The sequence below is a fragment of the Lissotriton helveticus genome, chromosome 11 (genome assembly GCF_964261635.1).
Source record: "Lissotriton helveticus chromosome 11, aLisHel1.1, whole genome shotgun sequence".
Lineage (NCBI taxonomy): Eukaryota > Metazoa > Chordata > Amphibia > Caudata > Salamandridae > Lissotriton > Lissotriton helveticus.
In genome coordinates this window covers 474,489,810-474,561,898 of record NC_136072.1, presented here as the reverse complement: position 1 = coordinate 474,561,898, position 72,089 = coordinate 474,489,810, and positions in this window count along the sequence as shown.

Genomic DNA, 72,089 nt, shown 5'->3' with positions numbered 1-72,089 from the left:
AGTATTGGAATACAGACATCTAAACTCTTGTTGCAAAATATTTGCAGTGCAGAATGCACACAGTACAGCATTAATAAATAACACTGTGCGTAAAAAAATATAAAACAACATTAGACATTTCAAATGGTTTCTTTTGTCAAAACATTGCACCAGAAAGTATGTATTTGACAGATTTCTCAATAATATACTCTGTCCATCACCACCCCCTTTTGAATCGTTCTCAATAATGGGGACACAGCGTCACTTCTGTAATCTCCCTCAAGAATTCAAGAATAGTACGGGGTTATTCTCAGCAAAGACAACAGAGTTACTACAAACTTATGATGACGAGGCATTGTCATATGTCAATGATATCTATCTGACAGATGATGACCTGGATAGGTACTTGAACAGGGTGAACACCATTATACTGGGCTTCGCCTCTGAGGGATACAAATTCAACTTTAAAAAATCTAGAATTGCAGATCCCAATGTCCATTTTCTAGGATATGAATTATCAAGTGAAGGCAAAAGCCTGGCAGCCAACTTTTTAGAAAAGTGTGCACTGCTCCAACCTCCAAAAACGCTGAAAAACTTAGTTGATTCTAGGTTTCCTGAATTTTGGAAGAACTTACATTCTAAACTACGCAGAAAGGGTTAAACCTCTCTACGAATTATTCAAACCTGATTTTAAAACAGTACATTGGACACAAAACACACAGAAATGTTGTGTTTGCTACAAACAGACATGTTAGCAACAAAACATTTACAAACACGGGTAAACGTACGCAACTTAGTGACCCGAATCATTCCGGGTCAATGCGGATTCACGTACTTAACTTTTATCGAAGGTGAAAAAGTACCAATTGCATACAAATCACATTTGTACACACAAGCAGAAATGAAATTCACTTCTACAGAAAAAATTCTGACAACAGTTCAAACCGCTGTAGCAAAAGAAAGAGCCCTAGCACAGGGGAAACGCATAATGGTCGTAACTCCTATACCTGTCTTAGAGGCAGTGACAAAAGCGAGCATTCCAAATGCTAAAGCTTTACATCCGAGGTGGATACAATGAGTTAATTCTCTTGCTGCAACTGATGTTGAATACGTTTTTGATCCTTATTTGAAAACACAAGCATTCCTGCAATACAAACAAGAATGTCCTCTACCTGCTGAAATTCTGCCTCTAGACCAGTATGAATGTATAATTTACACTGACGGATCAGCACAACAAGCTACGAGGAGCAAACACGCTTATAGTGCTGCATGCGCTATCGCTAAAGGTCGTATGTGTGATGGCAAATTTAGACCTATGGTCACAAAAACACAATCTCTGGGAGATTGTACAGCTCAGCGAGCTAAACTACAAGCATTCATAATAGCACTTGAAAATACGGATTGCAAATTCCCCGCACTCATAGTGTGTGATTCTTTCTACTGTGTGCAATCATATAATGAATATTTACAGAATTGGTTTCAAAACGGTTTCAAAGATGCAAAGGGTGGCACAATCAAGCATAAAACGCTTTGGGAACAAGTAGTTTGTTGCAAAACGAACTACAAAACACTCACGTAATATACACTCTGAGTCATCAATGTGATGGCGTTCACATTGAAGGGAATTCATTGGCTGATGAAGACGTGAAGGGGCTGTGAAATTGGCTTCCGTAGCTGCATTCACTTGTTCAAAAACGAAAATAGACAGTGAAAAAATTCTAGCTGTCAAAGCTACAAGCAAAGGCAGCAGTGCAGTGTTACCTAAAAAAATTTCCACTCATATATAATTGATGTGAATTGCGTTCCGTTTGCTTCAATTCCTGGAGTGGGGGATAGAGTAATTCCAAACATGGATCGAAGAGCAGCTTTGATTTACGAAGCCCATTTGGGAAGGGGTCTGATACACCAAGGGATCTCAAAAACTATATTACCTGTAAAAGAGATGTGCTGGTAGCCAGGAATGAATGCTCACATTCACATGTTTGTCATTGACTGTATAGACTGCAATAGAGATCGCAGCACAGAACACCGCCAGATACCTGAATATAGCAAAAACAACAGTTGATGGACAGAATACAGAACAATGTCATACATTCACCCCAGTACAGAGATCTGGGCCTAAATCCATCGTTTTGTGCTCACCATGCCATTCCAGTTTGAACCTAGCCATATTCAAATCAATCTTAACCTTGTGCATCATGGGAAAAGTCCAGATCGAACAGCCAAGCCAGGTCCTCCCTGGACTGGAAACAAGCATCCTAGGACTGGTTTCGGGCTTTCAGCCCTCATCAGCCAGGATAGCTTGATTCCAGTGGCATGGAGAGCACAGGACTCACGTCTGAGCATGTCCGTCCCACTCGGTGTGACAAATGCAAAAACAACAGTTGATGGACAGAATGCATAACAATTTCATACATTCACCCCAGTACAGAGATCTGGGCCTAAATCCATTGTTTTTTTGCTCACCATGCCATTCCAGTTTGAACCTAGCCATATGCAAATCAGCCTTGACCCTGTGCCCCACGGGAACAGTCCAGCCCAAACTGCCAAGCCAGGTCCTCCCTGGACTGGAAATAAGCATCCTAGAACCGGTTTCGGGCTTTCAGCCCTCATCAGCCAGGATAGCATGATCCCAGTGGCATGGAGAGCACGGGACTCGGGTCTGAGCATACCCGTCACACTCGGGGTGACAAATGCAAAAACAACAGTTGATGGACAGAATGCATAACAATGTCATACATTCACCCCAGTACAGAGGTCTGGGCCTAAATCTATCGGGCTGGACTGTTCCCATGAGGCACAGGGTCAGACTGATTTGCATATGGCCATGTCTGAACTAGGGTGGTGGAGTGAGCTACAGAATGATGATGGATTAAACCCAGATCAGTTGACTGGGGGAGAGTGTTTGATTTGCTCAAGCGCTCCGTCCATCATCCCCTTTGGTATCGCTTTGTTCGCCCTAAGTTGGCAGGGTATGCCCAGAAGGGGGTCCCTTGCTCACTTTGCCACTGGATTCAAGCTAGCCTGGCTGATGACGGCTGAATAGCCAGAAACCCTTTCCAGGGTGCTTGTTTCCGGTCCAGGGAAGACATGGCTTGGCAGTTCGGGCTGGACTGTTCCCATGAGGCGCAGGGTCAGACTGATTTGCATATGGCCATGTCTGAACTAGGGTGGTGGAGTGAGCTAAAGAATGATGATGGATTAAACCCAGATCAGTTGACTGGGGGTGAGTGTTTGATTTGCTCAAGCGCTCCGTCCATCATCCCCTTTGGTATCGCTGGATACCTGCCTATAGCATAGCCAGCCCAGTACAGACACCATTGTTAGACAGCATTAGACTTTCTACATGCAGACGTCCCTGTGGACAAGTGCAGTCCCACAAATACTAAGACTAGGTTCCTATGGATGTGGCATCAGCGCTTGGCTGACGCTCGAACTGTTATAAAAGATTTGCGAATCTTTATCAGCACATACGCAACAGGCACGCTACATTCTGACCAGGGTCCTGCGTTAAGCTCTCGAGCTTACAAAGAAGCCATGGCCAGTTTGGGCGTTGCATTGCGGTACTCTAGTCCATTACATCCTGAGGGAAATTCGGTTGTGGAAAGAAAAAACCTGGACATAAGCAATGTATAACAGCTAGGGTATTAGGTGCGGGTGACGGGTGTGTTAAACATTTAATAAGTGTCCAACGTAGTCTTAAGAACTTGCCAAGAATTTCTCTCGGGGGTATCACTCCATATGAGATCCTATTTGGAACTAGAAAGTTGGTCCCGGACCTTGATTGTCACACATCAGTGGTGGAATCTTAGAAATTTGATATCTAAGATTGTTTGGCTGTTTTACAGGACTTAAATGAACTAAGAACAAAACAAAGCAATGTGTTCCTGAAGCCAACCACCACTGGGGAAAAACCAACCGTCCCAGCAAGGCCTGCCTCTGAATCACCGCTACATGTGCCAGCCTGATATTATGTTTGGTCGCCCTCTGAGACATAAATACAGCCTGATCCGGGTGGACTAAAGTGGTAATGTAAGGTAACAGGCGATTTGTCAGAGTTTTGGCCAGGATCTTGGCTACCACATTCAGGAGAGAGATGGGGCGATACGATGCATGTTGGTCTGTGGGTCTACCAGGCTTGTGGAACACCAACACCTCCACATGCCTCCAGTCTCGGGGAAGAGAGCCCCGCTCATGTGCTTCCTCCACCACCGAGCGGTAGTGAGGACCCAGCTGTAAAAAATAGTGTTTGAAAAATTTGCAATCATGATAATTCAAAAGCTTTGCGATTACTGGCCTCAGGAGAGCTCTAGGCAGAGGTTTCTGCATAATGCCCGGTGGGCTCGCTCCACAACGAAGCAACGGGACATAGACTCTGGAGGGAGCTAGATCTCAAGCCACTGAGTGAGGAACCTCTACATACCCCCCTCCCATCTCTCTGGAAAACCAACGAAGCAAAGGTTTTTGAGCCTGGCCCTCCCCTCAGCATCCTCCACACGCACTGCGAGGCCTCGGTGGGTGGTTTCCAAGACAGCCACTCGCTTCTTCAGTGTGGTAACGTCGTCTTCCACCCCTGATAGTCGAGTCTCAGCCTCTGTAATGTGTGTACGGTGTTTTGCAGGTCTTGCCGCAGGAGCATGACATTAGAGCTGGCCGCCCCAATTTTAGCGTCTAGCATGTCCCTGGACTGTGTATTGGCAGCCATAAGCGTTGCTTTGTCCGGCATAGTCCCCTGCGGTCTCCCAGGCGCCGCCGCTGATGCAACCGGGCCAGTAAATTTGTCAATCAGGCCCTGTTTGGTCGAGCCTCACCTGTCTTGTCCCGCGTCATGGCTGTCCCCGAGCACCCAGGCCCTCAACGTATCTTCGGGCCCACTCCACCGGTCTCCCAGGGAGGAGAGGATGTAATTGTAGAAACCAGCTGAGCAATTGTCTGAGGCCCTGAGAGGGTCTCACCAGGAAGGGATGGGGGGGCACCCAAGACTCCTGCGACCCATCCCAGCTGCCGAATGGGAGGTCGGAGTCAGAGAGAGGGGGGCCCGCTGTGCTCACCACCAATCAAACACTGTCCGGAGCAGCTGTCCTGCCACACCAGGCTCCCCGCCGTCTGCACCCCGCACAGCCAACTCGCACGGCTTAATATGCCCATTGAGGCAAGCTTACCAGTCTCCCACTAAGATGGGAACCAGGGGTTATGCACCCTATCCAAATCTTCACCGCGGGATCGATGGACTTACTCACCCCCGGGTCTGCGTCACCTCCTGTCGGATCTGCTCTCAGCCCCTCTGCTCCACAGCCTTACCCGTGGTCCGAAATGACCGCTGAACACCCGGAGCTGACCCCATTGGAAAACAAGGGGGACAACAATGTGCTGCCTGACCCAACTGATCCAATATGGTGGCCCCTGATCGCTAGGCTGCCATGGCGCCCATCCTGTGGGCCACACCACTGGCCCCTGCTGCCCCAACTCCAGAAGTCCGGGGGGGAGTCCAGCAAGGAGGGGGGCTCCAATAGGCAGCCCAACAGCCTGCATGATCCACCCCAGCCACCAAATGCAAGGCCACCAGTCCAATGAGAAGGAGCACAGGAGTGAAGATGAGGGGGAGGCACCTAGGGCCAGTCCGCACCTGCACTTGGCCACCCCACGGTCCGCCACGGCCCCTGACCGCCTCCACCCCAACTGAGGGGTCTCGCAGGCTCACGCGACCCGATGGGGCCGCCAGTGTGAGCGCACTGCATCACGCGGGGAACCAAGGGAGGGAGCCGGATGTAAAGCTTCCCCCCATCCAGCTACGGACCTCACCGCTCACCTTACCTCGCCCAAACCACCCGGGGCCCAATATGGCCGCCGACCCCTCCTGCCCGCCCCGCCCGGGACGGAGCACAGGGAGGGAGAAAGCCGGAGCCCAACATAGGCCGCCCCCTTCGCAGTGGGCCCTCACCAACCCAGATGGATCGCTGACTCTCTGGCAGCTCGGATGTCCGCAGTCCCAGCTCTGGGACTCAGCCCTTACTCGTGTTGGCTCCACACTGGACGGCGACGCCACTCCGCAGCTCTGATGGAACCAGGCCACATCTCCAGCTGCTCTGAACGCTGCTCCCGACCCACTCACCAGCGCTGGGACAGGCGATGAATTCAGCCCCCACTTGCACCCCTCTCAGGATGCCAGTGGAGGCGATGGTGATCGGAAGGGCAGGATATTTTAAGGATATTTCTTCAGGCTGGACGAAGCCTGCTCAGCACACATCCGCCATTACAGCTTGCTGAGCCACCCCTTGCAAAAGACTTTTAGTTCCCTCACCGTGTAGGTGCGCAGGTGCCAATAGTTGATTTCCATTTTGCTAAGGCCCTACATGTGCAACAACTAACCAGAGTTCCAACCACCAAACTCCGATGTAAAACAGGGTAAAAATAGTATGTGGTTGCTTAATGGTCTGCACTAGTTCAGTGATGTACAGCAATCACTGTGGGTCAAGTACAAATACAAGTTCAAATCCTCACCACTGACCACCAATGTTAGAAATGGGGGTTTCTAGTTGGCACAGGTAGGTGCAGTTGTCCAAATAGGGACCCTTGCTTCTAGTCAGGGTAAGGGGGATACACACTTTAGATCACCCTGCTCACCCCCTGGGTCGCCTGGCGCGGGCGACCCAAAGGCAATGTGTAAAGTATTTGTACTCAAAACACACAGTAATACAGTGATAACACCACAAATGGACTCAACACCAGTTTAGGAAAAATAAAGTATCTTTATCTAAACTTCAAAAAGACCAAAACTAAACAATTCCAACATACAGGGATTAAGATATGACTTTAAAACAGTTATTGCAAAAATAAATCCTGTAGAAAACAAATAGCTCCACTTGGGGCTATTGCGACATTGTCACAGCAATAAACCCAAAGTACGGCACCAACCGTGAGGAGTGCGGCATCTGGAATGGAGTCACACGGACCCCCAAACAAACAGTAACTTGGAAACAAACTTTCACAGGCTTTCTAGCTTCTCTTAGGTTTCTTCCAGCTCCCAATTGTAGGACAAACATCCAGAGGACTAAAACTGGAATAGGTCGGGCAGCTGAGAACTCTCAGCAAGAGGGTTCATGGGAGCTGGGGTGGACGTCTTTGTGTCACTGAGACTTCAGAACAGGAGGCCAGCACACACAGGCCCTTGGAGATCTTCTTCAAGCAGGTTCACAGCAAAGTTCCAGTCTTTATCCTTTCATTAGCAGAAACTGGCAGCTGGAGGCAAACCTAACACAGCACACAGCAAAGGGGCAGTACTGCTTCTCACAGCTCTTCAGCTCTTCTCCTGGGCAAAGGTTCCTCTTGAAATCAGAAGTAATCTAAAGTTCTGGGGTTTTAGGTCTAATACTTATTCCCCAAAATGTATTTGCTCTCTGTGTGAAAGGGTCTCTGAGCCCAGTCCAAACAAGTTCTGTCCTCACTGGTGTAGTATGACCACCAGGGGTGGAGACAACATTGCGCAAGTTAGACAGGCCCTATTCAGGTGCAAGGGAATCTCCTCCCACTACTCTAAATTCAGACAAAGTCCATTCAGTCCAGCTCAGAGTCATCCAGGAAGGGCCAGGCGCACCGCAACATCTCCAGTGGCTGTCTACAGTGAATGCACATCTCCAGCTCCAGTCACTCCAAAACCAGACAGTCAGTACTCAAACAGGCACCCCTCGTGTGACCATGACTCTGTGACCTTTTTGCCTTCTGCTCCCCTCGAGTGCCCCTGATTATACGCCTGTTTTTGCCTTCTGTGCCCCCGTTTCTGTGACCATTTTGCCTTCTGTACCCCTCGTGTGCTGTACCCCCCTTCTCTCGCCCTCTGTTCTCCCCCGCCGGTTCCCACCGTGGCATCCCCTGCGGCCCGCCTCCCCTTGTCCCCCATTGGCCTCCCCGCTCCTGCCTCCCAGCTGCACCTCGCTCCCACCCCCCATCTATGTCTGCGCCTGGACTGCGACCAGCACCAGAACCCCTGGCCCTCGCGGATGCAACAACACCCGACTAAGCCACGATGCCAGCACCCTCCACGCACTCAACACCGGCCGAGAACACACCTGCTACCGGGCCACCCCAAAGCGCATCCCAAGGACCCTTCACCTGCCGGAGCTGCAGCTTCACCAGCATCCGGCCAGCCAAACTGCCAACCAAGATACCCAACTGCATCCTCCTCAACACCCGCTCCGCCTGCAAACATGCCGTCGAACTCTGGGACCTTCTCGACTCCACCCCGGCCACCGCCTTCCTGACAGAGACCTGGCTGAACCCCGCCTCAGCACCCGACATCGCCATAGCCATCCCGGAAGGCTACAAGATCACCCGCAGAGACCGTTCCAACGGAGTAGGAGGAGGAATCGCCATCGTCCACAGGAACACTCTCAGAGTCTCGACCAACACTGACGACACCCTCAGTACCGCCGAACACATGCACTTCCAGATCCACACCGACCCCAACACCACCCTCAGAGGAACCCTCGTCTACAGACTCCCCGGACTCCGACTGCAGTTCAGCGACTCCATCACCGACTTCATCAGCACGCACGCCCTCGCCTCCACTGACTACATCCTCCTAGGAGACCTGAACTTCCACCTTGAGAACAACGACGACGCCAACTCCACATGTCATGACAACACCCACCCACGTCGCTGGCCACACGCTCGAGCCCATCTTCACCGCAAGCCCCCACGTCTCCTTCAACCACACCAACCAACCCCACTGGACAGACAATAAACTGTATCCACTTCACCTTCAGGAAGCCCACCACGCACCAACGCACTCAACAGAGGCCTCGACGCTGCTGGTGCAAAGTCACCGAAGACCAGCTAACCGCTACCCTCACCAAGAACCTGCCCGCCGACTCCACCGATCCCAACACCGCCGCCCGCAACCTCAGACAATGGATCGATGACTGCGCCAACACCCTCGCCCCGCTCAAGACACCCTCCAACAGCCGCACAAGCAAGAAAGCCACCTGGTTCACCAAAGACCTCCAGGCCTCCAAACGAACATGCCGAAAATTGGAGAAGAACTGGCTCCGTGAACGATCACCGGACAGCTACACAGCCCACAAGAACGCCACCCGCAGACACCATCAACTCATCAGAGCTGCCAAGAGGGCCTCCTTCAAGGACCGCCTAGATAACAACGCACACAACATCAAAGAGCTCTTCAACATCGTGAAGGAACTCTCCAACCACAGCTCCAACACCAACGACATCCTGCCTTCGCAAGACCTGTGCGACTCACTGGCCACCTTCTTCCACCGCAAGATCGCCGACATTTAGGACAGCTTCAGCGCCACGACCACCCCGACAACCACCAACCGCCTGCTATCCTGGACCAGCATCAATGACGAGGACACCAGCAAAATCATGAACACCATTCACTCCGGATCACCATTAGACCCATGCCCTCACCACATATTCAACAAAGCCAGCACAGCCATCGCACCCCATCTCCGGAGAATAATCAACATCTCCTTTGAGACAGCAACCTTCCCGGAGAGCTGGAAGCACGCCGAGATCACCGCCTTACTCAAGAAACCCAAGGCGGACCCCAAGGACCTCAAGAACTTCCGACCCATCTCCCTGCTTCCATTCCCGGCGAAGGTCACCGAGAAAATCGTCAACAAACAACTAACCCGCTACCTCAAGGAGAACAACATCTTGCACCATCCCAGTCCGGTTTCCGCAGCAACCACAGCACCGAAACCGCCCTCATCGCCGCCACCGAAGACATCAGGACCCTGCTTGACAACGGCGAAACAGCGGCCCTCATCCTCCTGGACCTGTCAGCCGCCTTCGACTCGGTCTGCCACAACACAATATGAACACGCTTACACGACGCCGGAATCCAAGAGAAAGACCTGGACTGGACCACATCGTTCCTCTCCCGCAGAACTCAGAGCATCCGCCTCCCCCCCCTTCCGCTCCAAAGCCACTGAGATCATCTGCGGCGTACCCCAGGGCTCTTCCCTCAGCCCGACGCTGTTCAACATCTACATGGCACCCCTCGCCCACGTCACCCGACAGCACGACCTCAACATCATCTCCTACGCCGACACCCTGCTGATCATCTCCCTCACTAAAGACCCTCACACCGCCGAAACCAAGTTCCACGAAGGAATGAAGGACGTCGCTGAATGGATGAAGAACAGCCGACTGAAGCTGAACGCAGACAAGACGGAGGTCCTCATCCTCGGCCCCACCCCCTCAGCCTAGGAAGACTCCTGATGGCCGACAACACTGGGAACAGCACCGACACCCACCGACCACGCACGCAACCTAGGGGTCATCCTCGACGCCACCCTCTCCATGACTAAGCAGGTCAATGCCGTCTCCTCATCCTGCTTCAACACCCTCTGAATGCGCTGCAGGATCTTCAAGTGGATCCCCACCGAAAAGAGAAAAACAGTCACCCAGGCCCTCGTCACCAGCAGGCTGGATTACGGAAACGCCCTCTACGCAGGAACGTTGGCCAAGCTCCTAAGATGGCTGCAACGCATCCAGAATGCCTCAGCAAGCCTGATCCTCGACATCCCCCGCAGCAGCCACATCACCCCCCACCTGAGAGACCTGCATTGGCTCCCCGTCAGCAAGAGGGTCACTTTCAAGCTCCTCCTCCACGCGCACAAAGCTCTCCACAACACCGGCCCAGCATACCTCAACAGACGACTCAGCTTCTACACCCCCACCCGCCAGCTCCGCTCCGCAGGCCTCGCCCTCGCCACAGTCCCTCGCATCTGAAGAACGACCGCCGGCAGCAGATCCTTCTCCCACCTCGCCGCCAAGACCTGGAACACCCTCCCCACAAAACTACGGCAGACCCAAGACCTACTGGCCTGCAGAAGACTCCTCAAGACCTGGCTCTTCGATCAGTAGCAGCACCCCTCCCCACCCCCACCCAGCGCCTTGAGACCCTAACGGGTATGTAGTGTGCTTTACAAGTGTCTTGATTGATTGATTGATTGAAGGGCAGAAGAGTGAAAGGAGTAGAGAAGGCTAGAGGAGAAGGCTAGAGGGGAAGCAAGAATGAGCATCTTAGAATGAGCTCTGTAGCTTAGGCTACTTACCCATGGAAAGTAAGTGTACTTCTTAGGAAGTCTTCACTGCTGACACTTTTTTCTCTTGCCTGGGTGGGAATGCTAAATAGGGATGTCACCTTAGAGTTAGTGTAGGGGCAGACTAATATTCTATTCTTTCCTTTAAGCGAATGCAGCCAAGACTTCAAGCAGGAATTAACATCATTTGCCTGATGCTTTTAGAGATACATTAATAATAATCATGAGTCGTATGAGACTTCTGCATAGGATTATGTTTGCATTAGTGCCTGTTTATTTTCTTAACCTCTTGCTGAGGTGTCTGTATGACCAGCTATTTTGGGCTTTGTAATAAATCTTTAAACTGATTCTATAGTCACTGGTCCTTAAACTGAACTGATTTGAGCTTATGAAAAATTATTATGTATTTGACATTCTTCCCTTTACACTTCCTAGCAGACTAAAAACGATCCAATCGACCAAGGATTCTATAGATTCGTAAGGTAAAAAAAATCTAGATAAGAATCTGGCTGCAACAATACCTTTGGGTCTAGTTCTCCCTATTTAAAAGTTACCAAACAAATTCCTACTTTAAAAGTATTTTATACCAAGGAACCTTCTAGATAAAATGATCCCAAATGCAATTCCTCCCTTTTTTTTACATTCATGTTTATTAAATGAGCGCAAATACTACTCAGACCTTGCTTATGTAGGCATGTAGCATTTCTTTCTAGCTTTTGATAATTGTCCATGCTAACAGGGGCGCGGACGGGAATAAAATGTGTAAATGGTCATAAATTCTGTTTAAGCACAATATTTCCCATTTTTTGCTGACAAAATATTTGAGTGTAATAACACACCAGATTCCCAGTGCGCATGGTATTTGTCATAGGGTGTTTTTTGCACCCCTAACTATCTCATGGGTATAAATAACCTTGAGGCATATTATCAAGTACAGGCGATAAAATTATTGCTGCTTTATCGGCAGGAAACTGCCGGTAAAGCGGCGATAATGGGCTTGATAATATGTCCTTGTGAATTCCCATAGCAGCCCAGGTTCTGGTGTTAACCTGGGCTGCTATGGGAATTCACAAGGGCATATTATCAAGCCCATTATCGCCGCTTTAGCGGCAGTTTCCTGCCGATAAAGCGGTGATAATTTTATCGCCTGTTCTTGATAATATGCCCCCTTGTTCATGGAGTAATACAGGGGCATATTACCAAGGGTGGCGATATTGAATTATCGCCGCGTTAGCGGCCGTTTTCGGCCGCTAAGCGACGATAATTCCATCGCCCTATTACCAAGCTGTCGCTAACACCAGTTAGCGACAGCTTGTAGGCGATAGCGAGCGGTTTGGGGCTCGCTTTGCATGTCAGCGATAATTATCGCTAATGATATGCAAAGTGGGCGTACCCAACCGGTTAGCGACTGAAAGCAGTCGCTAACCTCGCTATCGCCTATTACCAAGAAAGGCGAAGCGATGGAAATATTCGCGCTAAGCGCGAATATCACCAAACGCTAACGCCTGCAAATACCAGTTCTTAGCCATGTTATCCAATGGGCGGTGGATAACATGGCTAACAGCATTTGCATGCTAATGCGTGAACACCGCTGGTTTTCCAGCGATATTCACGCTAACGCCTGCAAAATTATCGCTTTTGAGATAAACATTGGTAATAGGACGTTATCTCAGCGATAATATTGGGCGAAGCGTGGCGTTAAATAAACTAACGCTAAGCTCAGATAGCGATAAATATCGCTAACTGTTGGTAATATGCCCCACAGTTTCTAAGTGGTAGTGCAATCTTCTGTGCTGGGTGGTTTGTTTCTGGGGAATGAAGAATAAGCATTTGGTTGGGGTGGACCTTTGAAGAAAACTAAGCACTAGGTAAGGCAGCTCGGACTGGAATAATGAACTTACTGGCAACTAGTCGAGTAAATAAACTAAAACACAGCATTCTCGGCATGACTAAAGATATAGGCATTGCCAAAGCTGGTACCGTGTGTTTCCATGCACGGTACCCAAGCATCATATAGATATATTAGATGCAATAACGCATAGGATGACCGACCACGGAGAAGCTATACCTTCAGTAGGATGTAGAATGCATTGGTGAAAGATAAGGTACATAGTATGTTCACAGAATACACATACCTAGGATATAGTGCACAGGATACTCTTTGTAGGATGAGCAATAAGATAATAAGTGGATGTGGCCTAACGGCCAGAGCAGTCGACTTTGGACCTGCGGCCAAGGCTCAAGCCTCGGCTCAACTTCCTGTGGTTCTGGGCGAATCACTTAATCTCCCCGCACCTACCAAAAATGAATGTTTTCTTGTGTAATGTAACTGGTGCTCATGCATAACAGCCCCAATCAATACCTTCGGGTCGAATCAGTGCTATATAAAAGTGCAAAAAAACACAACATGTATGTGATAAGCCCAAAAGGTGCGGTAAAAGATACAGTGTAAACTCGATAGGTACAAAACTGATGTACATAGGATATGGCACGAATTTGATATGTACACATAAAACATTGGTATACGTTAGTCTTTGGGTAGGGTATGTGTTAGACGGTATAAGTAACAGAAGATGCTCACTGGACTGGCGTTAGTTTTACATGGAATTAGTCCGTTCGCTGGAACGGACTAATCCCATGTAAAACTATCTGTTGTGTCGTGTAACAGATTGCACGTATGACTTATTTCACATTGCCGTGTATTACGGTGCACACTTCCTCCCATCCAATGGTACTGGACAAGAATTGGCGGTCTGTGGCGTGACAGTGGCGCGCGCGTCTGTCATCGCCAGCAGGATGGCGGCTGCACGTGCTGGGTTGCTGCCATTGCCAGAGCGAGGCTGCTGCAGGACTTCAGCATGGATTTATACCTCATTGTCGTCGTGTCTGGCTCCAGTGGAGGCCGGCCGGGGTGTGTAGTGGGGTGGCATGATGATGGGGTGTTTATCGAATTCAGCTACCGGCAGGAGGGGCTACGAGGAGGAGGGGCGGGGCACAATCAGCCACTGTCTTGGCAGCCTCGAGCAGAAGGCGCAGGCTTTGTGCACACAAAGCTGGGGAGAGGCCAGCTCCGAGGCCTGCCAGCACGGCACAAAGGGTCTGGGCCTGGAGCAGCTGCCACCTCACACCCTCAGCCTACAGCTGCCATCTGCGGGCGCATGCCCCCCAGCCCCCTCATCTAAATGCAGGCTATTCTCTCTCTCACCTTCCCTCTCGCCCCTTTTCTGTGCCTCCTCCCCACCCTGGGCTACCAGCTGGCCTACGCGTTGAAGGCCGCTCGATTCTAGGGAAGAGTTACCGCTGTTGTGAAAAAAATAAACGTGTACGCCGATATGTTTACAAGCGGTACAAAAGCGTAGCGACTATCAAATAAGATTACTTTATATATATATTTTTTATTAATTTCGTTTTATTTTATTATTTTTCTTCAAATACAGGTACATTCGTATTGCAGTTGAGAGTTCCAGTTGGTCATTACATATCATCACAGCAAAAAATGAAGAAAACAACCAGGAGCAATAATTACATGGGGCCTCATTTATGAGAAGTGACGCATCGCTGCGTGAAAGCAGCGATGCGTCACTTCTCAGTGCGCCCTCCTTGCGACATGATTGATGCGTCATATTTACTGTATGACGCATCATGTCGCAAGGAGTTACATATGCGTCAGTATTTCTGACGTATCTGTATGGCGCAAAAGTGATGCATTGCTGGAGTGTGTCACAAAAGTGACGCAACTCCAGCAATGTTGGCCTGCGTCAGTCTTATGCCTGCTGTGAGGCAGGCATAAGTTATTGACGCATTTGTGTCCTAGAAGTGGCGCAGTAAAATCTTATAGATTTCATGGCTTCACTCCTATGACCCTTTCTTGTGTCAGAATGCCCCCATGCATACATTATTCCTGGCACAGGGGTTACAAAGTGACGCATCTACCTAGATGTGTCCCTTTGTAAATATGGTGCAACAAGGCACATTTTTTACGCCGCTGGTGGGTCACAAAAAGTGACTCACCGGTGGCGTAAAAGTGACTCACAGCCTCATAAATAAGGCCCATAGTATCTTATTTGCTGTTAACACAGTGCAAATTGCCCTTTTTAAGCTTATCCATCTGGAGCCCTCTGTGTTGCCGTCGAGGTTAAAATAAGGATAGAGAAGTGTAGCAAGAAAATAGAGAAGAGAAGAGTTAGTGTGCAAGAAGTGTTGTTTGGGTCTATGGTTAGCCTGGGTTGGGGGCCGCATATGGCTGATCTACTCCGTCGGAGGGAGCACTGGTGGGTTCACGATGGGTCGTATTAAAACCTATCCTTTCTAGGAAGGCGAGCAGACTTTATTCAATTTATATTAAGAATTTTCTGAGGCGAGAACGTGACTTGGAGCGTTGTCTAATGCAACATGTACCACAGGGTAAAAACATAGTTGGTGATAATAAGAAACAAGAATTGGTAAATACATTCAGTTTCACCTATGTGATTAACAATAAGCTGTTTTCTGTTGAAAACTTTAGCTTGCTGAGTAGTTTTACAATATAAGTTAGTGTTATGACATGTTTATGTACAAAAAAGTCAAAATATATTGTGCTGTTACTAGTGGTATAGTGCAGGTAAGTAACAGCAACATTTAGAAAAATGAAATGAAAAAGGGAAATAATAGAATTAATTGATGTAACAGCAATATTATGTGTTTAGAGAAGTTCTGACAACTTTTGGGCCTGGTGACTCTGCACCGTCTGCACCATTCAAATCATGCCCCCGGCACCTGCAATGTAACTGTACTTGTGACTGTTTATTTAGTAGTTATATATAGTCATATTTGGTGTTTACTGGGGTCCCTAGAGCTTTTTGCCCCGGTGCCACTGCACCTGATGCACCATTCAAATCAAGCCTCTTTTAACTGCAAGATAACTGCAATAGTGTATGCCTGTATAGTAGTAAGATACAGCAATATTAGGTGTTTAGAGGAGTTCTGAAAGTTTTGGGCCTGGTGCCCCTGGTAACCCATTCAAATTATGACCTTGCTGTCTACAAGGCAACTGCACTTGTGACTGCCTGTTTAGTAGTAACATATAGCATTATTTAGTATTTAGTGGGGTGCCTATAGTTTTTTTGGTTCTGGTGTTACTTCACCTGCTGCCCCTATCAAATCACAACCCAATTACCTGCTATGTAAATGCACTTGTGACTGTCTTGTTACTCAATTGTTACTCAATGTCCTCCAGGAGAGAGCAGGCATGGAAAAGACGGTCCTAAAATGGTTCTCCTCCTTTCTCTTCAAGCGCACTCAAAGAATCAAAATCAAAAGCTGCGAATCGGACCCTCTCCCCATCACTAGAGGTGTGCCTCAAGGGTCAGTACTCTCACCTCAACTCTTCAACATCTACATGGAGCCCCTCACGTCAATTCTAAGGAAGTCCAACATCCCCTTCCACCTCTACGCGGATGACACACAACTCTACCTGGAAACCACTTCGATCGCAGACATCCACAGACTGAACTGCACACTCATTGAAGTCCAACATTGGCTCTCATCCAACAACCTCAAACTCAATGAAGGAAAAACCGAAGTGCTCATCTCGAACACAGATAAAACCCCCCAAATTCTAGAATGGCTCAAAGCCTTAAACGCCCTGAATGTTCCACGTGTTCCTACTAACTCCGTAAAATCCCTAGGGATCACCCTTGACCCTAAACTGGACATGAAAGAACACATCTCAAAAACTGCCAAAAGTGCTTTCCTGAACCTGAAACTCCTCTACAAACTGAAACCCTTCCTCCCCTCGAAAGACCTGAAACAGGCCACGCAGGCTCTGGTACTCTCCAGAATTGACTATGGCATCGCTACGCTGACTGGATCAGCCAAATCTCACCTGGGTCCTCTGACCTCTACCCTCAACGCCGCAGCAAGAATGGTCACAGGAACCAGGAAATACGAACACATCTCCCCGGCTCTTAAGGATCTGAAGTGGCTCCCTATTGTCCAACGAGCCAGTTTCCGCACAGCTTGCCTCACTCACAAAGCCCTGCATACAGGCAAACCTGAATATCTGGCCAACAAGCTCAAAAAGGCCGGTCAATCTAGGAACCTCAGAAGCTCCAACACGCTCCTACTCATTCCTCTGAAATCCCAGAAACACAAAACATCCAGCAAATCCTTTGCGGGCAATGCTCCCAAGATTTGGAACGCCATCCCCCCACATATCAGAACGACCGCCTCCTTCCCGAAATTCAAGATGTTACTCAAAGCCCTCTTCCTTGAGCGCTCTGGATAGTAGTATGATCTCCACGTCTGACTTTTAAAGCCCATTGTCTCTGCGGTCCAAGAGCCGGATGACTTGCTTTTGACTATATCCTGTTTTTGCGCTCCTGTTACTATTGTAAAGTCTTTCTCTTCACCCATGTGCTCCCTGCTCTGTTCTCCTTCCTCACTGCCTCTCTAATGCCTATTTGTACGTGTTGTGAAGCGCTCTGATACCTTCGGGTCCAGCTAGCGCTATACAAAACTTTAATAAATAAATAAATAAATCTTGTTTAGTAGCAAAATTTAGCAGTAATCTGGGTTTAGTGGGGTCCCTAGAGCTTTTGGCCTCATTGCCACTGCACCTGCTGCACTATTCATATGAAGTCCATTTTAACTGCAAGGTCTCTACAATTGTAATTGCCTGTTCAGAGTTCAAGTATAGCAATATTGTGCATTTGGAGGAGTTCTGACAACTTTTGTGCCCGGTGGTACTGCACTTGCTGCGCCATTTAAATCATGACCCTATTGTCTGCAAGGTAATTGCACTTGTGGTTGCCTGTTCTGGAATAAAATAAAGCAATATTATGTGTTTACTGGGGTGCCTGGAGCTTCTGGTGTCGGAGCCACTGCACCTGCTGCACTATTAAAATCATGACCATAGTGACTGCCTGTTTAGTAGGAAAATATAGCAATATTTGGTGCTTAGTGGAGTTATGACAACTTTAGGCCGCCCCGGTTCCACGGCACCTGCTGCGCCATTTAAATCATACCCCTTTCAACTGCAAAGTAACTGCAAATGTGACTGCTTGTTTAGTAGTAAAATATAGAAATATTAGGTGTTTAGAGCAGTTCTGACAACTTTTGGGCCCGGTGCCACTGCACCTGTTGCATCATTCAAATCATGACCCTGTTCTATGCCAGGTAACTGCACTTGTGGTTGCCTGTTTAGGAATACAATATAGCAATATTAGGTGTTTAGTGGGGTGCCTGGAGCGTTTGGTCCCAGTGCCACTGCACCTGTTGCACTATTGAAATCATGGCCCTTGTGCTTCCTAGATAACTGCACTTGTGATAGCCTGTTTTGTATCAAAATATAGCAATATTTGGTGTTTAGTGGCGTTATGAGAATTTTTGGCCCCAGTGCCACTGTACCTGCTGCACCATTTAAATAGAGCCGCTTTTAACGGCAAGGTAACTGCAATTGTGACTGCATGTATATTAGTACAATATATTAATATTTGGTGTTTAGAGGAGTTCTGACAACTATTGGGCTCTGTGCCACTGCACCTGCTGCACCATTCAAATCATGACCCTGCTGTCTGCAAGGTAACTGCACTTGTGGCTGCCTGTTTCGTAGTAAAATATAGCATAGGTCTTTTATATGAACTTTATTTTTAACATGCATTGTTTATTCCAACATTTAGAACTTGATCATAATGACCAAATAGTTTAAGCTGAAAAAATAGATCCGATAATGCCTACAAAGTGCAAAGAAAGGTACTGAGGCCATGATTAGGAAATGCCATAAACGTTCTAAGGCTAAAGCATCTGATTTACACAATTAAGTAATACAATTGAAACATTCCCACATACTGTAAGAAGCTGTCTGCCTTTTCCATGGGAAGAGATCTAATCTCGAAAGTGAAGGAGGCTTAAACAGTGTGAACAGCTTTTATAGAATATTGTAAATGCCTGCAGCTAGGGAAAGTTAACAAAAAATAAAAGTTCCACACAAAAGCGAATGAATACCGTAATTCAGCAATGGGAACTGATAAGAGCCCCCTTTTAAGATATATTAAATACAAGAGATTTCACAAGCAAAGAGCAATGCCGTGGAGGCGAAACCTAAAAAGAGAGACATAATAACGGAAGTCGAAAGCAAAAAAACAAACAACAAGCATTTGCAATGCAATAGGTCTCGCATTAGGAAAGTGTGAGCTATTGGTATTGTAAATGACATTTTTTTTTAATATGTGTTGGGTTTGAAAATATATAAATTATTTGCATTGTTATTCACAAAGCCAATATCTTACACTTTCCTAATGCGAGTCCTATTGGCTATGGCAATGCTTGTTGGGAGCAAGCGAGGACAGTGCTGTTGTGGTGCTGAGTGATGATGTTGTTCGGCTGAGTGATGTGGTGGTGTATTAGAGTGATGTGGTGGTGTCCCAGAGTGATGTGGTGGTATCACGTCCCAGAGTGATGTGGTGGTGTCCCTGAGTGATGTGGTGGTGTCCCTGAGTGATGTGGTGGTGTCCCTGAGTGATGTGGTGGTGTTCCTGAGTGATGTGGTGGTGTCTGTGAGTGATGTGGTGGTGTCTGTGAGTGATGTGGTGGTGTCCCTGAGTGATGTGGTGGTGCCCCTGAGTGATGCCCCCGAGTGATGTGGTGGTGCCCCTGAGTGATGTGGTGGTGTCCCTGAGTGATGTGGTGGTGTCCCAGAGTGATGTGGCGGTGTCCCAGAGTGATGTGGTGATGTCCCAGAGTGATGTGATGGTGTCATATAGTGATGTGGTGGTGTTCTAGAGTGATATGGTGGTGTCCCTGAGTGATGTGGTGGTGTTGTGATGCGTGCAGCAGTGTGAGGTGTGCAGCAGTGTGTGGCGTGCAGCAGTGTGTGGCGTGCAGCAGTGTGCAGCATGCAGCAGTGTGAGTAATGCAGCAGTGTGAGGCGTGCAGCAGTGTGAGGCAGGCAGCAATGTGAGGCGTGCGACAGTGTGAAGCATGCAGCATGCAGCAGTATGAGTAATGCAGCAGTGTGCAGCGTACAGCAGTGTGCAGCGTACAGCAGTGTGAGGCGTGCAGCAGTGTGAGGCGTGCAGCAGTGTGAGGCGTGCAGCAGTATGAGACGTGCAGCAGTGTGTGGCATGCAGTGGCGTGTAGCGTGCAGCAGTGTGAGGCGTGCAGCAGTGTGTGGCGTGCAGCAGTGTGTGGCGTGCAGCAGTGTGAGGCGTGCAGCAGTGTGAGGCATGCAGCGTGCAGCAGTGTGAGGCGTGCAGCAGTGTGTGGCGTGCAGCGTGCAACAGTGTGTGGTGTGCAGCAGTGTGGGGTGCAGCAGTGTGTGGCGTGCAGCTGTGTGTGGCGTGCAGCAGTGTGAGGCGTGCAGCAGTGTGAGGTGTGCAGCAGTGTGAGGCGTGCAGCGTGCAGCAGTGTGATGCGTGCAGCAGTGTGTGGCGTGCAGCGTGCAGGTGTGTGTGGCGTGCAGCGTGCAGGTGTGTGTGGCGTGCAGCTGTGTGTGGCGTGCTGCAGTGTGTGGCGTGCAGCAGTGTAAGGCGTGTAGCAGTGTGAGGTGTGCAGCAGTGTGAGGCATGCAGCAGTGTGTGGCGTGCAGCAGTGTGTGGCATGCAGCAGTGTGAGGCGTGCCGCAGTGTGAGGCGTGCAGCAGTGTGTGGCGTGCAGCTGTGTGTGGCATGCAGTAGTGTGTGGCGTGCAGCAGTGTGTGGCGTGCAGCTGTGTGTGGCGTGCAGCTGTGTGTGGCGTGCAGGTGTGTGTGGCGTGCAGCTGTGTGAGGCGTGCAACAGTGTGTGGCGTGCAGCAGTGGGGTACCACATTTTGTTGAGAAACATCACTCTTAAAAAGAATTCATTTGGACAGTCTTGTCAGGAATCAAAGCACCACCTAGAGGTGGCGATGTTGAGACATTATTGCAAAAAAGAGAATCATACTTAATTATGAAATATAACTGTGTTGCAAATGGTTTAAATGAGATGACAGAACTCCAACAGATTTTGCCGTGAGTCCCCAGTGAAGAACCTCTTTGCACTGCATTGAAGAATGCCTCATCATTAATTTTAGCAAACCAAGAATACATTGGGCACTTACACATGCCATGTGTTCACAAAAACACACTATTACTGCAACATTGTAGCTAAATGCTCTGGAATGAACCTCCGAGTGGACAACAATGTATGGACGATGTGTTCCCGGCAAGAAATCATATTGCCAACACGGCAGAATGTCTCCTTTTAACCCCTTCCATGCTAATGACGGCCCCCAGCCGTCATGCATCACGGTGGGCGTGTGCTGATGACGGCTGGGGGCCGTCATTAACCCGCCCACTCATTAAAACGGCCGCACAGGTGCAGAATCGCGGCCGCGCTCAAGGGGTTAAAGTTTACCAAACCACAAAAAAGATCGGATAATAACAGATAGGAAATGTTCACAAAAACGCACTAGATTGTCAACATTGTAGACATTGGTCATTGAATGAGCCTCCGAGTATTCCACCATGCACAGCCATGTTCTCAAAATAGTCAGAAACCACAAATCCCAGCATTCCCCTGTAAAAAAACATAATGTATTTCCTGTGTAACAGGATATAGAACAAGCTGATGGTCATGACCGCTTCGTGCTCAGTCTCTCGGCGAGAAGATTGGAACACACTTCCGCCTCATAAGATAGCTTCAAAGTAAGTAAACGGCCTTGTCATACGAACCACTAATAATTAAAGGTTGTCGTTTTCAAAGCGCACGTAGTAACTGAAACGTGTTATTTTACCAGAAACGCAGCGTATCTGGTTGAAAGTCGTTAACTAGAATCCAATTGAGTTTCAGACTTCACAAGTCAATAAGTGCATTCCTCATTTCATGGCTATTTATTTACGAGTAAACACAGCTTTTTGACAGTAAAGAGGGCCCATTCATTCTTCTATTTCAGTTAGTGAGGCAAACCGTCGATATCCTACGTTGCCCACGAATTATTAGAGCAACAGTAAATAATGAGAAGAATTAACCCGTCTGCATTTCATGTAGGGCACAAGTCGTAAAAATAATTGCAGGGGTGGCCGGGAGACAGAAGTTGGTAAAAAGAAAGTAAAGTTTAACTACAGTGAGAATAAGCTCTCGGCATTGCTGTGGCGGGGGGGGGGGGGCGGGGGAGCGGCAGCCTTTGAAGTCTGATGCCGAGGCTCAGACAAATGGTGATGTGCGAGCGGCTTCCTTTCAAGTCTGATGGGGGGGCAGGGAGCAAATGGTGAGCGCGCGCCCGTCGCACATGCACTGGCCATAATCTGCATTCCAAAGCCCTCTTGGTAGGATTTTCTGGTGCCTCTCTATATCTCTCGCCAGCAATGCGCAAGCGCATTGGCAGGCGAGACCTAAAAAAGAAATCCGCCTCTAATGGGGTTACCCAAACTCTCTCTCTGCTAATTCCCTGGGGCGTAGCTCCTTTGGTGCAGCAGGTGAAGTTGCACCGGGGTCCAGAGGCCTGAGTGGTCCATTGATCCCTGATTCTTGCTGTATTTCATTGTTCAAATAGCGGCCAGGCCCAACCAGGACACACTGACTACACTAATTTAAGTTAGGAAGTAATTTTATTCATTTTCAATTAATCAAAATCATTACATGTCTAAATAAACTGTATGTTGCAATTACACATACATTAAAATTACAGTTAGTGCAGCCAGCATTTTGCTAATAAAACTTGTAAAATAATGCAATCGATAATTCCAGATGCACTCCAAACCAAGTTTAAAGAAAATAATGAATAATAAAAAAAGTTTAATCAAGGTAAAAATTAGTTCAAATGATTTTAACACCTTTGAGCATGAACAAGAGCGTCCAGGATTGTGGGAGGAGACAAATAAAGTGCAGAGTGCAAACAGGTGGGACCTTGTGCTGCTTAGGATTCCGGCTGCTACACCGATGGGCAGTCATGATATTTTACTTTAGACTGGAACGCTGCCTGGTCCCCACTGGGCGAAAATCGAGACGATGGTGCCAGAGGCTGGTAGGTGCAAAACTAGCAACCTACAGAGCGTGGGAACTCTTGGCCTGGGGGAGCCCTGCGTAAAGCCCTGGGGCTGTCAAAGACGAGTGTCTTGTTCTGAAAGATGACCTTGAGCCGAGCCAGGAAGAGGAGACCGTAGTGGAGACCCATGTTGCGGAGCTTCTGTTTGACCTCATCGTAGGTTCGGCAGTGGGTCTGCACTAAGCATGAGCGCAAAATCCGCTCCGATCGCGGATTTTGCGGATTTTCGGTAAATCCGCGATCCGCGAACTCTCGCGAATTTACCGAGAATCCGCAATCCGCGATCGGAGCGGATTTTGCGGTCAAAAGTTCAAGCCTAACATAATTTACGATGGCGCCGGCAAGCTACCAGCGCCATCCTCAAATGGTTACTTAATTAGCTTCGACAGGAAGCTCTAACAGATAAGATAAAGCAGGGGCTCGAGCGCCTGCTTTATTTTATCAGTTGGAGCTTCCTGTTGAAGCTAATTAAGTAACTTTTGCAGGATGGCGCTGGCAGCTTGCCGGCGCCATCGTAAATTATTTAACCGGTGGTGTCTTCATCTTGAATAAATATGAAGGGCAGGGTTCATTCAGGCACGACGGTCCTGGCACAAAAAATAAACCTCAACAGGAAACACTTGCAGATATCAATAAAGCATGTGCCCTAGTTGAAGCTTAAATTCAGTGACTCATTTGCATCTTTGACTTTCACGAGCGCAAACCCCTTTTATACACACAAGAGGCATGTGCGCTCGCATGGAAGCCCCGTCCGTTTGGCCCCGCCCACACACTCGAGGTGTGCACCGTCTTCCCGCCATTTACCCACTATGATGGACATTTCACTCAAGGGACCCCTGCGCACTTCGGCGCGATTGCATAGTAACACACACTTGGTCGCTGGAACTAGTTGAAGCGCAAATGCAGTGACTCATTGATCAGCCCAAAAAAAATCGTGAGCGTTGGGAGGCTGGGCAGATGTGCCTTCTTCCCAAATATACCATCGAAAATCCGCTGTGATGCTGGCCAGAGGCATTTGCATCTTTGACTTTGACGAGCGGAATCCCCGTGCTGTTCCTGTGACCAGGGGCTTCTGTCTCTTAATCTGCTGCTCTGATCGGTCTCTGACCTTTTATACACACAAGCGGCATCTTTGACTTTCACGAGCGCAAACCCGTTTTATACACACAAGCGGCATGTGCGCTCGCATGGAAGCCCCGTCCGTTTGGCCCCGCCCACACACTCGAGGAAGCCCCGCCCCCAAATCCCCCGATTCGCATAATCCGCGGATTTTGCGGATCCACGATCCGTGAATCCGCAAATTCGTGAATCGTGGATCCGCAAAATCCGCCCATGCTTAGTCTGCACCTCCCTGGTGTTGTCTGGGAAGACCATGATCTTGTTGTTCTGATATTGGAATGGCCCTTGTGCCCTGGCCGCCCCACGGATGGCATTTCCAACCCAAAAGTTAAGGACCCTCAGGATTATGGGTCGGGCAGGGGCCCCAGGTGGAGGTTTAGGAGCCAAGGAGCGGTGAGCCCATTCAACGGTGAACCAGGGCAACAAGGCGTCTTTGGGCATCCAGGAACGCACCCAAGTTTCTACAAACGTGTCAGCGTGACCTTGCTCCACTCTCTTGGGAAATCCCAGGAGACTTAGGTTGTTTCTCCTCGACCTGTTTTCGGCATCCTCGGTGGAGCTCTGAGGTCTGGGTCTGGAGGCGGGCCACCTGGGTCTTGAGTTGGCCGATGTCATCTTCTGCCGTGGAGATACAGGATTCCGCCTCCGTGATGCGTTCAGTGGCATTGCGGAGGTCCTGGCGTATGAGAGCCTCACCTCGCCAATCTTGTTTTCTACTGAGGCCTGTGATGTGCTTATTGCCTGAAGAATGGTGGAGAGATCTCCCCCGGTAGTGCAAGGCGTGCTAGGCGGTCCGCTTCCAGTGTCCGGTCCGACGTGGTGAACTGGTCCATTTTGGTTTGGATTGGGGGGTAGGATTCTGTACAGGGCGGTTTCTGCCCTTCGCTGCCAAAAGTATACTTTGACCCTGTATGGCAGGGGCGAGCAATGGACCTGCAGAGGGACGGGTGGGGTACCCTGAAACCGAGGCCGTCAATGCTCAGGACCGGGCACCCAAGTCTACCCCCTCAGGTCCCCAGAGGTGGCAAGATTTGGTTTGTGCCCCGGTTCTACCCACAGGGCCTGGTGGAGCGCTCCAACGAAGGGCGGCCAGGCCAGGTCAAGTACCCACCACAGCGACGGTCCTCCAGCCTGGCCTCAAGGTCCGATGGAGCTTGCCTCACTTCCGAGAGATTAGTCTGAAGCAATGGGGGGCCCCAGGAGGGGCCAAGGTCCGTGATGGAGTCCGCGTCCCACACTGGCATTCTAAAACGAATGGGGGCAAAGTGAGGCCGGATCAAAGAAGGGCGTTGTGCCCCCTCACACACCAGTCCCAACTGGACCCGAGATATCCTCGATGTGAGCAGCAACAATCAGGGGGCAGGCTCCTCCAGGCGGCGTCCGTGGGCCGGTGCAGGTCACCCCATGCCACCAAGGAAGACCAGACAACCCAGGGGCCGGCAGGCCAGCGGCAAGGAAGAGACCGCCGCCCCTACGTCGGCCCGATGCAGCAGCAGGAGATGGAAGAAGGTAGCCGAGTTAGGGAGAGATCAGATCAGGCCAAGGCATCCCCAGGCCGGCGGACTCAGGGAAGCGTCCCCAGAGGAGAAGTGTGGCGCAGGAGGGTGGGCGGGAGTGCCAATGCCCCCTCTCCGCCCGCCACCCAACACGGTGGCCGATCCCCACCCCCCTGGCAGACCAACGCCTGGGCCACCACCAAAGACAAGATGCACCCAGAAGCCCCCGCAGCCAGGAGGGGGCCACCGCCCCTCCGCCGGTCCAATGTGCCCTGGGGAGACAGAGCGGGGCAGCCAAAGCAGGAGAAGTCCAGCAGGCAGCACCACTAGAGACACCCTCAAGGTAGCAGGTTGGGGACTCGGGAGTACTCACCTCCCCACACCATCCGTCACCCGACACAGTGGTCGATCCCCCCCACTCACCGTCAGTCCAAGGCCTGGAACTTCCAATGAGTGTCTGGATTCCTCCACCGGCCGCCGTTCTCGCGCACTGGTCCAGTGCAGTAGGAGGAGATCAGAGCGGGCCCCTAGGAGAAGATCCTCGGGCCGGCAGGCCTCAGGGGATGCAAGAGCCACTCTCCCACTCAAAATGGTGGCACTCTGGCCACGGATAGCAGCCCGGTTAGACCCCACCTCTGCCGGCCCTCCAAACAGCTCAATTAGTGGCAGGCCTGAGTGGGGGCACCGCAGGCGGCCAGATAAGAGCACTGCTGCCCGATAATGACAGCCGAGGTACGGCGGCCCCCACCCAGCCACGGCACACTCCAGCGGGACACAAATACAGGCCTTTAAGAGCAGCGGGCCGCCCCCTGCAGCTGCCCCACACCACACCCAGCGCCGGAGGGTCCACTGAGGGGTCTCCGCACAAGGGGGTGTCCGCAGCGCGGACCCAGCAGCGGAAGTAGGCAAGCACGGCCACTGGCATGGTCAAGGGAGTCGGACCAACCAGGAAGGCGCCAGTCTTAGGAGCGAAGGGCCGCCGGGGCCACCATTTTGAGGATCCAGTGCCAGTGGGAGAAAGAAGGCGGCTCTGTGCGATAAAAATTCCGATCCGCTCGCAAGAGGGATCAGAATGGAGCAGATGATGCGGTGGAATCCAGCGGCTATTCTGAGGAGGTGAGCGGCAGCTGCAAAGGGGTGGATGCCAGGCGGATGACGGAGGGGGTCCGGAGCACTCTTAGAGTGCGACCGCCATCTTGCACCTCAGGCCACACCCCCCTGGATTGGCCATTTAAGCTTGTTGGGTCACTGAAGAAAGCCATGGGTTCCTATTGACTAGTGGAATTGGTACTCGACTTGCTTAGCTGGAGGTACAAAAACAAGTAAAGCCATAGAGGGTTGGCATCATTCGTTCAATAGTCCCCTAGGAAAAACTCACCCTAACTTATACCATTTCCTAGAAATTTTGAAGAAAGAACAAAGAGCCCGATTATGAATATGATGCAGTTGAGCTGGCTCTCCACTGGCACAGCTTCACCAAACCCGCGCTAGGACTGACCACCGTATTACGAGTTAAACGAAACTCGTAATATAGCAGGTGATCCTTTGCCATTCCCATGGCGGTGCCTGCAATGGGAACAGCAAAAAAGTTCCAGCACAGCATGGACGTGGACGTTAAATACTGTGCTGGAACTTTGTGGGAATACAGAGAGGGGGGCACATGTTGTGCCCCCCTGATTGTATCCCCATGGCAGGGTGGACATAGGGGCACTGTTGGGCCCCCTCTGTTTCTGCACTGCCAGCCTTTTCATGGTGGGGCTTTGCCATGAAATGGCTTGCGGGGCCTGAACTCGTACTACGCTAAGTGGGACTGTCCCAGTCCCCACTTAGCATATTGTGTTGTGGCACAGCTGCGCCACCACCAGGAAATGACTGTTCCATGGCACAGCTAGTGCTCCAAAGTTGATGCATAAATAAACGTCTGCTGTGCCACCACAAGTCTGGTCGTCGGAATACCGCCAGACTCGTGTTCAAGCTCCAAAGTTTCGAGGAAATGAGAACGGCGCAGTCATTGTCAAAAAGTCTGAATCCTTGTATATCTAAAAAAGTAAAGAGATGTCAGAAAGATTATTGGCAAAAATCCATCAATTTCCATTAATGGGAGCTTCAGACTACCTAGATAATATTGCATACATCCTACACTACTAATATAAACTAATACCCTCTGAAATTACTCATCTGTTATAACAACATTATCAAATCATATTGGAATTTTTTGAAATGATAATTTATTAAATTAAAGAATGGTATGTGTTCCTACCTGGGGCTGTCACCAATAGTCCTGAACAATCCAACAATCCGAAGAATGTAATCCAATTCTACACAAAGGACAGCACAAAAAATGTTTTTAGAAAACCTCCCCCCTACTTCCCATTTTTCGACATTCCACAGACTGGAAAAAAAATAAGTCAAAAAATCAAATCCCCAAAAAGTTCAGTTTTAAAACAGCTTTGAAAATCCAGCCAATCCTCAAAACGACCCCTCCCCCCAACAGAATTATAATACAAAAGCAATCCACCCAAGAATCCAGAGTTTTTCCATCAAGGTGTGGTCTTTGTCTTCTAAAGTGGCAAAATGATTAAAAACCACAATACAAAAAAAAAATGCTTTTATTTCAAATAGGGTAAAAAAAAAGTTGTATCCATGAAGTTTTTCCAACTTTTTTAAACCTAAATTGAAAAAAAAAAACAATCCTGTTGTGCTCATACAAACACAACCTGCATGGGGGTGTAAAAGTGGTTAAAACAACAATAGCATACCTTTTTTTTAAACTACACTGCCTATCTATCTCCCCATCAACCCTTACAATAAATTTAGACACCAATATGTTTAAAAAAGTAAAGTACATTTCTCTTACCTGACTGCAGCTCCTCCTTGCATCCGATCTTGACTGTGATGCTCCACAGACTGTAGAAACAGTCGCAAAACCATTTACATCAAGCCGGAAAGTAAAAAGAAAAAAAGGACATTTTCTCCCATTCAAGTCAAGTGGAAACTATGGGAAAATGTTAATTAAAAAAAAAAGATCTGTAGTGGTGTACTTAAAATGTGTTTTTTATATGTTTATAAAATAAGTTATGTTTGCTATTATTTTTGAAAATGTTCTCATATTTTTATAAATTATTAAAAAAAATATTTAGTTAATAAACTTGATGTGGTTTTTTATCATTCACAAATACCCTAGTCCAACGCAAAAGCCTTCTACCCCCATCCTACTGGTCTTCCCAAAGCCCTTCTCCCAAGGTCCAGAATACTTGGTCACCCAAAGCACCTATAGCACGTAAAGCAAATTTGCTGACAACAAGGATGGTTTGGCTTTTTCACCTTCCTTCAATTGTGACACAAATTTGCGTTTCTTAACCTGGAAAATTGCAGGCTTGACCTTCAAGCTACTTGTCGTGGCCATGTCTGAACTGGGGTGGTGTGGTGAGCAAAAAAATTATGGATTTAGGCCCAGATCTCTGTACTGGGGTGAATGTATAACATTGTTCTGCATTCTGTCCATTCTGTCCATCAACTGTTGTTTTTGCATTTGTCACCCCGAGTGGGACGGGTATGCTCTGACGTGAGTCCCGTGCTCTCCACGCGACTGGAGTCAAGCTATCCTGGCTGAAGACTGCTGATAGACAGAAACCGGTCCTAGGATGCTTGATTCCGGTCCAAGAAAGACATGACATAATGACACGGATATGTTACTAAAGTGAGTTTCTCCCTTAGGCTTTCTATGGGCCTATTCTGTTCTATGGTACTTTTAAACTTCATATATATCTTATTGCATTATATGTATGTATATATGTAATTATTACATTTTCATGTATATATGCATATATTACTGCTATTCTATGTACCGTGGGACTCCAACATCGACGACGGGGAATATTCAAGCATGTGAATCTATGAAAGACACCAATACTGGAGAACCACAGTTTACAGGTAAGTAACTTATGTTCTTCCCTACTTTGGCACCTGAACTGTCTCGACATTCTAGTAGTAACTTCCTGGAATCAGTAAAGCTCATTTGTGTAATATTCCCCACTGTCAGCTAAACTATAAATGTTGTGAAATGTTTTGATAACACAACAGTTAGATCTATAAAGGAGTTAGCATAATTAATATTCCCAAAAAATAAATTATGTACCATCCACATTTTGCATGAATTCTACTACAGTATGGGGAAAAGGGATGAATCGATGTATGTCACTATCTGCATAGTGAATGTTTAGTTGTTTGCTTCAGAAATGAGGCGTGTGAAAACGTTTTTATATGTGGTACTACCAAAGCCATTGCAATATTGCACATTAACACACATTTTAAACATACTGCCATCTAGTATTCTGATAGCCTTTGTTGGCTTCCTTTTCTTGAAGTTGCAGCTGCACCTCAGAGACCTCATAGGCTGCACTTCAGAGACATTATAGCAGTTCCCCTCTATCGTGTTCCTGTCTGTGATGCACATTTAGCCCAGAACACTGCTTAATAGCCAGTTGCACTGCTTATGGCCCTGCCTGCAGATCCATCCAGAGACAGTTTAATCCTCCTCAGAGAGTCTGAGCTGCAATCGACACCCTGTGCCCTTATGAGCCGTTCACGCTTTGCTCTGCTAAGACTATCTGTAAAACTCAGAGAACCTGCTCAAAGACACTGTACTGCTTTCATCAGAATCCAACCACTTTTTCTTGAAAACTTGACAGCAGCGGCCGCTACAGGTAAGCGCGGTGAGGCGGGGCAGGGGGATGTCGACAGATGACAGAATAGGTCGAATTAAATAAATAAAGAAATCCTACTCCATCATCTGTCGACATCCCTCCCGCCCTGCCTCACCACGCTTACATGCACCGGCCGCTACTGCCACTTGATGTCTACACTTCCATTGATGTGTGAAACCATGCGAAAATGCTCTCTTCTTTGATTGGCTTATGTTTTGACTCATGGCTTTTGAGCCAGGCACCCCAACTGATTGGCCCAATCCTCCTGCTGGTCACCTAACGAGTATCTAAATTATGCCCTTCTTCAACCAGTAGGTTGCATTCATCTCCTTTTCTGTAGCAACTTTGCTGGCCCAACACAGAGTGGTACCTGTCATGGAACAGGAATCTGTAAGTCTCCTTTTCCCCAAGCTTAGGAACAGGTCTAGGACTCTGGAGGAAGCTAGATTGCCTGGTGTGTGGAGTTTGCTGACCTGTCACCAGAAGGACAAGGACTAATGTCCCTGAATGAAGCATGCATGGATTTAGCCTTGTGAAAGTGAGTTTCCGGCTTTACAGGAGGCATGAGAACCATCAAGAAAGATTCTAGGACAAAGCATTGTTCATTTGAATTTCAAATTCCTTGACCAATGTGTTGTATCTATGTCTTTAAATATGTGCATTCTCAAGAGAGAATGCAGCCATGTCACTAGCCATGTCACTCTGGAATTCATGATCTGTGTCAGTTGTTTGTTGATCTCTGATGTGGACGACTTGCCTCCCTGTTGGGCTAATAAACCCGTTTTTACCAGCTTCCTGAGTGTTGATCTTTACAATACTGGCGACGATGAGCCCAGCAGGTGAAAATGAACCCAACGCCTTGAATACGAAGATTTTCTTCTAAATTCGACTTTCGTTTTTTTTTGGGGAAAGTAAACTATCGTTTTCCTGCTCTACCGTGTGCTCTCCGTGAGTGAACATTGTGTATTTCTTTGCCGACGCCAGCACCAAGCAGAAGGTACAATTTTATTATTTTGTCTAAATTGGATTTATTATCGAAGTTACGAAGTATCCCTACCTCCGTTGCTCGGCATTTTTCAAATCTTGCTCGAGCTGTTGGAGCGTGCCTGCTTGGAACGCGATCTTCGCGAGCTTCGCAACTGGAGCGTGCCTGCCTGGAGTGTCTTGCCATTGTCTCGGCGCGTTCTCCTGCGCAATCTTGACTGGCGTAACGTCACACGCAACGTGCCTGGCGTTCTTCAAACTTTACGTCACACGTTTCGCGTTGCTAGGTGACAAACAAACAAACGCGTTCCTGTTTCCTTACGCGCAGTCCTATCACCTAGCAACCGAGCATTTGCCAGCGCGTCTTGTGTATTCCTCGGCCATTTGCTTAAACGCGCTGAAAATTTTCTCCTGAGCACGGTATTTCTTTCCCAATTACATTTTTATCTGAGGCAAGTCACATTTTGTTTGATACAGTTGGACTGAAACTCTTTACTCTCAAGACTGATTTTGGTTGTACTTTTTAAGTGCTCATCTGACTGAAGCCTTACAATTTCAGCTTATCATTTTTTGAACTGTCTGAAGCAGTAGATCACCAGTTTCTATAGTTACTGCAGTACACTGTATGCAGTGAGCAAGGAAGTTTTTGTCAAGCGGGACAGCGCACTAAGAAGTTGTGCATCCTTTTGTTATTTTAACTCCTTATTTTAGGTTGTTATTTTAAATTGTTGTGTTAGCTTATTTAGTTAACTTGTTATTTTAGCTTGTTTAGTTGCTTTTCTTTCAGCATGTCGTCTTCTGCAAGTGGTATGAACCAACCTCCCCAGTTTTTAAGTGAACAGGGCGAACCCATTTTACCTTGGAAGAAATGGAAACCTATTTTTGATTCTTACCTTCTTGCAATTGGCGGAGAGAAGTTTTCTGCTGTCAGGAAACAGGCTGTTTTACTTAACAACCTTGGAATTGAAGGAAGAAACATTTATGACAGTTTGGATCCGATACCGATTGGCAGGGGTGCTGGTGAACCTTCTGATGTTTTTGAAATGAGTGTTCTTCTCCTTAAAAATCATTTTGGTGCACGCATTAACGTTGTTATGGAAAGACACAAATTTTTCATGCGTGTTCAAGCTAAGAGTGAGAGAGTTGGAAATTACGTTGCAGCACTCAAATCCCTTGCGCAGACCTGCGAATTTGAACTTTTAACGGATTCCCTCATTCGTGATCAACTGGTTCGTTGCACAAATGATCTCAAAATCCAAGAGAAACTGTTGTCCAAGAATCCCAATTTAAAAGAGGCTATACTGATTGTCGAGAGTGTTGAACATACCTCTACTTGGGTCAAGGAGATTAGGAAGGGCCCCTCTCAGAATGATCCGGTTTCCAGTGTTGGTCTTGAGCACCGAAAAACTCTCCAAGCTGAGTGTAATGTTGCTGTTGTTGACAAAATTTCTCCCAAGCAAGAGAAAACCTTTGCTAAATCTGAAAAACCCAAACAGAACTTTAGCAGTAATAATTCAAATAAGGACAACAAATTTAAGTGTCCCAGATGTGGTAGTGAGAAGCATGGTCCGAATTATCCGAATTGTTTTGCTAAAAGTACTGTTTGTAGAAATTGTGGGAGGAAGGGTCATTACGCAAGAATGTGTAAAAGCAACAGGGTCAATTGTATTGATGAGGATGAAGCTTATTACCAAGATTCGATTCATTGCATTACTGATGATGTTATCAATGATGTGAATCAAGTGGATGATGACATAGTAGTTATGCCCTCTTGTGACATCCTAATTGCAAACAAAGTGGTTCCCGTGTTAGCTGACTCTGGTTCACTGTTCACCCTCATCAGTGATAAGTTTTGGTTTGCAAATTTTGATGGGGATAAAATTAAACTTACAGTCTCTGATATCAATCCTGTGGGGTATGCCAAACAGAAAATTGAGGTACTGGGATATTCCATCCAAACCATTTCTTTCAAAGGCAGGGTAACTGTTGGCAAGGTTTATATTGCCAAGAGGGGAGATAACCTCCTTGGTTGGCGTCACCAACGGAATCTAGGGATCACCTTGAATCCCAATGCACCCGAGCAGGTTATGCTAGTATCTGAAGGGGGTGATTTTTCAGATGTTCTTGGGAAATTCCCTGAAGTTTTTACTGAAGATCTGGGGTTACTCAAAGGTTTCAAACACAGGATAATCTTGAAAAGTAGTGCCAAGCCTGTGGTGCATAAGGTCAGGAAGGTGCCCAACCTCATGTTACAACCATTGCAAGTCGAGATTGAGAGGTTATTGAAACTTGGTGTTGTTGAGGAGATAGAGTCCTCAGAATGGCTTGCGCCGATTGTTTTGGCACCTAAGGACAAGGGTACCAAAATTAGGATGTGTGTGGACCTCAGGAGTTTGAACAGTTCTATTTGGGTGGACAGGCAGCCCTTGCCCAATATCAATGAGATTTTGACTAAGTTAGGTGGTGCCACTTTGTTTAGCGTTATGGATCTATCAGCTGCCTACCACCAGGTTCTCCTACATGAAGAGTCAAGACACCTGACTTCTTTTGTCACTCCCATCGGTGCATTTAGGTTCATTAGGATGCCTTTTGGGTTAGCCAGCGCTGCTGCTTGTTTTCAGAGAATCATGAAAAATGTCCTTTCCGATATTGATTGTGTACTCTTTTTCCAGGATGACATTTTAGTCCATGGTGTTGACGCAAATAGACATGATGTTACTCTTTTTACTGTTTTGTCTAGGCTTAGAGATGCAGGTCTGACTCTTAAACAAGAGAAATGCAAATTCAGGGTTAGGTCTGTATCCTATTTGGGACACAACATATCTGGGGAAGGCATCAGTCCTAAGCTTGATCTTGCTGAGGCCATTCTCCAAGCTCAACCTCCTTCTAATAAAGATCAGGTTAAGTCTTTTAATGGATTATCGGAGTATTACTCCAAGTTTATTCCCAATTTTGCCAGCGTTATGCAACCCATTAGACTTCTCCTTAAGAAGGGTGCCGTTTTTGATTGGAACCAAGATTGTTCGAATGCCTTTGACACAGTCAAGTCAGTGATTGCTAAGATGCCTACCTTAGGGCATTTTGATGTGCGCAAAAAGACCATTCTGTCCACTGATGCCAGCTTACGTGGTTTGGGGGCTGTTTTAGCCCAGCTCGTGGATGGTTCGGAGAAAGTTATTGGTTTTGCGTCCCGTTCCTTGAAGGGTGCGGAGGAGCGCTACTCGGTCATTGAGCGCGAGGCTTTGGCCTGCTTTTGGGCCATCAAACACTTCAGATTCTACCTGTGGGGCCTACCTTTTGTAGTAAGATCTGACCACAAACCCCTAGTGCAGTTGTTCTCGTGTAGGAATGTTGAGTGTACCACCCCCAGAATTAAAAGATGGGTTGAGGGTCTCATGGAATATAATTTTTGTGTTGAATATTTACCTGGTCCCAAGAACGTTCCCGCTGATTTTCTTTCTAGATTGCCTATTGATAAGTTGGTCACGTATGACCCGGATGTTCCCACTGTTTCATGGGTGAGCGAATCTGCTTTGAATGAAGCGGAATGGAAAGGGTGTTTTCCTGATGATCCTGCTAGAGATTTTATCTTGGAGGCCACGGTCAATGGTTGGCCTGCCTTGAGAGAAGTTCCTGATTCTGCCAGAGGTTTTTGGAACGTTAGGGATGAGTTGAACATAGTGCAGGGTGAATTATTTAGGGGTAACAGGCTAATTCCTCCCTGTGGTATGAGAGAGAAGATAATCAACCTTGCCCATGAGGGACATTTAGGTCGTAGTCTCACCAAAGCAAGGGTGAGAGAATCTTATTGGTGGCCCGAGTTGGACCATGAAGTTGAAGCTGTCGTTAAAGACTGCCACATTTGTGCCAGTAATGATAAATCAAGGAAGGTGAGCACCGCTCCGCTTTCTCCCATTGCCATTCCTGAACGACCTTGGTCCAAGGTTGCCATTGATGTAGTTGGACCATTCTTGAATTTGGGACCTTCCGAAAGATTTGTTGTTGTCCTTGTAGATTACACTTCAAAGTGGTTGTCTGCTGCCTGCATGGGAACTGTTTTGAGTAGAAATATCATTGAATTTCTTAAAGATGCCTTTACCTGTGAAGGGATTCCGGAGACTTTGGTTTCCGATAATGGTGTCCAATTCACCTCCCAGGAAATGTTTGTTTTCCTCAAAGACCTCTCTATCACCCATCATAGGACTGCTCTCTATGCTCCACAGGCGAATGGTTTGGTGGAGAGTATGAATAGGCTGATTAGAGCGTGTGCTCAAACTGCTTTGGAGAGAGGACTTCCCCTGAAACCTATCCTCAGGGAAAAACTCTGGGCGCACAGGAACACCCCAAACAGTGTGACAGGCATTTCTCCTTTTGTGAAACTTAGGGGACGTGTGGCTGGTTCAAAGCTCAACCCTTTGTGGTTGTCTACTAAGGATAGAGGTGTAGTTCTCAACAATCCCAGATTAAGTGATTACCAGGATGGTTACAAGCGCAGATATGATGCTTTGAAGGGTGTGAAAGTTCCTTTTTGGAAAGTGGGCGATTTAGTCTTTGTCAAAAAAGGTCCTTGGTCTCCCAAGGGTGTGTCAAAGTTCTTTGGGCCTAGGCGAATTGCAAAAGTCATGAAGAACGTAGTTATGCTTGAGGGGGGTGATGTGTGGAGCATGTCACGTTTATCAAGGTGTGTGGAGGGGGATAATGCTGTTATGGAACCTGATGCTGCTCCTGTTGGTTCAACTCCTCGTGATAGTGTTGGTTGCCCGTCATCTTCTCAGGATGCGTGTGTTTCGCCTCGTGGAATGAACCCTAGAGTCAGGAGAGCACCTTTGTATCTCCAGGATTACTGTATCGCATGATTTCTTCTTTTCCTGGTTTTTCTGTTCTTTGTTTTTTCATTTTCTTTGTTTTATTTTTCATTATTATTATAAGGGAGATGTGTTGTATCTATGTCTTTAAATATGTGCATTCTCAAGAGAGAATGCAGCCATGTCACTAGCCATGTCACTCTGGAATTCATGATCTGTGTCAGTTGTTTGTTGATCTCTGATGTGGACGACTTGCCTCCCTGTTGGGCTAATAAACCCGTTTTTACCAGCTTCCTGAGTGTTGATCTTTACAATACAATGATTCTGTATAAACCACAAGTTTTCCCAGTCGACTGGTAGGACAGGGCTGTCCTCTTCCATCTTAGGTCTTATGGTAGTGTCTCATTGATTCAGGCTGGGCAGTTTTACAATAGATTTATTTGATCCCTCTTTCTAGCTCAATTCACAGCTAACAATGCTTGTGGGTCCTAACCTTAAATCTCCTTCCCCAATTGACCAAAGGTGACCCCGCAACCTCAAAAGTTCGACCATGGGTTGGCCAGCCAATCACAAGATGTGGGTCTCTAAAGTTTGGTAACCTCATGGCACCTCCACTGGGTGAATGTCCATTTACAGGACCAATATTCTGCCTGTTTATGACTTTAACTTTAGAGTGTGGAGTAAAAATGAATAGTCACTAGCCCTGTTAATAAATGGACATTACAACTTTTGGCTATATCTTTGGTACCATAAAACCATAATATTTCTATGGGTACTAATCTCGGTTCAATTTAGTCTAAAAGTTTTATAGCATGTTCAATAAATTGTAACACTGTGATTAATAAAAGATGTATACATGCTCTCGTAGAATGGAAAAAGGACACAAATGCAGTGTTGATCAACCTTTAAGTGGTGAAGTTTCTTAGCGCCAAAACGTGACCGTTGTAGTATGCCGAAACCATAAAGGCCAGGCCCTCGCTAATGCCTGCAAAGCGGTTGTGAGGGATGCATCACACAAATGATGTTAGGTTTTGACACAAAGCCAGAGCAATTATAAGGGACGGTCTGGCTTTTGTATAAAAACCTAAAACCAAATAACATGAAATGCGCTGTGATGTATTCCTATAGGTACTGTATCGATTCCCCTATTCCTGACCCTGGTTTGGTTAATAATTAACTAGCAGCCATCCAACGGTGCAAAAACCGTTATCTGATTAAGCCACACCACGGCACAGAAGCGCGTTATCTAATTAGGTCATAACGCATGCAATCTAATTAGACAAGCGATATTCCTCCAGCCCCTGATAAGGCATACGGAGTTCTCAAAACAAATCAAACCTACAGCGACCTGGGAAATTCCCATAGCCATTGTTTTGATTTCACCGAGAACTTCAGCAAAAGAATGTGCGAACGAGCCCGTTCATATGACATCCTTATTGACGTATATATGTCCATCCTTACGTCAATCTTGGCACCTTTCAGGTATAAATATTACCGACATTGCCTTAAGCAAACACATGCGGTGGTGACGAGATTGGAGCAGCGAGACGTGCCGAGGAGCCCAGCAGAGAGCGAAGCCCACAGGCGCTGCCCCGCCTTCCTGACGCGCTGCGAACGAGACGCTGCCTTTCTCCTGCTGAGAAATCCAGCTCCGGAGCTTCCAAGCAGCCCTCGCAGGCAGCTGGAATATCAAGACCTGGGATAAGAGATACCAGCCCTCCATCATTCTAGATCTCAGGTACAGAACTGAATAACCCCTTGCAGAGAATTCTTCAGTCAGTCCCTTGGCAAAACAAACTTAACTTAAACTGCTACTTATCTACTCCCGCCCACGTATTAGGCTTAGGTCAGGTACACTGGGGTAGGCGTGGTTAGAAGCACCAGTTGAGTACGATTAGTCAAATGTATATATGTATGTATCTATTTTATCCATTTTAAAGTATCATATGGCTCAGAAACCATATCAATGCTTTTACAGTATTATTTTATAATTCTGTCTTTACTGTATACACTTTACTTAACTATCAGTATTACAATAATAGCGATTCATTTCTCTTGTATGAGAAAGGAGACTGATCAATAAATAACATCTTTTTATTGAACACGCCCGTCTCTTCCTTTTCTCTACAATCTGGTGAAACTAAGAATGCACTGAACTGACTGAGTAAAATAAGTTGTCTTTTGTTTTCACACGACTCTAGAGATACACTCTTGATTAGGGGAGAGCAAAGTTGTCATGTTCTATGGTTGTCAGAAACTAAATCCCTTCTTGTCTATCCAGGGAGGTTAAACTCCTCCTTGCCTATTCGAGAAAGTTTCTAGTGAACTCTGAGCTAGCTGGCAAACACAAAACTTTAAGTCTAATATCGTCGGTAGAAGACCTAGTTAACCTCTGCCCTAGGTCTATACTATTGAAGATATTATTCCAATGCGCAGAGCCTATTGGGATAATAGGAACTACACTACAGCGCACTAGGCTCCAAACAGTATATCACATATGGATCCTATGACTGACATCTGCTTTAAGAAAGACTACACCTCATCTTATGAAATTGCGTTCACATAGAAATTTTACTGGAGAGTGTAACTCAAGTACAAATCCCTGGGGTAACCACGACTGGGTGGTTCTTGTGCCATGGTGCAATATCTACTGAGTGCTCTGTTGAATAGAGGTTAGCAAATGTAGGTATCTCTCTGGTAGCTTTAGTTCAATGGAGATTCGGATTGAAAACTAAGGGGCTGATTCCGACTATTGGCGGTGCAGGAGTGGGAGGCATGCCACTGCCATGCTCCGCCAATAGTTGCTGTTGTTCGCCCACCAGTTTATAAATATTTTTGCGGTGTAGCAGGTGGGTGGCGTGGCGGTCTAGCGGCGGTGCTGATTAATGGCTCATTGTGAGCCTTAAACAGCACAGCCGCAGAACCGCCAGTGCATATTACTGCACTGGAAGGATTGCCCCATGTTGTGCATTCCATCCTGTGCAGGACTTGGGGGTTCAAAAACACCAGGAGGGCACAACATGTGCCCCCCTGCATGCACTGCCGTGCACAGGGGCAAGAGAGGGCCCTGTACAGACCCCTTTCTTTCCTCACCACTAGCAGATTCATGGAGCAAGAACCTTCATGATACCACTGGCAGCGAGGAAAACCGTAATATGCTAGGCTGTGCCTCAGGGCACCACCAAGCATATTTCAGGCTTAAGACTGCCACGCCACTGCCAGGGATGTTTGGGCGGTGCAATGGCGGTCCGACCCCAAAGTCTAAATATGGTGGTCGGACCGCCAGTGTCGTGGTGGCTGCACCACCACCACCATGCTCCTGTGATTGTGGCGGTCGACCTGTAATTAGGCCCATAGACATCATGAGAGAACTGGGATGCAAGTTTATGCAAAGAAAAGCTAAGAACTCACAAGCATGCCTACAAAGATTAGCTTTCATATGTTTCTTCATGTCATCATTGAGCTGAACTTCATTGATTTTTTTTTAATAAGGTATGTTACATTTTCTGAAAAAAATGCTAAAAATGCTAGTTAATTTAGTGAACTTAATAACAGCCAATGATTTTCATTCACACTATTTTTCCATTCTTAATTATTTCTGAATACTTGTTGAACTGTGCAAGATAGCTCAGCCACTGGAACCACCAGTGAACTTGAATCAAGTTTTCATAGTGTGATTAAAACCATGGTTGCAGAGCCCCCACTGTGGTTGAAACATTTTTTTAAATTATTGTTTATGTGCAGGAAGGCGCACCTTCCTGCACATAAACAAATAATGGCCTTTTGCTGTTTCTGTGTGGAAACAGCAAAAATGAGGAGAAATTAAACATTTCTCCTCGTTGCACCAGGGTAAGACTAGGTTTTCCCTGATCTTAATTTTGGCGCTGGCCCATATTTACCCCACCCTTGTAAATATGGGGCAGCTTCAAAATTAATGGGTGTTGCGGTGGAACGCCCACCGCAACACACACTGCTATCCCCTTTCATGCTAAGTATAGCGCACAAGGGTGCCTTGTTTACAAGGCAGCGTTAAGCCACGTTAAGGCAAATCCCCTATCGCCACTGCAATGAGGTGAAAGTGACATTGTGGTGGTGATAAGGGCTTGTAAATATGCCCCTGAAAGTCTAAGTTGTCCATCCTCTAGGTCATGATTGATCTGTACTGAATTGGTCGCTGACATTTGATTGTGATTTTGTTGGTACCCCATAACATGCAGACAATAGGTTAGCTGTTCCAGCAAAGCTCATTGCGCTGACAAGCACTATGACGTTTAACACCAAACACTTTATGATGAGCTAAATTCCAATCCTGGTGAAAGGTGTTTACACAAGGAACGGAAATGGGAGTTGTGTGACAATTATCACACCCTCACAGTTTTCCCCTGATAAATTCTGGCAGTTTGAGAAAAGACCTGGAAAAAAGGCAAAACAGGCACAATTTGGTGTGTAAAAACTGATTCTGTTTTCCTGTTGAATACTCGGAAGAGGTGTTTACCACAGGTGGTATACCGAACCATTGGGTAATGCTGTTTACCACATGTGGTATATTACCCGTCCTAGTCCAACAAACTTGTAGTGAGGACCCAAGAAGGATGATCCTGAATGGTGATCCTTTGGAAAGCCACATGCCATATGCTGTTTTCAGGAGACAAGGGCTACATTACAAATAGATGCAATATTAGCTTTAGACAATTATTCGGAATATTCACTAGAAGCACAGAAACCCCCAACAGGAAGACCTATGGAAAGGATTAGCAAACTGTGTTTCTAGAAACTACATTGTCTAGTCCAGCAGCTGCCTATCCCACCTGCTTCATCAAACATTTTATACAACAGACTGACAGGCTGTAAACTTGCTTCAAGAATTCCTTTTGAATGTCTGTATTTCAACCAGGCCATGTGGACGGATACAGTGAAGACGTGTGAAGGAAATAAATCCACTGCAAATCCACTAGGACAATATTCATTGATTATTTGAGGGCATTCTAACACCTCATCTCACACAGGCCTTCGCTAGCATGTTATTACTGAGGAGAAATGGGACATTCCAGTCCCAAATGTGTAATGGAACATGTATGTTTCCTGGAAGACAGAACTATTTTCAACAGCCCTGCCTCTTCACCTTTTAGGCCTGGGAGGAGGTCAAGCCTAATTGGTTACTTTGATTAACGCTGAGTGTTAGAAGTGTGTCCTAGAAATGAAAGTTATGGAATGTTTTGAGACAACCATGATCCACTGGTTGCCAGTCAGACAGTAACGGCCTCATTTAGATGTCGGTCGAAAGGGCTCCGATTTGGATTTGGGTTTGCTGAATCCGATTCGGAGTCTTTGTTTCTGACCGAATCGTTCCCAGTTTGGAACGACCAAGTATGATGACTGGAAACCGTTAGGGCTGACCAAATTGGTTCCGTAAGGCATTCGGACAAACCAAGCCTTTCCGGAACCGATTTGTACAGCTCTGTGGACTCGGGTTCCGAGTGAGCGAGTACGATGACTGATCCAGACAGCCTTTCCAATTCGGTTTGCCTGGAACTAAACGGTCGCTGAATCAGTCTTTGGGGGCCCGTAGCAGGTCCCCTTCACCCGGGCCCGTGGGGGTACCTATGGGTCCCCTCTTCCCAACCATGCACAGGGTGGCAGGCACCATGGGGTGCCCGCCATGGGGTGCCCGCCACAGGGTGCGTGATTTTCCCCAGCCACACCTTTCTTCAATGGGAGCCTGTGTTCTCATTCGGAACACAGGCTCCCGTTGAAGTCAATGGGAGTCCGATCGAATAGTATCCGGATGCATACGGATGTATCGTACTCGTTCAGTCAGACTCTCCCGATCCGAGCCGTACGGAAAGCCTTCCAGAACCGATTAGGTTGGTATGCTTCCCGAACAAGATTGGAATCGGGCCCTAAATGTTTTGACTGCCTGCGGTATTTTATAAGTCCCTGCATCGACAAAGAATGTAACAAAAAGGAGCAAGGACTGTTAATTGCCTGAACTAATCACACAAGATTCAACTCCCAAAGAGGGAGAGAAGGGGGGTCACAGGGAAAATGTTTAAAGACCCATCCAGTTTTAATCCCCAATTCTATTTATAAACAACACAAGAAAACTGGTGGTCTAGCACGGAAAAAAGAAAAAGAAAAAGAAAAAGTAGTCACAGAAAAAGGGTAAGAGCAAGACCCAAGGCAGATCATATACTTATATGACAGCTAGTGGTAGTAAGACGGTACTGACACAAGTGCGACTCCATGACAGAAGAAACGCTGAGGAGGGGAGAGAATGATATTAAGGATTTCCATCAACTGCCCTTCGGGGCCAGTGTCATCATTTGGAACTCCAAAAGTACCCCTGTCACCTCAGCTCTTCTGGCAACAAGCCAAACGCTGGTGGACTAGGCGTGATGTGAGGTCAATGATACAAAGATGAAAAAATGACAGGCTGAGTATCTCAAAACAGTATACTGACCAGGATAGTCAAAAGATGCAGTGCAAAGACAAAATAGTGAATATAAGTGAATTAAAAAAGGTTCAACAGTAGTCCAAAATACATTTATTGGTGACCACTGGTGAGCTTGTTAAAAAACACAGTGTCGGCTTTGAATTTATCTGCTGAAAGAGATGGTCTACTAGTTTCAGTCGTGATGGGCTCAAGGACCCCGGCTTTCTTCAGGACCTAGTTGTAAAAGCTACTGCATTAAGAGCAATTTTGAAACAGTGAAAACAAAAAAGCATCAAAATCTCACAATATAATTACATGTGACCAATCACAGTACCTCTATACCGGATGGAAGATTATTCATACCTGTAGAGATAAAGCAAGCATCAAACTACAGAAAGGGCATTTACATACTATGTCAATCACCCCCTCTTAACCTGTTCTGTGATAACCAAATAAAGTACAAAAAGTAGTGGTTCACTCACCTATCCAGTGTGAGGTAACAAGCCTAACCTCACCTGGCTCTGACTCAGGTCAAGGGAGGCACCGCCCTGCAAAGTAGGAGTAGAAAATACAACAGCCCAATGAGCCACCTGTCTTGTCATGGATATATATGGACAAAGTGATCTTGTGTGTGCGGGCTGGTTATTAAAAAATGAAATAACAAATGTCCTCAATAGTAAAATTATAAAATTATGGCAAGTCAAACAAGAAACGACTTACTCGTATTAGCATGTAGAAAGATGTAAGGAAACCTTCACAGAACTTACTTCACTAGGTAATTGCCTGAACTACACAACATCTATCAATATATGATGAAAACTATTTTATGGAATTTAGGAAGAGCTAAAGGCTGGAAGTAGCCTTACGGCTAGAGCGGTTGACCTCGAAGCTGGGGAACCGGGTTCGAGTTTTGGAAATGACGCTCAACATCCTGTGATTCTGGGCAAATCACTTAATCTCCCTGTGCCTAACAAAATGATTGTGTCCGTCTGTAACAAAACTAGTGCCCGTGTAAAGCGCTCTGATACCCGTTGTCTCGGGTCTAGTTTGCACTATATAAAACTCTAAAAAAACTGTATTCTTTTTGAAAAGGCTCTATTAAAAAGAATACAGTTGAAGGACAAGAACTTCTCTGGAATGAATTAAGATCTGCTGCAGATGAAAAAATTCCAAAACGTTTTTGGGAACTTGTCTCCAATGGTTATTGTGATGGAGTAAATATGCAGGAGTGTCATATTCATGCCGATAGTGCACTTCAATAAGGGTTATGGAGGTATTAGCAATATAAATAAGTTTCCAAATAAAATACTACCTTACTGTCGCACGTCGAGACCAGCGTTCTGAACAGCAATTCTTGTAATTCTGCACCCTAAGATGGAGAGAGCCATACTATGCTGGAAGGTTAATCAGGGCCCTGCCCATGACTTGTACCAGCTGACTTGTTCTGTGCTGACCCAAATTACTAGCAACTAATTCTAGACCATTGTAAATTGACAATTGTTGGCGCACAGTAATTTTAGTTTGTTTACGCAAACAAGAAGCAAAGGTTATCCAGCTAATTATAGATCTACATATTTACTAAACAGAGTTGGTAAGGTATTTGGCCAAGTCTTGCTTAACCGGGTCAATATAAGAACCACCCTTACAGACCAAACCAAATGCCTGTGTTAGTTAAGATGCATGTAGCGTGTTTTTACAATAGCTTTTATGTCTCTTCAGGCAAGGGTGTATTTTAGCTCTACTCTAATTTAGTCTATTTTTCAGTGATGTTGAAAACTATCTAGGCAAATGTAATCTTGATGCACCGAAGCTATGCAATAAGAAGAAACCTATACTTCTCTTTGCAGACTATGCAGTTTGGCTTTCATTGATCAAAAATGCTAGGCACAGTCTGACTGATAAATGTGGAAACTGTAGCAAAGAGAAAGACCTGATGACCAATTTTGCCAAGACCGCGTTAATGATAATGAAACTGGACCCAATTTGAAAAGACATCTTATAGTCAATGGTCAACAGCTCTGGTGTGTAACCAGTATTGATTATCTCAGTATACAGTGTAACCAAACACTAGATAGGCATGCCCATCTAGAAAAGGCTGCATTTGGGCATACATAAACAACCAATCCATTACTGTGCTTTATACCAGGATTCTCCAAAGTTGGTCCTGGAGTCTCGGATCCTTGCCAGATTTTTGGCATAAACCCATTTAGGTAAATGTAGTTATCTTAAAAATCTGGCATGGATCCGGTCCTCAAGGGCTGACTTTGGAGATCCCGGCATTAGCCATAAGATAGGATCCAAACTCTTAGCATAGTTGTACAGGTGTATATACAAAATGCAGTAGCCACACAAATATATGGTGCCGAACTCTGGGGTTATACCAAGACCGGGGATCTGCAAATAATGGATAATGGTTTCCTATGATCCTAACTTAAACAAGGCTATTGTGCCCTGGGTGCTTTTATACATAAAGATAGGCGTCAAACCTATTCTGCCATTATTGCTGTATGTCCAGTGTTGTACTGCCTACAACTGAATGGGACAGTGTATTTAAAATCTTCTGTGCATGGGATATGTATCAACCATTGTTGGGCAGCCAACATTAAAACTATCCTTAGGGCTTGGGCATTTTAGGAATGATCCTGCCCTATCGGTCCTAATGCAATCAAACTTGTTAAGGAAGTATACTGGTCGCATGATTGCCAACAATATGCCTGCCTTGATGACATCCGGTTATCTCTAAATGAAGCTATTTATTGGCTTCTAGCAATACCTAAATTACATACACCCGAAGGCACGTGACACTTTATATGTCAAGTTTAGCCTTGGAACACTTCAAACTGGAGCCTGCTTGACTAAATGACCTCTGTTCAATGGCGACTTTGGGGGATGGGACACAACGATACACGCTGGGTCTTTATTGCGCAAAGGTGCTAGGTGCTTGTGGTAGATAGATCATTCCTTTATTTAAATCTTTTCATATCACATCTGCACTGAAGCATTAACTTTTTACTACAGATTGGGTGATCCTAAAATATACTCTTCTGTTGCTGAGTACATCAGGTCTTGATGCGCCCAGCATATGTTCCATGGGCAATGATTATTTGTACTGAGAGTGTCCTCTAACTAGTTCCTAGATTCTACTGTTGCTTATTTTAGATGCCAATGGTACTTGATATAAAATTGAAGGTTTTTATGTTTGGTAAGTAACTAAGAAGTTTGTAAATAATGTTTTTATAGCTATGGCGATTGTAAATGTTATTGCAATCGTCTACTGTTATGGCTTATGCTGAGAACAAAGTATTCAATGCTGCTGGTTTTCTGCTAATGTCTTGTATTAAGAAACCTGATGGAAACAGTACGGGCTGATTCACAGAACTAACTCAAGACAAAATCCTAAACTTACTACTTTTGGTATTCACAGAAGGCATTTAGTAGTAGTAAAGTTAGGATTTTGTCTTAAGTTTGACTTAAGACAAACTTAAGACTGACTTAAGACAGACTTAAGACAGACTTGAGACAACCTTAGACAAAATCCTAACTTTACTACTACTAAATGCCTTCTGTGAATACCAAAAGTAGTAAATTTAGGATTTTGTCTTAAGTTAGTTCTGTGAATCGGGCCCAATAATATTAACTTGAATGGTCTCTCTTAACACAGCCAATTGTTTACAAGTGATAATGCAATGTTCCCTTCCTATTTTATGTTGGCAGCGTCTCTGAATACTCCACTTTATTGTTCACTCCCCTTTGAGCCTTTGCCCCTTTTAGAGGTTAAATACTATGTATTGAGTACATGTTTTCAAAATATTTAACTCGCTATATCTAGGTTGGAGCTAAGTTAGGTTGAGCACCTTTTTCTATTACCACATAGAACTTTGGTCCGACTCCTTTCCCTACTGACTCTGCAGCTGTCTATCTAGCAAATTCCACAATACTTTCAGCCTAGCAAACACAAATACTTCCTCTGTTCGCCCTTGGGACATTTTGTCGTTTGCTTCAATAAGAGACAGATTTTCTCCATCAGTTTTAGCAACTAGAAATTGAATATTTGCATGCAGCTTGATTCTGGGAAAGGGATATTACGTTTTATTAGAGCAATTTAAGTCCTTTACATACTTTACAAGTAGCCCCCATAGGGAAAACTATTGATCCGGGGTTCAATCACAAATGGAACCCAAGGGCATCACTTCACCAAAATGCCAGAGGTAGTGGAAATGACATTACATGGCATTTGAGATGATTACATCTTAGTGTTGACCCCTTGTCCCAACCTTAGTCCATCAGCTACCTCTAATTTGGAGTTGAGGGTTTAGGATGCTGGTAAACTGTGGGTCACAGACTTGATGGCCCTTGAAATTAGGGCCAGCAAGAAGTGCATTGGTTAACTAAGGCTAAGCCAGGGGCAGCAGCTTCTAATCTTGTCAACCTTTAGGAAACTTATGCCAAGTAAGTGGTCCATGCCTCCCTGGACGTCTAAGAGAGATTCATTCCAATTGTGGCCCTGAATACGATTTGAGCAGAGCGTAATATTGGTGTGGAATTCAATTCCACTCAATCATAAGTGGGCCAGTGTCATCACACCTGAATTTCCTGAGTATGGGAACACTGGACAGTTTTTTTACCAGCTGGTAAAATTGTCTTGAGGAAGGGTCGCAGTGCATCCCCGGCCCCTGGTACCTGATAACCACCCTAGTCTTTACTAACGCAAGGGACTCTGAAAGTCTACATTAGGCTTGGGCGGTGAACTCCGCTCCATTCGCGGACACTGCAGAGTTTTCTGCACTTCGCGATCCTCAGAGCTTCCAGAGTTCCGAAAACTCTGCTCCACTTCCTCGCTCGCACTCGCCAACCTAACGTTGGTGAGTGCATGTGAGGAAAATCCAATTCTAGACCAACTCCTAGCGAGATTTCTTAATGCAGGCGGTTGCGACCGCTCGCATTGAGAAACCATCCGTTCGAGTTGTGGAAGCTGCCACTCGACAAGAAAATCTACTCGAGGTGCAGAAAGAAGCAGCGCCCTCTTGCGCTGCGCAGGATGCCGTTCGCGCTGATTTTCCAGTGCGGGACAAACACCAAATGCTAAAAATCAGCTCAAATGGCAATCCTCCAACCTCCCCACTCTCAAGGACATAGCTTCCATCGGTGAAGCAGGTGCAAGGACACTGAGGTCAAGATGTCTGTGGGCCGTGATTAGGGTTGTATTTCACAGTTCAAACAGCACCAGAGGGCCCATTTCCTTCCTTGCACAAGGGCCCTTGGCACACTGGCTCCCTCACTGCGCAATCCCACTCCGCACCAGCCTCAACTCAGACATTTACTGGATGTATGACATTACAACGCATGCTTTTACCACACATGCTTTTACATCGCAGTTTTTACAACGCATACCATTACAACGCATAGCGCTTTGGGGTGCTGGATAGTGAATGGTTTAATTTACTATTCCAACTCCAGTCCCCGTGGATAGTAGGGAAGGTGTTGGATAGTAAATTAAATCTATTCCCTACCCTAGAGCGCCCCCCAGCGCAATGCGTTGTAATGGTTTGCGTTGTAAAAGTTGCGATGTAAAAGCACTGTGTGGTAAAAGTTGCGTTGTAAAAGATGTTACCCACATTTACCACCTGCTCAGAGCAAGTTCAAAATGTCTACGTAAAACCCTTCTAAATTGGGAATTCTGTGAGGATTCTACCTGGTAGAACCCGGTCTGCACAGTATTTCCCGTTCTTTGGGCTTTACTTCATGGTAGCAGGAATTACATTTAGATATTTTGTACAGTAATGGAAATTCCGGCGACCAAGAATCTCTGTGTACAAAAATTACATCATAAAAAAAGTGATCACAAATTGCTCACCAACTCTTTGCAAATGCAATCTGATTTTACAAACTGACTTATGTACAATAAAGCAGCGCTTACTTTTCAAAAGAATAGGTTGGGGCCCATAGTTATGCTCAAAAGCACACAGCCAGGCTATTAAAGGTTACTGTGCCAAATACCAATGGCACGTACTCTTGATTCCATCCCATGCCTCTTTATACTACCACAAGACATCGCTTGCCCCTTTATCTCACTCTTGACGGTTCTTTTTTAGCCCTCCTTTCTCCTTTTGCCACTGGCATTCTACCTTGCCCTCCCCCTGCTTTCCTCCTTGTGTGTTTCTCTCTCTCTTGCTCTAGGTTAAATTCTTATGAGCAAAAATAAGTTACTGTCCCAAAAAGGAGTTCCAGTGGGCTCCACCTGCAACCACTGGCTCAATTAAGTGCTGCAAGTAGATCTGCAAACAAAATACCAAATTGCAAGGGGGCTGTTCTAAAAAGAACTTTTGTGCAAGCAGGCTGTGGTCCCCGGGGCCACCGGCTATTCTGCCAGAAGATGCAACATTGTTTCCCGAAGGGGAAGGTGTTCATAGTGGACCCCTTCCTGTTTGTAAATCAGCTACCACCCCAACTTAGGTTCAATAAAGAGGAATGGTTACTGACCAGAATTACAGTCGCAACCATTATCGGTACATACCTTACCAGGTGGAAGAAATGCCTTAAACAGGTCTTTTCCGAATTGCAACTCAGTAAGGTTTCTAAACTCTTTTTTTGGGGGGAAAAGTTTTCCAAATCGATATAATGGGGTTAGTTCATCAGAAGATGTGATTTAGCAGTCACAAAGCCTTTAATTCATGGTTTGCGACCACTAAATTACTTTGAACAGCAGGGTCATAGGGGCCAGATGTCCAAAGCATTTTACTGCTTGCAAATGGCCCATCCCTAGTTTGCCAGTCAGTAGACTGTTACCAACTTGCAACACGCCCCTTGCTAATACCGAGTCGCACTGGTATGAAGGAATGTTTTGCGACCAGCATTGCGGCAGTGGCGTAGCAAGGCCAGGTGGTACCCGGTGCGGAAAATTCTTGTCACCACCGCTTGACAAATTGGCAAAAAAATTAGTGTTTAAAACACATATTTTTACCATTTTGTCACCCCCCTCAGTGATGACACCCGTGGCGACCCCCACCTACCACACCCCCCTTCCTACGCCACTGGAATGCGGTCTCAAAACATTTGCAGTTACCACCAACTTCAAGTTGGTGGTAACCCATTCGCAAATGGGAAAGGGTTCCCCAAGGGACCCCTTTTCCATTGTGAATGTGGGCGGCAACATTGCCTACTCTTAAAAAATGAAAAGGTAGCTCTTCATTTTATTTTTGAAATTTATCTCGTTTTCCTTTAAGGAAAACAGGCCACGTTACAAAAAAACGTGATTGCTTTATTTAAATAGCAATCACAAACATGATGGTCTGCTGAACCCAGCGGCCACCTTCCCTGTGAGTGCAGGCCGTTCCCAATGGGTCACAAAGTGAGACCTACCTCACAAATATCAATGCGGTAGGTCTATTTGCGACATCCTGGTAATCGCAAAATGTGCCCTAACCACATTTGTGCATGAGTGTTTGGGATTTCCTAATTGCGAATTGCAAAAATTCGCAGTTAGGAAATCGCAACTGACTTTTTCGAACATCTGGTAAATAGTTCCTCCTCACTCATAATCATTCCCTATCTGTGAGCTTTTCGTGAAACAAAAGGCCAGCCTTTACTGCGGAATTGTGTGAAATATTTGCTTCCTTGCAATGCGATGCTGCCGCCTAGTGGCCTTTCTCTATATTGCTTGGTTTTAGATCTGTGATGTCCTGCTGTATCGAATAGGACCTACAATGTATTTATGTATGTATTTGCATTAAGAGCATGGTAGAGCACTAAAGAACGGAAGACCTGTACCTTACAATACGCTACCTGTGACTAAGTCGTGTCACACAATATCTTCTCCTTTTACACAGCCAGCCACCCGTCGAGGAGCTGATATCAGAAGGTGGCAGGCAATGCGAGTAGAAAACTCCTGTATGGAGCGTTTCCAGCGCACATAGTATGGAGGCTAAGCTCAGCTGGTGTCCGTCGGGGTTTTGTAACCTCCCCAAGACAGCAGCGGCAGCCTTCGAAGCTTCGGTTTGTTTTTTAAGGTGGCTAAAATGTCTGACGGAGAGTGACCTGCGCAAAGCTGAATGGGCACGCTCCTTCAGAAGCACTTTAATGGCTAGGGAAGTAATAGGCTTATGGCTCTGTCCCCTTCTCAGGCCCTTCCTCCCGGTTCCCTTCTATCACACAGCAATTTTTTTGACGTTGTCAGGACCAGAACAGTATGACAATAAGGTCTCCCTAGAAGTAGACACAAGAGCACAAGTCCGAAAAAAAGAAGTGGGGAGACGCTGTCATCGGAAGTGACGTCACGGTAGGACATGACGTGACGTCACGAAAGGTGGCTTGCACCATCGGGCTCATTGTCTCCCTCGCTCACCCCTTAGATGCAATTGCATCTGAGAAGTCAGCGCGTGAGCAGCGTACTGTGAGCTCCGAGCTCCTCGTCCCAGGGAGGCCAAAGATGGAAGCCCAGCCGTTTGGCTGGGGGGACGGCGTCCACCCGGTAAAATAAGTGGGGGGACGCCGTCCACCCGCGTGGTACCCCGACTTGAGCCCTGGTAGACACACTAACTAGAAAACTAGTGCCCGATGAAAGCCTGGGCAGAGTTGTATGACTTGGGTGGATACCGGCATGCTTGATCGCAGCTGGCCCATGTTCCAGCACCAGAAATTACCAGGTGAGGAACACTGGCTCTGAACTTTATGGGTGCAGAAATGCAGTGGCGGCTCGCTCGGAACAGTGGTGGTGGGGTGGGGAGGGATTACATTTTATTTTTTACAGAAAGAACTTAATTTGTCCGCCACGCTGCTGGACGCCTATTCCACCACTGCATGCCTTTCCTCAGTCTGCTGGAAGCACTATAAGCCAGAGGTCTTCAATCTGTGGGGCTCGACCCCCAAGGGGGCCCTGGAGTCCTCGGAAGGGAATCACACATTTCCAGGCCCAACTTCTGCGTGGAATGCAAAACGTGCTCTTCCTTTTGGACAAACACAATCTCGCTCGTTAAAATGCTTCAGCTGACATGAATTGAGTGTCATGTGCTGTAAAACTAAGAGTCCCAGCAGACAAGTAAAACAATCCTTAAACTAAGCCTTCATACCACGGTTCCTGCTTGCCTGAATGAAATGCAAATGTACCCCAGGAGTTAATATGCAAATGTCAAGGATGCTTGGGAGTGGTTCTGGTTTTAATTGCTCGAATCACTTCAAGCATTGTGATGGCAAAGATGTGTTTTTTGTGTGGTGGTTAGCAACTGGGCTGTGAACTGTGTGCTTTTAACGATAACTGTATTTACACAGCGCTTAGTACCCCTGAAAAGGTGCTGAAGGAACAGTTATGCAAAAAAAAAATGCATTATTTACCGTCTGTTATTACACTAATCTACATTTTGGAAGCAAGTATAAAATAATGGCTTACACATTCACAGTGCTTTCTGTCACAAGCTGTGACCTCAAACGACTAATTCCGTGGCTCTGTGGTGACACACAGACCTATGCAGTGCATTAAATAATAGAGGTTATATAATGTACTGTATAGTGCATTTCCCATTGAGTAACAACTTTTTTAATGTATTTTTCATTTAAGCTACCCAATATTTTATATGTAGGTCCCTGATGGTTAAAGACCTAAAAATGAACAAAATATTTTAGGGCTGATTTATGAGAGGCTTGCGCCAATGAAGTGTCAATTTTTAGAGCTTCGGCGGCACAAGCCTCTAAATCATATCTATGAGGCGAGACAAAGTCACCCTGTGTGGCTTTGCATGGCCTCATAGATATGGAGTAAGACAAAACAGCGCAAGTCGCTATGTCAATTAGGCATTCCATAGGCATTGCGTGGGTGTTCCAACACAACACCCATGGATTTTGACGCTGCTCCAAATTTACAAAACCATGTAAACCTGGGGTAGTGCCAAACCTTACGCCTCCCCACAGCAGGCGTAACGAGGGGAAATGTTTTCATTTCTCCTCTTTTTTTTCCTCTTTCCATGTGTGCTGCATCCTGCAGCACACATGGAAAGAGGAAAACCCCTCTCAGTATTGTTTTTGTGAAGTAAGGTGCCCCTTCCTGCACAAAAACCATCCGGCCTATGTTGGCGCTAGGCAGCAATTTGTGTGCCAACATAGGGGGACATTTCATAAATAAGGTGCATTCCTGCCCTTTCACATTGGCGTAGGGCAGCGCAGCAAGAAGACTTGCGTGCCACCCTACGCCAGTGCCTCATAAATGAGGCCCTTTGTTTTTAGCCACACCTTTAACCACGCCCAACCACTGACCTTTGGTTAGCTAAACACAGTTTCATTTATTTCCCCAATGTATAAATGATTTGCTGTGGGAATTGGAGGAGTTTATAATTGTCGATAGTTAGCAATAATGAGGAGGCTCAAGTTCTAGAAATTTTCATCAGGAGGGGGTCCTTACACCTAAAAATGTTTGACAAGGGGGTCTCGGCACCAGAAAGTTTGAAGACCTCTGCCAGAAGCACTCAGGCTTTCGGACTCTCCCAGCCAATCACGACGCCATAGGAGCAGCATCATGATTGGTCTGATTGTCCTGTTTGGACACTCAGGCAGTGCCTAGGGAGGCTGAGCATGTTCTCCACTCCCCTCTCCTGACGAGGACAACGAGCAGGAAGGAAGGCGGTTTACTACCTTCTTACGAATCCACCCAATCCTGGAGCTGCGATTGGTTGGAGCAGGCTAAACCAGTGCTCATTTTGAGACTGGAGGCCTGTGCCTGTAATCCCTCAGCTGTTTTACAGCACTGGAATTGCAGGCTTTGAAGTGCGCATGACAGATTGGTTGGCTGGGGGAGGGGGAGGGAGAAGTTGAAAACATGGACCAGGAGACAATCAAAGGAGGATTGTACATCATGCCACCTCAGTTTGGACCCAGCTATGTGCAAATCAGTCTCGACCCTGCTTCAACAGCAGTCGTGGCTCCTGGAGGTAAGCATGGTGGGCGGTGGGGGGGGGGTAAGACGACAGACGACGAAATAGAGAAAACAAATAAAAAAACGAATCCTATTCCATTGTCTGTCGACTTCCCCCGCCTGGCCCGCCCCACTGTGGTTACCTGCAGGAGCTGCGACTGCCCAATAGGAACAGTCCAGCCCGAACTGCCAAGCCTGGTCTTCTCTGAACCAAACACAAGCAGCCCAGGAACTAGTTATGAGCTCATCAGACGAGTACAGCTTGTTTCCAGTGACACTGTGTGCACTTGACCCACATCTGGCTATACCTGTCCCACTTAGGGCGACACAATAAGTATGCAAAACAGTGATGGATGGATTGCTTAAATTAACCTCAGCCACCGGTAATCACTCGGGCTACATCAGAATCCATCGTTATTTTGCTCACCATGCACCCATAAGGGACAGGGTCAAGACTGATTTGCATATGGCTGGGTACAAACTGAGGTGGCATGGTGGGCGAATAATGATGGATTGGGATGCAGTGCTAGTGATTGCCAGTGGCTAAGATTAATTCAAACATTTTATCCATCACTTTTTTTTGCATTTAACGTTTTGCAAAGGCACAGGCGATTTACTTAAATGGGACTTTATACAAAAGTGTCAATATCCATTTTAACGTGGCTTTACTGACTTTGATTATATTACCTGTCAGTCATGGATCATTAAGGCAGTTCCAGAACACATTTAAAAGTACTCCTTCTTATATTTGATTTTGTCGAGTATATACTGGGCAGAGGAAAAAATACTGATTTTTGGTGATGTCCCAAATTTTTTAACCAACTGTGCATTAAGTTACCAATCATGCCTGTAAAAAAACTTCCAGGTGGCAATCCTAGTGAGTGAAGAAGGAGCCTAATGGATAGAGCAGTGTTCCTCAAAATGCTACTATCTGGCACTCCATTGGTATGTGGGGTAAGATGGAGGGAAAAAGAGAGGGCAAGAGGAAAAAGAGGAAAATGGTACAAGGAAGTTGAAGTCAGATCGATGGGGAGGGCATGTGCTGAAAGTGATAGGAATTAGGGCATGATAAAGGGTTAGAAGTTCTACTTGATAGGTCTTCCTGCTGTGGGCTGCACACCCCTAACCACTCCATGCACTCTAGCACCTCTACGGCTTCTCTACCAAGGCTTTTCCTTGCTTATACTGCTGTATCTATACCCATAGTCCTCCTAATACATTCAGTAGCGTAGCAAGGGGACGCCTCCGCCCGACTCATCCTTGACATCCCCCGACGCAGCCACATCTCCGGCCACCTGAGGGACCTGCACTGGCTCCCCGTCAACAAGAGGATCACGTTCAGGCTCCTCACCCACGCACACAAGTCTCTCCACGACCTGGGCCCCAAGTACCTCAACGACCGCCTGACCTTCTACACGCCCACCCGCCAGCTACGATCTACTAGCCTCGCCCTCGCCGCCGTACCACGCATCCGAAGAGCCACCACCGGAGGCAGATCCTTCTCCTACCTGGCGGCCAAGACATGGAACTCCCTCCCCATCCACCTTCGGCTGACCCAGGACCATTTCGCCTTCAGGAGACAACTCAAGACCTGGCTGTTCGAGCAGCAGCGCACCCCTTCCCCCAAGCGCCTTGAGACCCTCCCGGGTGAGTAGCGCGCTATACAAGTACTATGATTGATTGATTGATTGATTGAGGGGGGGCGGTCTGCCCAGTGCAGCACGAGATTTGAGGGCGCAGCCCCCGTTCTTACTTGCGGCCGTCACGGGTGGCAAACAAAGGGACTGCCAGCACACACCCCACCCCCGCACTTACATTCGGCTGCAGTCGGCAAACGAAGGGACCGCCACGGGTGGCAAAAGGGCTAGCTACGCTACTGAATACATTTCCCCCTGCCGATACCCTTGAGCCTCTGCCCCTACATATATCCTAGTACCTTTACACCAATTTCAACATTAGTACCACTAACTTTACCTAAAATAATGTACATTTACTCCTACTCATATCCTAATCACAAACTTTACCCTACATATACCCTATTACCTCTTCCTATACCCTAGTATTTCTATCCTTGTCTATACCTAGGAAATCTGGTGCATATTATCAAGGACCGGTGTTAAAGTTATCGCCGATTTATCGGCAGGAAATGATGCCAGATTAGACCTCTAGAACTGGTCATATCACATCAGAAGTGTGCCTAGAATTGGACACAACTGTGTCTTGAACCAGATGCAATGTTCCAGTTGTGCTTCCAGAAAAGCATCAGTACTCTGGACAGGGCCTTGAATGTGATGTACTCTGTTCAGTGGTCACACAACTCCCATTCTCTGCTGGTGGTTTTGTTTCTGCCTCTGCCCCCTAAGTTTTGTAGTCCTTTCCCATATGAACTACTATTAAGTTGTCCGATATGAGAACTTGAATATGCTCAAGGACAAGTGAAATGGTAACGGGTGCTGTTCTGCTCTAAATATTCTATGTACGTTAGGGGAACATACACTCCTGATATGCCTATTTGTATGTGAGGGAAAACTTGACCCTGCTGTTCATACTGTACCTGTTCTTGCATATAAGGGAAGCGTGCACTGCTGATGCTTTGCTCTAACTGGTCTGTGTATACTAGGGAGGATTACATTGCTGCCGTGCATCTTTGTATGTGAGGAGAGCTTGATCTCCTGCTGCCCATATTGTACCTGCTTTTTGAGTGTGAGGGAAGCGTGCACCGCTGCTGCTATGCTCAAACTGGTCTGTGTAGGGTAGGGAGGATGAAACTGCTGTCAGGGCCGGACTAGCCATAGCAAGCACCGGGCGTTTTCCCGGTGGGCTGGAAGGGTGGGGGGCCGGTTTTGGTCCGGTGGGGGTTGTTTTTGTTTCTGGGTGGGCTGGTTTTGCTGCAGTGCTGCAATATTGGCCCCCTGTAAGAAAGGCCCAGATTCATCAAACAAAAATCCGCTCGCAAAGTGGCAGATTCTCAGAATCTGCCTCTTTGCGAGCGGTATTTTTGCATTTGGGATGCATCATCCAAAATGCAAAAATCGCAATTTTAGAAATCGCTAAATTGCGATTATTTGCATTTAAGGAATCTCAAATTGAGATTCCTTAAATGCAATGTATGAACGTTTTTAAAATAGCGAATTTGCTAATAGGGCACGCAAATTACCATGAAGTACAACTTGCAAAAAGTTTCATGTTGCGCACACACATGCCCTAAGGGCATGTGTGTGCGCAACATATGTGCACATATCAATTTCAGGGGTGCAACAGGGTGTCCTTTGGACACCCCTGCACCCTTGAAATCGCAATCTCAATTTGCGAATCGCTAATTGCGATTCGCAAATTGAGATGGTCTTCCCATTCATTCCTATGGGCCTCTAGGCCCATAGGAATGAATGGGGAGGTATTTCTTAATTGCGAGTCGCAATTTGCGAGTCGCAATTAAGGAATTCTAAGAAATCGCTATTTTTTAAGTGATTTCTTGATGCATTGCATTTTGCTATTCCTTAATAGCGAATCAGTATTTTTCGCTATTAAGGAATGACAAATTGGGTTGTTGATGCATCTGGGGGAAAAGCACAGCAGCAGTATTTCCCAACCTTGCCCCTCCAGGCCGGGGGAGGGGTGTTGCAGCTCTGGCAATCTTTGCCTGACCATCTGCCATACTTACATATTGCTACTGTGAGCAAGTGCAGCATTTTCCCAATGGGCTGTCAGAGTCGGGGGTCAGTTTTGTTCCTTGGAGTCGGCCAGCCATATTCTTGCCTGCCGGGTCCTGCCTGCAGAAGACTTTAAAACCATTTGTTTTGCATTGTTTATTTATAAGCGCTGCAGACAGGAGTGTGACCAGCCGGTCACCAGCAATAAAACTGGCCGCCACCAGCAGTGAAACCAGCCCATACCCTGCCAGTCCATCTGTAAAACGCCCGGCGCCCTCTAGTGGTAGCCTGGGCTTGCCCACTGCCCATACTGTACCTGTTCTTTGTGTGTGAGGGAAGCTTGAACTGATGCTGCATTGTTCTAACTGCCCATTGCACATTAGAGAAGCGTAAACCTCTGCTGCAAATCTGTGTGCGCGACCAAAACTTGAACTCCAGATGTACTGTACCTGCTCTTTGTGTGTGAGGGAATCTGGCACTGTCGCTGTCTGTGTGGTACCTGCTGTGTGTGAAGGAATCATGCACTCCCAGCATTTTGCCAGTCACTGTGTATAAGTGAAGGTTGGTATTGCCTTTTCAATGTGTAAATAATATATTTATTGACTTTGCCCTCCATGTTCTACTTTTGGGGGCGTGGCTAGGAGGCCCAGCACTTTGCCCAGCTTTACATGCATCAGGAAGATTCTTGGATGTGGGGGTCGATGAATCACTAGCAGGTTGCAAACAGCATGTTTTGTGGTATTACTGTGCTCTGTGCCTTGATTGTATATTACACCCATACACCGGCACACACACATCGAAATGCACAGTAACACACACGTTTTAACAAATAGATCAACATTAACACACAGACACCGATACAAATAAAGGAACACATGCGCACTAATAAACTCTCACACACACACACAAACACACACACACACACGCAAACTCACTCACACACACCACCACATTACCACGGAGTCATACAGAGGCACATACCCAAACTAACATTCACACAAAGATATAAAAACACGTATACACCACATTGAGGCACATACGCACAGTAACAAACATACTAACACAAATCAGACACACTAACACACATAGGCACGCACAAGACACATGTGCTTATGTATTAAAGGATCCAGGAGTACAGCAACACACTCAAACTAACACTTGCACGCACACCAGCACATTACCTTACAAACACAGAGACATACACCCATGCGAATACACACACACACACACACACACACACAGAGGCATCTACGCACGATAGCATAGCACTCACATTAAACATAATAGAACCAACACAGAAACACCCCCCACCACTATGGCAGGATGTGGCCTAACGGCCAGAGCTGCCGACTTAGGAGCTAGCGAATCAGGTTGGAGCCTCGGCGTCGGCTCAACATCCTGTGATTCTGGGCGAATCACTTAATCGCCCCGTGCCTACCTGGATGAAATAAAATCAAGAATATGGCCTTGTGTAACAAAACTGGTGCTCAGTAAAGCCTCCAACACCGTCGAGTCCAGTTCCAACTATATAAAACCGCAACAAAAAACAACTGCACACCTGTGCACGTTTGCACATTTATAATGGTAGCCCTGACGCGGGCATTAAACCATTATGCCAGCTCCAGTGAACCTTAGCCACACAGCTCCTCCAGGGTGTATTATTAGCATTGGCGTTTCCTAGCACTTATTGTTCTCCAGTATCACCATGGGGCCTGCCCATTCAGGCTTCCCAGGCTCGCCTACATAATAACGTTGCCTCAGTTATACACAACAAACAGACTTGTGAGGAAAGGCGCGCCTGGCACCTGCACTGCCGACGCTTTCATTTGAATTTCCTCGTATCCAGCATTTGCAAACCAAAAGGAAACAGGTAATATAGAATGTGTTGTTTTTCAAGGATTTTAGCGTCGTTTCAATGTATCAATGTGAAAGCACAATTTGCTTAGAACTGCATTTTGTTATTATGTATATGTTGTATCACACGTTGGCTTCAGATATCTCATGCTATTTTATAGTTAAGGGGGTCCGTGAGTTATATTGCGCATGTTGTCAACAGAGATACAAAAATGTGTGGCCCAATAAGTGAAGAAAAATTCGTGTACATTTTTATTAGTTCAGTGTTGCTTTCGGCTTTGAACACATCATATGGCCGAAATAGCTTATATTTTCTACTTTTTTAGATTTTGCCATGTTTGGAGTTGGAGTATGGCCTTCTTTATCTGGCTACTAATACGCAGAAAAATGTGTTTAATTGTGAAAACATATTTTAGATGAACATCTACTTAAAATTGCGCAAAGAAGCGTGGGGCATATTATCAAGCAGGGCGATAGGCAATTCTATCGCCCTATTAGCAAGCTGTCGCTAACTGATGTTAGCGACAGCTTTTAGGCGATAGCGAGCGGTTTGGAGCCCGCTTTGCATGTCAGCGATGTTTATCTCTAATGACATGCAAAGTGGGCGTACCCAACCAGTTAGTGACTGAAAGCAGTCGCTAACGTCGCTATCGCCCATTAGCAAGGCAGGCGTAGCGATGGAAATATTCGCGCTAAGCGCGAATATCTCCAAATAATAACACCTGCCCAGACCAGTTCTTAGCCATGTTATCCAATGCGAGGTGGATAACATGGCTAAGAGCATTTCGTCGCTAATGCGTGAATAATGCTGTATTCTCAGCGATATTCACGCATTTCGCCGCTATCGCTGGATATTTTAGCACAATAGAGAAAAACGTTGCTAATAGCATGTTTTCTCCGCTAACATATCCAGCGATAGGCAGCGATAAAAAAATTGTTGCTAAGCCTATTTAGCTATAATTATCGCTACTTGTTGGTAATATGCCCCCGTGTTCCTAAAGATGTATGGACATTTACCCAACTCTCTTCAGTGGTGTTATTTTTTATGTTGTTCAATTTTATAAAGCGGCACTGTTACCCGAAAAGGAGTCTTTGCGCTGGTAACTGAACCAGAAGCAAGTGAAGACGAGAACAAGGTACTGGCTTACTCGGGTAAGAGACAAAAGACACACAATTGATGGCGGAATACAGAACAAATCAAAATATTCACCCCCAGTCAAGAGATCTGGGTTAAATCCATCAATCTTTTGCTCACCATGTCACCCCAGTTTAGACCTGGCCATATGCAAATCAGTCTTGATCCTGTGCCTCATGGGCACAGTCCAGCCCGAACTGCCAAGCCAGGTCCTCCGTGGACCGGAAACAAGCATCCTAGGACCTGTTTCGGGCTTTCACCCCTCATCAGCCAGGATAGCTTGAATCCAGTGGCACAGTGAGCCCGGAACCCATGTCTGGGCAAACCCAACGCACTAAGGGCAAGGAAGCATAAGACATACAGTTGATGAATGGAATGCAGAACAAATCAGAACATTAACCCCCAGTCAAGAGATCTGGGTTAAATCCATAATTTGTTTGCTCACCATGCCACCCCAGTTTAGACCTGTAAAAGTCCACATTTGTAAAGCGCACAATCACCCGTAAGGGTCTCTAGGCGCTGGGGGCCGTCGGGAAGATTAAGCAAGCTCTTGCCCAGAGTCACATGGTGCTGGGCTAACCTGCCGCCGGAGCCGGGGATCGAACCGTGGTCCCCAGATTCCAGCGTCAGTCGCCCTGGCCGCGGCGCCACACCTGGCCACATGCAAAACAGTCTTGACCCGGTGCTTCATGGGAACAGGCCTGCCCAAACTGCCAAGTCAGGTCCTCCCTGGACCGGAAACAAGCATCCTAGGGCCGGTTTCGGGGTTTCACCCCTCATCAGCCAGGATAGCTTGAATCCAATGACACAGTGAGCCTGGAACCCACATCTGGGCATACCCGGCGCACTTAGCGCGAGGAAGCAAAAGACACACAATTGATGGACAGAATGCAGAACAAATCAAAACATTGAACACCAGTCATGAAATCTGGGTTAAATCCATCCATTATTCTTTTGCTCACCATGCCACCCCAGTTTAGACCTGGCCATATGCAAAACAGTCTTGACCCTGTGCCTCATGGGAGCAGTCCAGCCCGAACTGCCAAGCCAGCTCCTCCCTGGACCGGAAACAAGCATCCTAGGACCGGTTTCGGGGTTTCACCCCCCATCAGCCAGGATAGCTTGAATCCAGTGGCACAGTGAACCCGGGACCCACATCTGGGCATACCCGGCGCACTTAGGGTTAGGAAGCAAAAGACACACAATTGATGGACGCAATGCAGGACATATCAAAACATTCACCCCCAGTTAAGAGATCTGGGTTAAATCCATCATTTTTTGCTTACCATGCCTTCAAAGGTTTCCGAGACTGTTTTTTAAGTAGGGATGTGTGAATTTTTACTGGAGCCGTAGTAGTCGGGCGAAGTTGGATAATTTGGCATTGGTAAATCGTCCGTCTTCACCTGAGGTGAAGTTTTGCATCACCCTTTGGGGCACATTTACAAAGAATTGCCGTACCGCAGCACAATAAGCAAAGTTGCTGTGCTGTGGCACCTGGAGTGGATGTATGACGTTACAACGCATACTTTTACTTCGCACGCCTTTACAACGCGGTATTTACAACGAATACCATTACAACGCATAGTGCTTTGGGGCGCTGGATAGTGAATAGTTTAATTTACTATTCCAACTCCAGTCCCCGTGGACACTAGGGAAGGTGTTGGGCAGTAAATTAAACTTATTCCCTATCCTAGAGCGCCCCCCAGCGCAATGCGTTGTAATGGTTTGCGTTGTAAAAGTTGCGTCGTAAAGGCACTGCGTGGTAAAAGTTGCGTTGTAAAGGATGTTTCCCCCTGGAGTGAGCAGATCTGCACCATATCTTCAAAGAAATTGTGCAGTTGTGCTCTCTCTATGCACTGATGTACTTGGGGCTGAATGGCACCTACAGGGGGAGTCTTGTGCTGTAATGCAAGGGTGTCTGTGTTGTGGTCAGTATAGTTTTTCCACAGGAAGGAGTACCTTCCTGCACAAAAACTATCCTTTGAGGCTATTTACTCTTTGTATGTGTGCCTCAGAATGCGGGACACATGCAAAGAATAATTAAGAGAACAAATAGACAAATAGACAAACATAGGTTTGTGTCAAAATTAGGGGCGGTGGTAAACTCCACTCCATCGGCGGAGTTCGTAGAGTTTGGCAAAACCTACGCTAACCACCGCGTGGCCAGGTTTACCGGCGCTCACCCCCTTACAACTGGCAGGCATTAATTGGCTCCTTCAAAAATAGAATGCAATTTCATTATTCTATATAATGATGCACCTTATTCATCACATATCTGCCTGTGCAAAGTACTTAGCATGTTCCATTATTTTTATATGTATATGGCATATATCCCCTCTGTAGCTTGTAGTCCCCTCATACGCTACCTTTAGGTGTTCATTTTTCTGTATATATATGTTTCTCGCACCACTTCCTGAAGCTTCTAATGTCGTTATTCTACTCTCATATTTGGTCCTAGTATTGTGACCCCACCCCTTAACGCTGCACTCACTAATGGGAGGTAGAGGGTAGCAAAACACCAGTTAATTTGGAAAGCTTAGAGTGCCAAATAGAGGTGCCTAGACTTACGGTATTGTGCACTGGTGCTGTTTCCGATCAAACTTGCCCGTCACGCGACATGCAAAGCTTCGTCAGGATGTTTCCTATAGTGGAGACTTGTCGCAACCAGGCTTCTGTTCCCATTCCAAGATGGCGGTGCAGGAATCAGCAGGGGCTTAGCTTGGTCAGTAAGATGGCGGGGTGGTAGGTTAAAATTTTCCAACCATCACGCTGGCATGTAATGTTAAAGTACATTACACGAAAAGCAGGGTGCATGAGAGAGGCTAAAGGGGCAGTGGCAAGGGAGATGAATGCATATTGGCAGGGGTAATAAGTAAAAGAAAGCACAATATTTCGTAAAATAACCTACATTTTTGAAGACTTTCAAAGCAGAGAGGGATATCGTGTGGGTGCGTTTCTGTCTGTTTCTGTAAATATTTCTGGTGAAATCTAACAGAGACCTCGCCATACCATATTGAAAGTACCTGTACCCACCTATTTGTCAGAAAATACATTTATTAGGGGGTGTAACACACCAAACATCCTCCTGAAGCTACGCCCCTTGCCGGGAATCAGCTGCTCAGCTTTCAATGGCTGGGAAGGTGCTGGAGTACACTACTCTCAACTCAGAGTGTGTCAAGTGCTCTTCCCTGCCTGCCCCCATTCTGCATAGTCCTCCCCACAGTATTGGACATTAGCGCACCCCTACACAAGCTGGCAAACAACACCATTACATAATGAAACCATTTCCAAATGAGGGGGTCATTTTTGGCATCCAAAGGCCTTCACTTGATTCTTTGCCTTTCGTCCATGTGGGATCCAGAAATGGAATCTGATGGGGTTACACGTTTCATAGATGATAAGGAGTGCATTCTGGTTTGATATGGCAATCTTAATTCCATCACATTCTTTGGTGTCGCACATGAAGTATGTTGCGTTAGATTGGTACAGGGCAGGTTACTGGGCAAAGTGATTACGTTAGGAAACGTCTACGCCCGGATCTGGATCAGACGCAATATCTAAGCCAACTGTCTTCACCCGACTCCTTATTTGATACAACCAACATCCTGGTAGGGGGAGACTTCGATTGTATGGCTGATTTTGAACTAGACAGGTCGACCCCCCCGTTGAATGGTATGCTGGAATTTAAGGTGACAAAGGGGTTACGAGAACGGATGGAATGGTGGGACCTGGTCGATATCTGTAGAATGCAGCATGGCAACCTACAGGATTATTCCTATTACTCACATCTTTATAGGCTACATACTAGATTGGACATGTATGTTTGTTCTGCCTGCCTGGGATCCGCTATAAACCACACCGAATATCTGTGATGCACCTTATCCGATCGTAATCCATTATTAATTCATGTACGCCCCTTGGCAGAGCCCACCGTATCACCCCGATTGACGGCTAGACCCAGCCTTCCTGTAAGATGCATGCTTCCAGGCTACTCTACAGAAAGCGATCTCGAAGTATTTCCAGTATAACCGGGGTACGGCTGGTCCTTTAAGGTGTTGATGAGGGGGCACTGCTTTGGACGAACAGTATGGATGAGGAAGGAAATATTAGAGGAGCTCACCAGACTAGAGACTAAACTCCATGACTGGGGGGGCCAGATTGACAGCCAATACAGATATGTGTAAAAGACTAGAGGACATGAGGGGGGAACACAATGTGTTGGACGGCTGAGATGCCTGGACCTATGTGAGCACCAGACATGATTACACGGTGAGGGTTGCAGAGAGGGGTTGATTGCTTGCATGGCTGGTGCGCCCTGAATCTAGAGGTTCCCCCATTACCAAGATTATGACCATGGAAGGGATGGTGCTGTACACCCCTAAGGCAGTAAACAGAACATTTCGTGACTACTACAAGGGCTTATATGGTTTTCCAAGGACGCAGCTGTGGGACGGCCTAGTTGGCTTTTTGTCGCCCCTGCAAATAAAGACATTGGAACCTACTCTGAGGGAGGGCCTGGGAGGGCAGGAGACAGCACAGGAGATACACGAGACACTCAAAGAGATGGCCAGAGGGAAGACTCCAGGCCAGGGTGGTGTTCCGTGTTCTACTCCACATATGCACAGATATTGGCCCCAAAACTGGAGGCACTATTTGCAGAGGCATGGGACAAGGGTGAATTAACACCCTCTACCAGGGATGCCCTGGTTGTGCCCCACCCGAAGACAAAGGCGTTGGAGGTTCGTGCATCAGACTTCCACCCCCCTCTCTATGCTCCATATTGACTTCAAAGTTCTAAGCAAAATCCTACCTCATATGACACAGCTTATACATGAGGACCAGAACGGATTCATGCCGACTGTGTCCACTTCTGGCAACATTCGGTGACTCTTTCATGTCATGCACCACCCAAATCGGAGCCGCTATCCGGAAGCTCTAATCATGTCAATAGACCTAGAAAAGGCATTTGACTCATTGAGATGGGATTTTTATGCCACGATGGAACGCATGGGCCTAGGCTGGGGGATGGATCAGGTGGGTGAAACTACTATACATGCGCCCAACAGCACGAGCTAGGACAAATGGGGCACTCATACAATATATATAGAGGTACAAGACAAGGATGTCTACTGTCCCGGCTGTTGTTTGCTTTGATCATTGACCCACTACTGGCAATCTTCAGACAACAAAGGCACTGCCACGGCCTGTGTACGGGAGGGAGGACACATGTAATCTCTCTCTACGCCGATGATCTGTTTCTGTATCTGGGAGATGGCGGTCAGGGGGTGGAGCAGACGCTGACTATGTTGAACAAGTATTCTGGACTAGCAGGGCTTAGACTCAATAACGCAAAGACCCATGTCTTCCCATTGGCGAGTGACTATCCCCACCCCAATGAGGGCACCAGAATAGGGGAGATTGGGCGCCCCAAGTTTGAGCTGTACTACCTGGCCGCTCAGCTCCGGTGGTTAGCCCAATGGTTAGACAGCAGGAATCTCGAGCTGCTGGGAAAGGAGGTTTGGGTTAATAGTCAAGTGTGGTTGCTGGCCAGGCTCCTACACCTGCGGTAATTATCCCAAAACTGAGCGTGATGTTGCAGACTGCACTGTACTGCTGGAGGAGGTGCCTCCAACGTACAAATGGAGTCCATCCCTACGTACAGAACCTGCCCTTGAACAGGCTTCCACAAGGTGCCCCGCTGGCTCCATTCAAGAAGGCTCAGTTGTCGAAATGGATGACGGCCGGAATCACCACAGTGAGAGACTGCTATCACCTGGGATATTAATTCTATTGGATGTTTTTTTTATCCGAATACGATCTACCTCATAGACAATTTCTGACCTATCACTCGATGACAAGAACAGCCTGCAGGAACCACAAACACATGGGGACCTCCAGGCGCTGCTAACAGTAGGGGCAGCCAGACATTTAGTAAAGTGTCTGTATAGAGGGTTGTTGGAAATGGTGAAAAGGCCTCTAGTTTCGGATGGGGGTAGATAATAGGTAGAGATCTGCTGGACAAAGAGTGGACCCACCTTTTGGGGCACCTGAAATGGGTGTCCTGAAACTCCAACTTCAAGGACATTCAATTTAACTATATACATATGCTATACTTGACACCTCAAATGATGAATGTTATGCATGGAGGAGAGGTCTGTGGTTGCCCTAGATGTGGACTGGGGGACGTGGGGTTTGCCTACATGACCTGGGAGTGTGCGCGCCTTAGGGAGTTCTGGGTGACAGTCTTGACCATGGTTAAGAGGACCCTGGCCCGCACTCTTCCCTCTACAGCAGAGGTTTGCCTGGTGGGACTGTCCCCCAGACCGAAAGCTAGGAAAGTGGGTAACAGGTTTGCGGATTTATCACTTGTCTTGGCGAGAGTACAGATAGCACTGAATTGGAAAGCATCGACAGGTCCCATGATAACAGCCTGGAAAAGTGATGTAGACACGTGGGCCAGGACAGAGCAGAGGGTGCTACAGAGGGAAGATGCACGGGGGATCAGCCGGCGTCCTTTGGCAGATCTCTGGACGGAAGTGTTGAGAGCCTGGGAGGCCCGGCATGAAGCAGGAAGTGATGTCGAGACTGCAGGGGGTATGGATGATGATAGATCTGGGCCCGGGGGGCCATGATAGAGATGTCTAGATAAGTACTATGTAGGAGGGACTCCCTGCCTTCTATCCCCCCCATACTTGATGACTCACATGGATCCGGTACTCTGAACTGAATGGGTACTCCCCCAGGGTGGCCGCTATAGACACGCCATTAAGGAGTTTCTCAGAGTTCGTGATAAATTGTTTTTCCGTTGTTTGATTTATATATCTCTATGATTATTTGATATTTGTAACTCCCTCGAGTACACATAGATAAAAAGCACAGAGAATATTTACGAGGCATTTCATGATTGTGGTTTCTATGGCCACTTGATGGTAGATAGTACATGTAAAATGTGTTTAGTATTAAATCTTTTTATTGAAAAATCAGCTCGTACACAGACAGTAAAACGTCCCATAAATGGAAAGACATTCAATGCAGGAGAAAATGGCATGGGAAAACATGGACGAGAGCATATGTTAAGCCTAGATGAGACACGAGGCTCTCTATCCACCTGACCAATCAGCAGGCCAGCATTCAAAGGAAAAAGCAAGAACAAGAACGAACCCCCAACCTCCCCCCCACCTTCCCCCCCGCCACCCACGGTCCAGGTCCAGTACCCCTCTATTTTTACGCAATCATCCATTCTAGAGTGTCTCAAGAGTCGATCTTTGACAGGCGTAACAAACGTAAATACCGGGGGCACGTCACCTCCCTGAATTCTGTAGCCAGCAAAGTCAAGAATGGCTGCCACAGTTCCGCATACTTGGCACCCTCCCCCGCCTTAATTAATGACAATTTTTCCATTCCCAGAACTGACCACAGGCGATGTAACCATCCTTGAAATGTGGGAACATGCAATGTGCGCCAAAAAGCCAACACGTTCTGAATGGCAGAGCCTAGCGCAATAGCAATTAATCTGCCCCTACGTGATCTCAATGGATATGTGATAGCATTGGGTAAACCTAGCAGGACATAGGCGGGGAGTCTTGGGATTTCCGTCTCAAAGTGTGCGTCTATCTCGTCGAGCACTAGCTTCCAGTACCCCTGAAGCCGGTCGCAGTCCCACAGTAGATGGACCAACGTACCCCTCTCTCCACATCCCCGCCAACAAGACGCCTCCCTTGTATGATCCATCTCATGTAACCTTTCAGGTGTGTAGTACCAGTACGTCACTAGCTTAGTGAAGGTGTCTGTCAACCCCATATGGTAGGCGGAGTGGTGCGCGCGATAGTAGATGCTTTCCCATTCCTTGTTGCTCAACACCTGCCCCAGCTCTTTCTCCCATCGAACCCTTCCTGAGTTATAGACGTGCGAATACCAGTCTCATAGCATACGGTATAGGTCTAATATGAGCTTTTTGTCCGCTGTCCGCGTGATTAACCAATATTCGTAAGGTCTGAGTCTTCAGTCCGCCCCCTCCCTAACTTGAGCATTTAGTGCCCAATTATGCACTTGAAGATACCTAAGCCGTTCCGATTCCGGTAGACCGTATTCCTGTCTCAAACTCTCGAAGGGGGCCACCCCCTCCCCCATATATAGGTGGAATAGAAATCTACAGCCCGCCGGGCGCCACCGAGCAAAAGCCTGAATGTCCCGTCCAGGCCCAAAATACGGGTTCTCCAGCAGCGGCGAGAGGGGAGAAGGAAAGGTCGTCAAATCATGTGCCGTACTGGTCTGGTCCCACACCTCCAATGGGACTCTCGTGATATGTGAGGCGTACAGCAACGGGCGGCCTGCCACCGCCTGATCTTGAAAGAGCCAGTGCTTCTCTGACTCCCACTTGCTCCACTCCACTAGGGTCTGGAGTTGGGTCGCCTTATAATATAGCGTCAGGTCAGGCAGGCCTAGACCTCCCCTCTCCGGGGGCAACATTGCCAGCCTAAGCTTCATTCTAGGATGCTTACCGCTCCAGATGAACTGAGCGAGCTCCGATTGGGTCTGGCGAATCCAGCCCTTGGGGGGACGGAGCGGAATGGCGCGAAATAAATACAGGATTTGCGGAAGAATGGTCATTTTTATGGCAGCCACGAAAGCGGGAGATGCCTACATCTGCCCAGTTCCTTACGGAGTATCTGACGTAGCCTAGCGTAGTTGATACACACCGTCTCCTGCAGAGTAGCCACTAGCTGAATCCCCAAGTAAGGGACAGCCTCTGACGCCCAGCGGAAGGGGAAATGCTCCTGCAGGTAAGCTCGGGTATGCCCCTCGAGCGAGAGATACAGTGCTACCGACTTCGTCATGTTAACTTTAAAACCCGCCACGCCAGCAAACATATCCAGGATCTCAACACAGGCCGGCAGAGAGTCACTAGGGGAGGCCAAGGAGAGGAGGACATTGTCAGCGTATAAGCTGATTGTATGCTCGTAGGCACCAAATTTAATCCCCTTCACCCTAGGGTCCAAACGCAATGCGTGTGCCAACGGCTCCATATAAAGCGCAAAGAGCAAAGGCGACAACGGGCACCCCTGCCGCGTCCCCCGTTCAATAGGAAAACGGGGAGAGGAGCACCTATTGACTCGCACAGTCGCCGTGGGAAAGGTATAACAATTCAGGACCCAAGTTCGAAATTTCCCCCCCATCCCCGCCTTCATCAAGACCTGCTCCAAGTACGGCCAATGGACCCTATCGAACGCTTTTTCGGAGTCGATCGCGAGCATCATATACTCCCCAGACGTTCTCATGGCCTTTTCTATCAGATGTAAAGCCCTCTCAGTGTTGTCGGCAGTTTGTCTCTCCGGAATAAACCCTGCCTGGTCCGGCTCGATCCGCCCCTGCATGAGCGGTGCCAGCCGCGCTGCCAGAATGCTAGTATAGATTTTTAGATTGACATTGAGGAGGGATATTGGTCGATAGGCTCCGCACTGAGTGCGATCCTTCCCCGGCTTAGAGATGACTGAAATGGTGGCGTCTAACAGATCTCTCAGGATCGCGCCGGGATCTGCAAACGAGTTGAAGAGGGCGGTCAGTAATGGTGCAATCTGAGGACAGAATGTTTTATAGAAAATAGCCGTAAAGCCGCCCGGTCCCGGAGCTTTAGCCAATTTCATGCGCGAAATCGCCGATATTACCTCCTCGGGAAGAATCTTGCTGTCCAGGAGGTCAGCCTGGTCTTTAGACAAGGATGGAAGAGGAATAGACCACAAGAAAGCGTAACCGTCGTCGGGATCAAGCCGCGCCCCTGCATACAGGGAAGCATAAAAGTCGCTAAAGGCCTGCGCTATGTCGCCATCTTCGGTAACCCGCCCCCGTCCAGAGTATCAATCTCCTGTACCATGTGTCGCCGCTGAGCTTCCTGGAGCGCCCGCCCCAGCAGTCGCCCGCACCTGTCCCCCCCAGTGTAGTACAAATGGCTCACTCTCAGGGCCGCGAATTCCGCCCGGTCCTGATCCAGTGCGGCCAGCTGCTGTCGCGCCAGGCGAAGCTGCCTCCACACCCGGGGAGCGCCAGTTCTTTGGTGCATCTGCTCTAGCTCACGCATCCGTAATGTGAGCTCCTCTCTCTTGTGCGCCCCCTCTGCATTCTCTGCCACCGAGACCGCGATGAATTCACCTCGCAATACCGCCTTAAGTGTCGCCCAGTGTGTCGCTAAGGAGGTGTCTGAAGTGTGGTTATGTGATAAATAGTCCGCAATTACCCCTTTGATTTTCTCCACAACGTCCTTGCGGTGTAGCAGCGTGTTGCGCAACCTCCAACAACGCACAGGCCGGGTCACAGGTGGTAAGGAGAACACCACCGAAAGCGGTGCGTGGTCTGAGAGTGCCGCGGCTCCTATCTCTGCCCCTATCGCAAGCGCCTTAAGGGATGTGGAAGACAACAAGTAGTCCAGCCGCGCATAGGTTTTATGGGCACTAGAATAATATGAATATTCCCTGACTTCGGGATGAAAGCTGCGCCAGAGATCAACCATCCCCAACTCCTGCAGCCTGGCCAGTCCCCCCTCGGATAAAGTTCCTGCCTGTGAGGAGCGTTGCCCTGATCTATCCAGTATGTTGTCAAAGACTAGGTTGACAAGATATGTCTGTCGGGTGTCGCCGCTGCCGCACTGAGCGCCTGATGGAAAAACCTCTCTTGACCCTCATTAGGTGCATAAACTGAAATAACTGTAAATGTGGCTTCCCCAAGGGAAAATCTATGGGAGAGTAACCTCCCTTGTACTTCGGCTCCCTTTTGTAACACCTTCCCCCTGAAATGCTGGGCGACCAGTATTGCTACCCCTGCCGTTTTAGTGGGGGGCGAAGAGAAAAATTGGAATGGAAAGCTGCGGGATTTCAGCATATGACAATCCTTAGACAATAAATGCATCTCCTGGAGAAGACAAATATCGGCCTTTGAGTTTTCCAAGAATGACAGAACCGGCCTCCGTTTCACGGGGTTGTTGAGGCCCCGGACATTCTAGGTGTGGAGACATAGTTCAGTCGCAGGCATGACAATTGACTAGTCCTGTACGCTCTGTGTCCCCGCCCAGTGCCCCTCTTGTGACATATTCAACCCGAGGCTTTGACTACTCTGCCAAAAGTGGCCCCACCTGTGCCACCTGCCAATCAACAGATACCCCACTCTGCCACACTCATGCACACGCTCATGGACCTGGACCCCCCCTTCCCAACCTAACTCCAACAGAGAACTCCCCCAGTCACCAACCCCCTACTGTCCCCTGAACCCCTACACCTGCCACCCTCCTTCCCCCCACTCTAACCCCAACAAGGAACTCCCAAGTGTTTGTCATAGTCCAAGGCCAGTCAATACACAGTTCAGGCCTGTGGTAACGTTACGTAGAGGAGTGTGTGGCAAAGGCAACCTCGCTGGCCCCCACCCGTCTCCCCTCCAGACCCGCATGGTAGTAGTGCAAAGAAAACAAGCATTGGAAATGCAATAGGTCTCGCAGCATTAGAGTTAGTGCTTTTAGAATTGTTTATGGGTTTTTTTGTAAATCTTTAGCATTTTTGTTTCCTGTAGCCAATGCTAAAGAATTAAAAAAAAAAAACCATAAACATTTCTAAAAGCTCTAACTCAAATGCTCCGAGACCTATTCCACTGTGTGAGGGTGAGGGGTTGAGGGTGAGTGAGGGTGAGTGAGGGTGGGTGAGGGTGAGTGAGGGTGAGGGGTTGAGGGTGAGTGAGAGTGAGGGTGAGGGTGAGTGAGGGTGAGTAAGGGTGAGGGTGAGGGTGAGTGAGGGTGAGTGTGAGTGAGGGTGAGTGAGGGTGAGTGAGGGTGAGGGTGAGGGGTTGATGTTGAGGGTGAGGGGTTGAGGGTGAGTGTGATATTTTACACCAGTTTAAAATGTGTGGAGGGAAGTGTGGTTTTAGGTTACAGTACAGCTGTACATAGTGACAAACGATAGCTTTGCAGTACAGTGAAGGATTCCAAAACAGTTAGCGCTCT